The 67,345-nt window shown below is 47.5% G+C and overlaps 1 protein-coding gene across 4 annotated transcripts; it reads right to left on the bottom strand.

Annotated features, from left to right (window-relative positions):
- Positions 1–12,807: 12,807 nt before the first annotated feature.
- Positions 12,808–54,752, bottom strand: LOC149357142 (uncharacterized). Of its 4 annotated transcripts, none has more exons than XM_089584441.1 (6): positions 52,767–54,751; positions 51,784–51,865; positions 51,139–51,213; positions 46,835–46,965; positions 14,289–14,397; positions 12,810–12,893 (listed from the first exon to the last, which is right to left on the bottom strand). In XM_089584441.1, the coding sequence occupies exons 1-6, from the start codon at positions 52,780–52,782 to the stop codon at positions 12,848–12,850; spliced, it is 459 nt and encodes a 152-aa protein (XP_089440567.1). In that variant the 5' UTR covers positions 52,783–54,751; the 3' UTR covers positions 12,810–12,847. The 4 variants fall into 4 exon arrangements, 3 of the variants coding, with proteins under 3 accessions (XP_089440567.1, XP_089440568.1, XP_089440569.1); XM_089584442.1 differs by having other exon boundaries at positions 12,811–12,893; positions 51,784–51,862; positions 52,767–54,749; XR_016291785.1 differs by lacking the exon at positions 51,784–51,865 and having other exon boundaries at positions 12,808–12,893.
- Between the last annotated feature and the right edge of the window lie 12,593 nt (positions 54,753–67,345).

Raw genomic sequence — 67,345 nt, 5'->3', positions numbered from 1 at the left:
GAATCACATTAAAGGGGTTGTGAAAAGAAAATGAAGCTGCCCGGTTTTAATTTTTACTGCTTCCATAAACATTAGACATGCTGATTCCGAAATATTTCGACTCAATATTGAGACTGCATTTAATAAAGCCCGTTCGAAATCGCTGCCTTTTTGTGCTCATGAAACGACCATGCGCCGCCGTCGGCTGGCACACGCACTACTCGACTACGTCATTTTAAGATCTTCAGAAACGTACAGATATCTTCAACTTTCGTTTGCCCTAAAATAATAGCTTTATGAGAAATTCAGAAAGTGAAACAAGGTTTTCCAATTATTTGCACGCGTAATTGCACTCTGTTAAAGTGCAGCGCGTGGTCATACATCAATCACTGACCTGGGACAAGTTTCGGTTTCGGTACTTCTTCTCCATCCTCCTTGGCTTCAGTATCGGCGGCTCGACATAGCCTTGCTTACGTGAACTTATCTACAGACAGTTGCGCAAATCAGAGAAAATCGAAGAAAAATTCTCTCGGCTTAACCGCGCGTTTGTTTGGGCTCAAATTTTGCACAGAGTTTGCATTTGGTGGTCAGTTTTGTTTTATACTACATTTAGGTGGGGTACTTGCCTGATTCAGTCAGAATTTTTTGGAAATCCCCATCGTATGTGGCCACGACGATCCAAAACTGAAAGTCATCGCAGCAATGGTACCCGTAGCGCCATCTCGCACCCACCGGAGAAACCCAGCTGTGCTAAGTGGAGAGCTCGTTTCTCCGATGGCTGCGAGATGGCGCCACGCGTACCATTGCTGCGAAGTCTTTCGATTTTGGTTCTCCGTCGCCACAGACGATGGGGATTTCCAAATAATTCTGCTCGAATCAGGCAAGTACCCCACCTAAATGTAGTATAAAACAAAACTGACCACTAAATGCAACCTCTGTGCGAAATTTGAGCCCGAACAAACGCGCGGTTAAGCCGAGAGAATTTTTCTTCGATTTTCTCTGATTTGCGCAACTGTCTGTAGGTGGTGTTCCTTGATAGCGGTGGTTTGAGTCAGAGAATCGAGCTGAGCAAGGCCAGCCCATCGCGACGATTCTCTGTTTACATGAACTCGATACGAACGAGTAAGCTATCGCGGCGCGCATCGGCTCCGCGCTTCTGTTCTTTGCTGCAGAAAAATATATTCCAGAAGCGTGAAGAGGGTTAGGCATAATTTGCAGCTGGGGCTGCGAGTCAACCCACCCCTTGTGATAGAGATGAAGACTTGAGTCCACGACCGGGTTCGGAGGTTCACGGTCGGGGCTCCCGCAGGCAGAGGTGTCGCGGGCTCTCGGCATGACTGCTGCTTGCCGGGCGCGCGACGTGCCGTTGCGAGCGGCGTAACAACAACTGACAGCAGCTCGCCGCCTGCGCACAACCGATGTCAATGACAGGCCGCATGCGGCGCGTCGCACTGACAAGGAGCAGAATGCGAGCGCGCAGAGCGCCAGCGTCATAATGACGTGGGCGCGCGTTTCTCGGGGCCGGCCTGTCAGCCTGGATGTCGGCCGCCGGCGTCAGAAAAACACGCTAGTATTATTTGTTCACGCTCAAAGCAAGCACTGGAATAGATGAATGCCAAAAATGAATCATTTTTGAGGATCGTTGGCTGATGCCGAGTTGCGGGCAGTATTTAATTCGGCGATACAAGCAAATTTCATCCCTTGACCGCTTTATTTACTGCCTGGTCGCCGCTCGCATAGCTGGCATTTGCTAGCTCCGCTGGCGTCGCGGAAATCGAGCATATCTTTATTTTACTATGGTTCAGGTTCACAGTTGAAGGGGTGACGAGAGTAGTACCTTTTACCGCACTGACCAGTTCCGAAGCTCCCTCAGCTGCGGTATCGATAGTATCGATGCAAAACCAGGTAGGCTTACCCAGGGCCGCCGGAAAGGCTCGCATTTCATCGCCCGGCGCGTCCGCAGGCGGCGTCGTTGCCGAAAGCTCGGCATGCTGCCACTGCTCGAATATAACAGGCAGCCTTTCTGATAGCATGGCTGTTTTGTCTTTTCTGGTGCGAATGTGAAATACAGCGAGTCTGCAAGCCGGCCGGCAAACCTGGATCCCGTCCGCTGGCGTACATATAAAAATGAGCTAAAGATTTTTCTTCACGTAAATAATAAACAGTGGCAGCAAGAAGTGTGGAAAATAGATCCTTTTTGAGGATCGTTGTACAATGCCGAGTTGCTGGTAGAAGCAGCAACTGTAATACGAGCAAATTTCTTGCCACAATTAACCGCCGCTCAGCTGCCGCTGCCCGGCCGTTGCGGTCCGGCTTGCGCACCTGGCGTCCGCTATATAGCCCCGCTGCCGAGCGCACCGCAACAATGACCATATTTTTTTGTTGTGAGACGATGCTGTTGACAGTAAAACGATGCCAAAAGCAGGCATTTTATTATAACCCAGGCTACCTACCTCCGAAGCGCTGTCCACCGCGGCTTCGGTGCGAAACAGGCCTAGCGACGACCAGGGCAGCCAGAGAGCAGTGCAGTTCGTCGCCCGGCGCGCCCGCGCCCAGCGCCGTTGCCGAAAGCGCGCTACGTGGGCAGGCATGCTTTGTCGCCGCCCGAGTACAGCCGGCAGTCTTTCTGATAACATCGCTATTTTGTCTTTTCTGGTGCGAACTTCAGTAGCCAAGCAGCGCGCAGGCGCTGGTGTGCGGTGGCAAAGTGTTACACCGGTTGTGGGCCGGGCATGAGCCTAGCGGCGCAAAGATGCTTGCCGCTCCGTGTCCATGCTTGCAGTAGGCGGCAGTTCGCAAGCGGCGACTGGTGCGGCGCGCCGGCCAAGTTTTCGCACATGTGTCAGCTTGACAGCTAGCAGACTCCATTCTGAGCAGGGTTGCCAGGTCCTAAATTTTGAAAGGAGCCACAAAAAGAAGAAAAGTAGCCAAAAAAGTAGCCAACTAGCTGCCGAAGTGTCAAAATTAGCCAAAAATAGCGCCAAAGTTGCATAAAAGCGTCACCAGAAGCATAAAGGGCGTAAGAAATATATAATTCTGGTAGGACGCAGGGCAATCGTGAATGCGAATAACTTTGAAGTACAAAAGCATTGTAAATCAAATGAAAGGAAATACATGAACACAATGGGACAGAAGCACGGAAACGCGCGAGGAATTTCTGAAGGGAAAGAGTGTGGGAAAAGTAATCAGAAATGTTTTTCTTCTTTTCAGAGGGGAAATAATTGGTGTTCCTAAGCCACAGCCATGGCAATTTTAATTCCCAAATATATGTGTGTGTATATATATATGGCATGCCTGGCATTGATTTTTGCATGAAATTTCTTCACTGCTCCTTAAACAAGGGTTTGATTTTGATGTCCCTATTTCTTTTTCCGTTTCTCTCTTGTGATCTTTTTTCAGCTTTATATTGCAAAAACAGACTGATCGCCACATGCAGTTCATATGTTCTAAAGACATAAAAAGCATAGCCTTGGTCAAATTTTTTCAAGTCACATGGCTTCCTTTTCAGCCGTATACTGAGGAACTCATGGCTCTCCGGATATCGCTGGACGATACAAAGAGTCTTCGTCATCGCGTTTCAAAGCCCTTTGCTCTTCCCCGTTCCCCAGTAATCGGCTAAAAGGAAACAGTATTTGCCCTGAAAAATTTTAACCAACACTGTAATTCCCAGCATCATCCAATTGGATGTCGGGCTAGCATGTGTGGCCGATCAATACGCTTTGAACCAGTATCCAACTGAGGAAACAAGGTATATCAGCTAAGGACATTTCTTCTTGCTGGTTCTAAGGAAACCTACATAACAGCATTGCATAGCGGAGGCGGAATCTCGCCTGGGAGAACACAGGAGCGAGAAGTATTTTAAGTCTGGGACATAATTACAGGCAAAATTTCAACAAAAAGACTGGCACCGCAGAATAATGGTGTTCACGTATGGCATTCTGACAAGCAAGGATGCATGGACCACTGGCAGAAAAAGAGGTCCATTACAGTCCTAACTTCGATTTCAAAAGTAGCCAAAAAGTAGCCAAGTAGCCAAGTTCAAATTTTTGTCGCCAAGCGGTCCTAAAAGTTGCCAATTTGGCGCAAAGTAGCCAAACCTGGCAACCCTGAATTTCTGAGCAGACGACGGTGCCACATTCGAGTATATATGCGTGCTGTAACCTCGGTCAACTATGGCTAAACAGGCCTCGCTAAGCCGCCATGTTGTGTTGACGACAGAAGCCTCTGATTGGCTTCTTAAAATGACGTTTCTTGTGAGTTGAGGGGGACGCGCGCTGGGAAACCAAAATTTAGTTTTTTTCGCTATTCAGTGAACCCAGACGATGAAACGAACCAAGGTATACTACAGAATGAAGGGTCAGAATTCGAAATATACACGTCGTTCAAAATTTTCGGAAAACATTTCACGACCCCGTTAACTCACCGCATACGGTAGGAGTACTCAACTGATGCGTGGAGTGCATTTCAGGCAGTCGCGTGACGTCTTCGCTTTCGCTTTTGTTTTGTTTCTTTAGGTTTCCGTGTATAAACAGATCTAGTCAGAGGCTACACAGCCACAAATTAGGTCCACGCAAATAAAAAATACGCGTGGACTGCTCTCGCCGATTGCTACGTATCACTCTGCCGATGGCAGAGCGGAAGGCCGCCCCAGGACTGGCTGAAACGTTGTTGACTGCTCCCACCGTCGGCAGTGAGTTCAAAAAAAGGCGGAAGCCGGCCCGGTAAATCTCATTTAAATTGTGTAAATCGGCTGCGCAGGACAATAATACGAAGTGTCTAAGAATGCCCGGAACGTGTAGACCGATTTCGCGCGGTAACAAGACGAGTTCAGATTCCTCTTTAGTGCACCTTTAAGAAAGGCTAGAATCCACCACAGTAGTCGGCCGCGCTGCCGCACTGGAATAACCGTATGCCTTTTCCTTAAAAATTGAAACTGCCTCGCGCCTAGAGCAAAGACGCTTGCCAAGAATGTGAGACATACTGCATTTCCTGAGCCCTCGCAGTAAAGTTCAAATAAGCAGTAGAGTGGCCACCATTGCACAAACAGCATGTATCATCTTTTTCAGAGCACGCTACGCACACCTTCAACTACGATGGACATGTGCTTCCGGCAAAAGTGACAATAACCGCCGGTAACTTCACTCCGTCAGCTACCCGAGTGCAGCGATGGACGGGGATTGCCCCTGTAAGGGAAAGTTTTTCAAGCACGCCTCCGAAGGACTGAGTCTGGAATCGACAACCCTCACTAGACCCTTAGAGCGTGCCAAGTGCGGGGAAAAATAGGAGCGCTCACCGAGTGATTTCCAAAGGAGGAACACCTCTGCAAATCCATAATGCAGGCTTGGTCAGATGATCTGCACACAAGGGCTCCTCAGCCGAACTGCCGGACATCAGAAATCATTTTGAAGAGAGGTGAGATGGCCTGCAACGCAGTCTGGGCAGCGTCCGGGTTGTTCAAACTGGTGACGACCCTATCAGAAGGGACGAACCAATGCCGTGGCCTCGTGGCAGAGCACCCACCTCGGCTTCGGGAGGTGGTGGGTTCGACTCCCTCCGCCGGCCGTGTGCCCACCGGTTTTCTCAAAATGGGTACAAGCTATGCGCCGGCCTGGTGCTCGGCTTCCTAGGGCTGCATTGCTTTGGAAAGGAGCCTGCGCCTTAAATCCCGTCACTGTGGGCAAACAGTCACGTGGAAAAAGCGAAAGGGACGCAGGAAGCTTGTTCGGAAAAAATTAAAAGCACAAAGTGGCACCACACTTTCCCCCCAACCCCAATTCACACAAGCATGGGAAGGAAAAAAAATACACTTAAGGAAACACTGGGCACTATCCTGCACTTATTTATTTATTTGTTTACCCTTAAGGCCTCTGTAACCCACCCCCTCTGTAACGCCTAGGCGTTACAGAGGGGGTGGGTACAGCGGTTGAACAAAATTACAACAAAAGAATTTCAAAAAAAAAAGACATGAACACGCGTACAGGCACTCTCGCTTGGGCAGCACTGCTAACTGCCCCATCTTCGCACCTCTTGGCCAACCCACTCTGGTCCCCTGCTTTGCCGAGATGGAGAGAGCTTCACTGTTCCGACTCCTCGAGGAATTCTTCGTAGGCTGCCGCAATCTCATCGTCCATGTCATTGCAGCAGTTGTTGGCGTAAACGCTTCCATAAGACATTTCGAGGTTCCCCATCTGTTCTGTGAGGAGGCGCTCTTGGATAAACCTCTCCTCTTCACTGGAGACCGGCACGCCATCGGGACCACAAGTAATGGAAACGCTGTCATCCGCCTGGCCAGCCGATGGGGAGCTCGGTGACGACGAAGAGCGGCCCCAGTTCCTCTCACTAAGCTCGAGGACAATGTTGACCATCCACGCCGTGGTCGGGTCAATGTCCTCCATCTGAGAGATCTCGCAGAGCTTCTCAAACACACTGTCGAGGGCAAAACGGTCGGTGTCGGGTAAGCCCACCTTCTCATAGTCCTCCAGGTAGGCGCTAGTAAGTATCAGCACCAGGCAGGTGCATCTGATGTTCTCCTTGGTGAGCGACTGCAGAAGCGCGTGCATCATGTTGGGAATGCAGGCGGCCAGGTGCTTCACCTTGTAGGAGTAGTCCTCCCGCTGAAACACCATCTGAGAGAACAGTTCAGCAATGAAATGCAGAAACCCGCGCAGGTAGGCGTCGTCAAAATCACCGGAGCCCAAGTCGTTTTGCTTGACGCACTCTTTGTGACACCGGTCTAGAAGCATGTTTGTAAAGTCTTCCTCCACGCCTCGAATGTGAAGGTTGCTTCCAAGATGCTTGCACAGGCGTGCCCCGCTATACCTGAAGTTCTCCACTTTCAGTCCCTGTTGGAAGATAGTGTCGACTACGTGAGAGAGACCGCCAGCGTCGGTAATGCCACTCAATATGCTTGTGACGTCTTCTATTTTGGAGTTGAACTCAGCAGGACACACCGTGACGTCGTCAATGAAGCTCATGAGCTCCAGCATTGCATACTGGTTCGCGTCCTGTGACTGTTGTGAAGGTGAATAGGCTGGGCAGGGCTCTGCAACTTCCTGTGGCAGAGGGACTCTGAAGTGCCTTGGTACGAACACCGGGGCCTCTGGTGAAAGCGTGCTTTTCAGCACGAATGATGGCATGCTTTTATCATCAGAGCAGTCTGCCGACGCTGGCCGGGATTTGGGCAATTGTCGTAGCGGTGTGAGCGCTGGCCCGGGAATGACGCCGCTTGCTTTCTTCGGGGTACCGGAGTTCCCCCTTGAATCCATGTTCCACAATGGACCACAAGTAATGGGAACGCTGTCATCCGCCTGGCCAGCCGATGGGGAGCTCGGTGACGACGAAGAGCGGCCCCAGTTCCTCTCACTAAGCTCGAGGACATTGTTGACCATCCACGCCGTGGCCGGGTCAATGTCCTCCATCTGAGAGATCTCGCAGAGCTTCTCAAACATACTGTCGAGGGCAGAACAGTCGGTTTCGGGTAAGCCCACCTTCTCATAGTCCTCCAGGTAGGCGCTAGTAAGCTTCAGCACCAGGCAGGTGCATTTGATGTTCTCCTTGGTGAGCGACTGCAGAAGCGCGTGCATCATGTTGGGAATGCAGGCGGCCAGGTGCTTCACCTTGTAGGAGTAGTCCTCCCGAAGAAACACCATCTGAGAGAACAGTTCAGCAATGAACAGCAGCAACCCGCGCAGGTAGGCGTCGTCAAAATCACCGGAGCCCAAGTCGTTTTGCTTGACGCACTCTTTGTGGCACCGGTCTAGAAGCATGTTTGTAAAGTCTTCCTCCACGCCTCGAATGTGAAGGTTGCTTCCAAGATGGCTGCACAGGCGTGCCCCGCTATACCTGAAGTTCGCCTCTTTCAGTCCCTGTTGGAAGATAGTGTCGACTACTGCCAGCGTCGGTAATGCCACCCAATATGCTTGTGACGTCTTCTATTTTGGAGTCGAACTCAGCAGGACACAGCGTGACGTCGTCAATGAAGCTCATGAGCTCCAGCATTGCATACTGGTTCGCGTCCTGTGACTGTTGTGAAGGTGAATAGGCTGGGCAGGGCTCTGCAACTTCCTGTGCCAGAGGGACTCTGAAGTGCCTTGGTACGAACACCGGGGCCTCTGGTGAAAGCGTGCTTTTCAGCACGAATGATGGCATGCTTTTATCATCAAAGCGGTCTGCCGACGCTGGCCGGGCTTTGGGCGATTGTCGTAGCGGTGTGAGCGCTGGCCCGGGAACGACGCCGCTTGCTTTCATCGGGGTACCGGAGTTCCCCCTTGAATCCATGTTCACCTGCGCTTCGGAGCTTGGCGGGGGGGGCCCTGCGATGTCACCTCGGAAAAAGGCGCCCAGAAGAAGGCAGGCCTATCACAGGGAGTTCCCCTGACCAAGAGAACACATCGACAGCCGCCCCAAGACCACCGACATAAGCCTTGCAAAGGGAAGAACAAGCGAACAATCACATTCTTCTTCTTCTTCTCCACCGTAATCATGGTACATACCCAAGCGGGGGGATTGGCCAAGGTACGGTGGTGAATGCCAACGTAGTATATGTGCGAAAAAAAAAAATAAGTAGAATGGTGGAATGACTGAAATTAGAAAATATATTAATTGGTGAAATTTTAAGTAAATTAAACAAATTAGATATCCGAGGAATAGAATAAAATGCGCTTTTGGGACCTGCCGTGGAATTTTATATGGAGTTAACACAGGAAGCGACCACTTGCAATAATGTAATCATGAATGTAGCCGCAAATAGTGCTTAACGAGAATCCCGTGGCACTCGCACCAAACGAGAGCAGAACTGGTAGAGAAAAAGGGAGTTGTTGTTGTTGTTGTTCACCTCATGGGATGGCGCATACCCACAGAGGGGGATCGGCCAAGAAGAGGGGTGCATAGAGAGTTTTTGAGATTTTTTGCTTGTTTGTTTAGTTTTGTTTTCTGGGGAAAAATGTCCTAACCTCGAAAGGCAGTTTTCTTCTTCTTCTTCCTCCTCTTAAACCGTGGCAATTCTTCTTCTTCTTCCTTTCAAGACATGGCACATAGCCACATGCGGAGATTGGCCACGGTGTAGTGTAATAAACAAGGAAATTTGCGTAGGCGATTACGACAAAAATATCAGAGCCAAGCGTGAATTTTGAAAATGTATCGATGAAAAACTACAGAAGATTATTTAAAGTTAAATAACAAAGAATACATTCATGGCCACAAGTGAACAGCATCGCACAAAAACGAGATATATCACCTAATCCCATGGCCAGAGTGTAGGAAATGAATTCCTCGTTTTCCTTCACTCTCTGATTTCTATTATTATAATTTTACTTGGTCGATGAGGCAGACAGCGTGGTCACTTATTCCTTAGTCGCTGTCACCATAAAGAAGGCTAACAATATTTCTCTTACATTCTTGTTTCTTGATTTTCCGATTATAGTTTTTTCTCAAAATTCAGCGCATATTACCAGTGCGATACTTGCTCAATCGGCCACATGACACGGCGCAGATATGCAGACGCACGCTACGTGTGCTTTCGGTGCTCCAGCTTGCGTTCGTGTGGGCCTCCGTGCGTATGTGTAGCATTGCGCGTGTGTTGCGAAAAATACGGCGCCGGAGAGACACGACACACTGTGTATCACTGCGTTATGTTTCTACCGGGAGTTAGCTTTTTCTTTTTTCTACATCCTGGAGATACCTTTTGGAAACCGTCAGAAAGAATCGCGGAAAGCATCCTCGCCCCCTCAAGCGATTCAACAAGCCCGTCGACCATCTCGTCAGAAATGCGACAGAAACACAAATGTAAGAGAGAAATGCAGCAGCAAAAAAAGCTTTGCTGTTGCTGTCCTCAACGTATAATGGCGCATACCCACAACAGGGATTGGCTATGACTAGGCGTTGAGTACCAGTTTTTTTTTATTGGATGTAGCAGAAATGAGATGAGGCCAGAAAAAAAGGATTAACACAGGTTTATTGACAGAGGTCGTTGGCGGTGGTAAAGCAGCTTAATCTTAAATTTGTTGCAGGTAATGAACAAAAAGAAACCAACCGAATTTGAAATATCAAAAAAGAAAAGCTCGAAGTAAATAAAAGGGGAAGAAGCGATAAATTATGATGGAAGACTTTTTGATTGAGAAGAACATTTTGAATGGCGCAGCAAACATTTCCGTTTCTGCTTCCACGCACAGGATTGAATAACCACAGAAGACAGGCACAAACTGAGTTTCTGTAAAGGAACTTCTAGCAGTCGCCTCCTTATCGAAATGAAGCCGCGGCAAGAGCAACGAAAGTGATCTGCTATTTCTGGCTCAGAACAATATCGGCGCAAAGCGGAGATCGCGAGACCAGGCCTATAAAGGTAAACATTTAAGTGCGGGACACGGCATCGTAGTCGCGTTAAATAAACTTCATGTTTGCGAGAGATCGCCACACTTTACATTCTAAGGAAGCAGAAGGTGCTGAGAATCATCTAAGGAAGTGAGCGCTGGTGCGAGATTTTCGCATTAAATTTTACGTACAATACCTGGCTGCTGTCATGTACGCAGAGATCGGTAAGAAAGCAAAAACTAGACCACTCAGAGATGCCTTCGCTAAGCATTAAGAACTTCATTGAAATAGAGGCCATTTGGCAAAGTGTCTTGAAGTGCTATAACGTCGAGTAAAATCCCATTACAACGGTAGATTCAGTCACAGAAAGAGGACTGACTTGCACGGGAATTCCACAGTAGCACTCTCAGAGACCTTATTCTGCGCAGAGCGCTGCAGCAGCAACTGCTTTTTCCAGATTGGTGCTCTTAACGTTTGTACCTTATTCTTTTTTTTGTTTTAGGCCGAGGGCTAGAAGATCCAGCAACATCAAGAGGAGAGCGGCTACGTTTTTGCGCCGTGCATCGATCTCCACCATGTGGACACACTTAAAAAGTGTAACCATTGTGACTTCTGAGGCACAAGTTGGTGACGGATGCTCTTTTCGCGTTTCCACTAAAGAAATAGCCGACCTGATCACATTCTGAGCCGGAGCTGCGACAGGATCCACAGATGACGCAGGAGAGGAGTTGGGTTTTCCATTAAAGAAGATGTCCGTGACACCCTTACCTGACAGATGCACGCAGTGACAGATTTCACCAAACGACCCATCACATTCGCCGCAGCCTTTCTACCGCTGCTGCTGTAGCTTAAAAGTGCACTAAAGAGAAATCAGAACTCGTCTTTTTACCATGGTAACTCGATCTACACGTACCGAACATTCTAAGAAACATCTAATTATTGTCCTGTGTGGCCGATTTCCATAATCTAAATAAGATTAAACGTCCCGACTCCCGCCTTTTAACTCGCCGCATACGGTAGGAGTACTCAACTGATGCGTGGAGTGCATTTCAGGCAGTCGCGCGACGTCTTCGCTTTCGCTTTTATTTTGTTTTTTTAGGTTTCCGTGTATAAACAGATCTAGTCAGAGGCTACACAGCCACAAATTAGGTCCACGAAAATAAAAAATACGCGTGGACTGCTCTCGCCGATCGCTACGTATCACTTTGCCGATGGCAGAGCGGAAGGCCGCCCCGGGACTGGCTGAAACGTTGTTGACTGCTCCCACCGTCGGCAGCGAGTTCAAAAAAAAGGCGGGAACCGGCCCGGTAAATCTCATTTAAATTGTGTAAATCGGCTGCGCAGGACAATAATACGAAGTGTCTAAGAATGCCCGGAACGTGTAGACCGATTTCGCGCGGTAACAAGACGAGTTCAGATTCCTCTTTAGTGCACCTTTAAGAAAGGCTAGAATCCACCACAGTAGTCGGCCGCGCTGCCGCACTGGAATAACCATATGCCTTTTCCTTAAAAATTGAAACTGCCTCGCGCCTAGAGCAAAGATGCTTGCCAAGAATGTCAGACATATTGCATTTCCTGAGCCCTCGCAGTACAGTTGAAATAAGCAGTAGAGTGGCCACCATTGCACAAACAACATGTACCATCTTTTTCAGAGCGCTCTACGCACACCTTCAACTACGATGGACATGTGCTTCCGGCAAAAGTGACAATAACCGCCGGTAACATCACTCCGTCAGCTACCCGAGTGCAGCGATGGACGGGGATTGCCCCTGTAAGGGAAAGTTTTTCAAGCACGCCTCCGAAGGACTAAGTCGGGAATCGACAACCTTCACTAGACCCGTAGAGCGTGCCAAGTGCAGGGAAATAGGAGCGCTCACCGAGTGATTTCCAAAGGAGGAACTCCTCTGCAAATCCATAATGCAGGCTTGGTCAGACGATCTGCACACAAGGCCTCCTCAGCCGAACTGCCGGACATCAGAAATCATTTTGAAGAGAGGTGAGATGGCCTGCAACGCAGTCTGGGCAGCGTCCGGATTGTTCAAACTGGTGACCACCCTATCAGAAGGGACGAACCACAGCCGTGGCCTCGTGGCAGAGCACCAACCTCGGCTTCGGGAGGTGGTGGGTTCGACTCCCTCCGCCGGCCGTGTGCCCACCGGTTTTCTCAAAATGGGTACAAGCTATGCGCCGGCCTGGTGCTCGGCTTCCTAGCGCTGCATTGCTTTGGAAAGGAGCCTGCGACTTCAATGTAGTATTTGTGTAGTCTGTAGTGTCATATTTCTGTAGTCTGTAGTGTCGTATTTCTGTAGTTTGTCTTCTGTAGTGTAGTATTTGTGTAGTCTTTCTGTAGTGCAGTATTTCTGTAGTGACGTAATTCTGTAGTCTGCCTTCTGTAGTGCATTTGTGTAGTGTGTTGTATTCCTGTAGTCATTACCAAGTACGCTTTATTTGTGAATTAATATGCAGCTACAGAGCAGCAGTCTAACTCTGAACATTCCATGCATTCCTGCAGTACAGCCAGGCACAAAAACACCTCAATTGGAGCAAATCGACTATTTATTTACATATATACAGAATTTTTCTTCAGCAGGTCTCTCTTGTTCAGACTGTCCAAGGTGAAGAAAAAGAACAGTGATATATATAGTATGCATACACAACAAATTCATGCAAATGTTACAAGTCATACAGTGGAATCTTGATTATGCATTCCCCTTTCATGCAACGATCCACATTTAACATCAAATTGGCACGGGCCCGACGTAAACCCATAGGAATAATGCATTACAAGCCTCAATTATACAACTGAAGTATATGCACACACCCACTTCATACGATGGCTGGCGGGAACCGTCCGGAATGGGAGAGACATAGGCATGCAGGGCACTTTATAGACAGAAGTGACGTCAACCAAGCTGCTTCCAGATACAAATCAAGATGCAGACGTGCATGCAACGCGTGACCAAGTGCATCATGGCCTCTAATGACGGTTCTGCCGATGGCTCAGACTGAGTCCGTGCATGAAACCTGCATCTATCAGTGCGAGGCGGTCCGCCTGGCCCGTTTTTCCACGCGCTTCACTTACGAACACGTTGCGGAAATAAACTGCACGTTCATACCACCATTAAGTTATTTTAGAGGCGGTAAAAAGAGTAGACATTTCTGTGATCGCTGGTGGCTAGTTCAAAAGCGCTACCCGCTACACCTTGAGTAAAGCACAGGTTAGGCCGACAACACCCAGCAAGCGGTGTACTGTCAGCCGCCAGAACGCACATCACTGCAGAAATCGTGCCAAAGGTGGACATTGCGCTTTCTTTTTTCCTTTAAGATACGAATTCTTAGTACAGATACTGCTACCTGCTTCTGCGTAGTGACAGCGGTTCTAGAGAAAGTTTGAACAGAAAGACATGTCGCTGGCATGGCTGTATACTGTGCGCTGCACATCTCCAAAGGGTTGGAGTAGTCATATTCCTGGCGCGTTGTTCATATTTTTTCGAGATTCATCCGACATCTACTTAACGTGCAGAAACAGAGCGCTCGCCTGCCTTGTCTAAAGCCGCCTCTTCCACGCTGAAAAGCCTGGCTGCGCGCGGTCTCAGAAGTCTCAAAACATGAGCGCAAAGGAAAGATCGTTTACTTTAGATGACAAGAAAATTATCACAAGGATGCTATCTTCAATAATGCCCCGTGAACACTACAAAACGCTCCCGATCCTTGCTTTTATCTGTCTGCTAATGTGGTCCATAAGTGCTGTTAACAGTCTGGTTCATAAATATAATCTGTGCGTCATCTGAGTAGTCGACTGCCCTTAAGCAGAACTTGGGTAAAGCAGTATCTCACTATAGTAGGCAAATTCCAGTGAGATTTGCAGGTTATTCTAGTGCCTAAGTGTACCATACAGACAGTTAGGAGATACAGTCAAGTTACCAGTTTTGTAAGCACATGAGCTTACCCAATCTATTCATGCATATAACAAGAGACTATTGGCTTGAACAGCTATTTACCGCCGCAGGTCACAGCACTTCTGTGCCAGGTAGCGCGTGACCTTCTTGTGGCGCTTTTGGAGATCCTCAGCCGAGCAACCCTTCAGCTTCAAATAGTGCCAGAAGGAATCTGCACAGATGGGGTAATAAGTAATGTTAGTGTGGTTGAATATAAAAAATGAGCAGATGCTGAGGCAGTGATCGAATAACGAGCATTAATACAGCTAACATAGGTTGTCAGTTCGAATCCGTGCTGCGAGATAGGCTCCAACTTAACTAGTAAGTTTATGCTGCACTACAGGCTGAATCGTATGACACCATCTGGTACATTCATGCCAAACGGTTCACCCATAAATTTTACATGAATGTCGAGACTAAGCAGCCAGACTAATGCCTGCCAGACAGATATACATATACTGATCGATATAGTTTAGTTTCGAGCTGTGGTCCTCGAGCATCCCACTGCCACCTGCTATTATTTTATTCCATTATGTAACCCCCTCGGCTCCCATGGCAACTACTGGGATACACTGCTGCACTGGAGGCTGCCATCTTGGGTTCTATCCGTGGAATCAGCACAACTCTGAGGCTCAGAACGCAACGTAATGCTCTAAAATTACTACCTCGGGCTAATAGCTCTGGGAACAAAGCTTCACACACTGGTGCATAATATTATACTTCAGATACACCCAGCAAAGCAATAGAGAGAAAAGCCCTTTGATGAATAACAAAATTTAGCTGGAGTTTAAAAACCCACATGCACTCTGCGTAGGTTTGGGACTTGGGGGAAAAACAGAAGAGAGGTGCAGGAAATTGCAAAGGTTTTCAAGCAATTTCAACAAAATTTCAAAAATTATACAGTCCCTGAATTAGGGACGGCATACATCAAAGTGGTGACAAATGGAGTGACAAAGTTCCTTACACAGAGTGTGCATTGATGAGGAATGAGGAGGTTTTAGTGTTTATCTGGAAGATTAACAGCAAATTATTGCGCAGCAGTTTATTGCGCATCTCTGCTGCCTATGAAAGGCTAACCGCCGAATTCAGAAGTGCGCCTCAACTCAATACTCCGTCTCCACTCTGTGGAGTGGAGAAAACAACTGCCCTTCCATTTGATGGGCAGTTAGGATTGAAGAATGCCACTCGGCATTTCTTCAGACGAGGAGCTGCTCTAGAGACCTTCTTCCAACCGCCGTCCCTCGAGGAAGCATGAACAGCAAATGAAGGTGAGAATAAGGCGAAAAATTGCCTTTGGCTACAAAAAAGCATGGCATGGCTATTAGGTGTCTGTTTTATCACGCAGCACCACCTTAAGAACACAAAGAACCTCACCGTTTATTAGCCCAGTAAAACATCTTTTGCAAGCTGCCTGACGAAAGCAACAGAGAAAAACTACCGGAAACGCTTGCACATCTGGCAACCTTTGCCTCCAATGATGTAGCGTCTATGTAGGCATTTACGAATGGCATGAAAAACTGCCACGAATGGTGTAAAAAACTGCCATTCGTCAACTTGTGGGAGCTTTCGCTGGCCTGCAGAGGCCAGCGGCGAAGCTGAGAAGTACCAAAATGGGTTTGGGTTTATGGGGTTTAATGTCCCAAGTGACTCAGGCTATGAGGGATGCCATAGTGAAGGGCTCTGATAATTTCATCCACATGGGGTTCTTTCACGTGCACTGACATCGCACAGTACACAGGCTTCCAGCATTTTGTCTCCATCAGAATGCGACTGCCGCGCCCAGGATCGATCCTGTGTCTGAAGTCAACAGCTGAGCACCGCAACCCGAGACTGCTTCATCATCAAAATATGCATTACATAAATGACACTGCATCACAGAAAAGGACTAACAGTCATGGCCAAACTGTAGTTACAGCCAAAAGTTGGCACCGTGAACCTGCTCCCCACATCCAAAAGCTTGCACTTCAGGCCAACGCACACAAATCAGATTGTCTCCCAAACCCCATGACACTGCCTCCCAAAGAAGGTGGCAGCCAATAAGTGGGCAACAAAAAAGTAAACTGTGGGTAACAACTTGAATGTCTTGCATCACGCTACAAGGTGATGTGAAATTTGAGGAAAGGCCCCAGGAAGCACATAATTTTTTTTAGGTTTTCAGAGCACTCTTAGCCCTTTAAATGCCAAATGTTTTCCTAAAAAACATACCAGAAATTTTAAGCAATAAATTTTTTTGTTTACTTCATTATTCTTGAAGCCACTTCATTGCATACGCATGGGCAGCTGCAGAGCAGTCAGCTCAATGCACCGATTGTAGTTCACAGCACTCAGACATACAGACAAGGGACAGAAACAAAAAAGACGATGGCACAGGCACTGAACTTAACTTTTTTCAGAACTGTCGACATACTGCATAAATACCCACACCACAGGCACCAACACGCAGCGATTTATGCACTCGTGGTAACATGAAGTTGTATGAGAAGTAGTGGAAAAACAACAAAAGCTAGAAGCAAAAACCAGAGGACACAGCACAGGATAAAACCAGAACAAGGTGAGAGAAAAATTTATCAGCAAGTCATTTTTAAAAGACTGCCAACAGTGCATAGGTTTGACCAAAAGAATATTTAAGAACTGGTCAGATAAAATGGAACTAAAAAACCTTACGCACAAACACAGACCAAGCGCAGTTTAAAAAAAATGAAGGAGAAATAGTAAGAAAAAACACGCAATACAAGCAAAATGGTGATTGGGTAAGCAAACGAGAATTGAGCAACAAGCGAAGGTGAAGTGTGCTAAAATTTAAAAGTATAAAAGGGGAATAAAAACGCGCATGAGCCACAAAGGTGAAGCCAACAGTTATGATGGTTAAAAGTGGAAGATGACGTACAGTGAAGCCGAGAGATAAAATATAAAAAAAGTGAAATTCAATAACCAGTATGAAGGCAAAAATCAAGGAAAAACACGAAAAGAGGGAAGTTGGCGGAAGAGGCAAGGCATGTAACACACATGTAGAACCAGGGCTAGATCAAGTACGTCCACAAAGAAAGGCAATCCTCTGAGTGAAACCAAGCGTGTTCTTTACATTCACCCCGGAGCCTGAAAATCTCTGCGGCTTCCACCATTGCATTGCGTCAGCTTATTACGGGGCTCTATTAATGTCGTGTCCGGTCGCTGTGTTGAATGCAGCGAAAGACGCACACGGTACTTTAAGACTTCGTTTATTTAAAGCCGATGAGGGTGCGACCAGCGTCGACCGAGGCAGGAGCCGAACTGGCCGCCCGAAGAAAGGAGGGAGCGGAGAAGCGTCCACGGGAGGGAGTGGCTTCCCAAAACAGGAGGAGGATGCGGGGGCGCACCATGGGGGGGCATCTGGCGACAGCGTGCGACGAGGGGCAAGTGGTCGTTAGGAGGAGGATGCGAGTGGTCGTTAGGAGGAGGATGCGAGTGGTCGTTAGGAGGAGGATGCGAGTGGTCGTTAGGAGGAGGATGCGGGGGCGCACACACACAAAAGCAATAAGGGGACACAACACTTCCTTCCCCCTTAGAAAGTTGCCTGGTATCATGCAGGGGGTCGGCGCTCACGCGTGGAGGCGCGCTGGCTTTGTGCGCTCGGGGGAGAAACACTTGTAGGCTGGCTGTTGTTCGCTGTGTCTCCTAGGTCTGTCCTGGGCGAAGTCTCTTCTTCCGGGAAGAGGTGCCAGGCTATGTGGGAAGATGGTGCACGTGTTCTCTCCGCTGGCGGACAGCTCTCAGACGGCGTCGTAAATCTACGTAGCTGGTTGAGATGTCGGCGTGCTAATGTGCCATGTATGTTGACGAGCCAAGAGCGCAGGCCTATGCGTCTGACAATTGTAGCTTCCTCCCAGCGTGGCTTTTTCAGAAACTGTCGGGCGAGGACGCGCTGCCCCTCATTAAGCGTGCCGCAGCGCGGAATTGCTTTTTCTTCCCGGAACGTCTCTGCCTTTGGCTCGGGGAGGATGGCTGTGAGCTGGGTTCGCATTTCACGCTCGAACATCATTTTCGAGGGGGTCTCGCCTGTTGTGCTCTGAACCGTCGTGTGCTGCTTGAAGAGAAAGCGCGCAAGGCGGCGCTGCAGCGAGCCTGTCTGATCTCTTTCAAGGGCGCGTTTTAGCTCGGCTACGTAGCGCTCGGCTTGTCCGTTTGTCGCTGGGTGGTAGGGGGCCGATGTAACTGATGAGATCCCGTTGTCGCGATAAAACTTGAGGATCTCCGCAGACACAAACGGTGTTCCGTTGTCCGACACTACCTTGCGCGGCAGGCCGAACGTTGCAAATAGTGATCGGAGGTTGTCAATGACTGCTGCCGAAGTCGTCTGTCCCATTTGCCTTATCTCAAGCCACTTTGTGTAGGCATCTACGACCACAAGGAAAGTGCAGCCCTCAATTGGTCCTGCAAAATCAATGTGCAGTGTGTGCCATGGTGTGTCTGGCTTTTCCCATTCTGGGACAGGAGCTTTCGGCGGGGCGCTCCGGCTGCTCTGGCAAGGCTTGCATTCTCGCACCACTGTTTCGATGTCGTTGTCAATGCCAGGCCACCACATGTAGCTTCTGGCACACTTTTTCATTGCAACGATGCCCCGATGTCCGGCGTGGATGAGAGACATAGCTTGTGCGCGTAGTTCTCTCGGCATCACAACTCGGGACCCAAATATGATGCAGCCGCGATGGGTGCTCAACTCTGTAGCTCGCCTGCGGTAAGCGTCGAAGTTGTCCCCTTTGAGTTTATGCACGTTGCCTTGTTGAACAGCTGTGTAAACTAGCCGGAGAGCTGCGCACTTCTGCGTAGATGCTGCAACTGTGCCTGCTGTAAGCGGAGGTTCTGGCAGTGCTTCGAACATCAGAACGTCTCCTGGTGGAAATGGTTCGTCAACAGTTGCGTCTAGTGGCAGACGGCTTAGCGCATCGGCGTTTTGATGTTTACTCCCATTGCGGTAGACCAGAGCGTAGTCGTACGCTGAGAGTTTGATGCACCAACGTGTCATTCGCGGAGACAAAGTTGGTGGCATAGGCCTTTGTGGTCCCAGAATGCCCAATAGCGGTCGGTGATCGGTTATAAAGGTCACCTTCCGGCCGGCAATGTACTGGTGAAAATGTGTCGCCGCGTAGACGATGGCTAGCCCTTCTTTGTCAAGTTGCGCGTAGTTGCGTTCTGCTTGCGACAACGTACGTGAGGCGAAGGCGATGGGAGCTTCCCTTCCTTGCTCGTCAGTTTGCGATAGAACCGCGCCGACTCCGTACGGTGATGCGTCGCAAGCCAAAAGCAGAGGCTTCCTTTCGTCGTAGTGGCGGAGGACTGTACATCTTCGAATCAGGTCTTTCAGGGCATCGAATGACTGCTGATGGCGTGGCGACCATGTCCATGTCACATCTTTCCGAAGGAGTTGGTATAAGTCGTTGGCCACGGTAGCTCTTTGTTCCAAGAACCGGTCGTAGAACGTCAAGAGTCCGAGAAAAGCCTGTAGCTCCTGCTTGTTTGTTGGAGCTCGTGCTTCTGTGATCGCTCGCACTTTGTCCTCGGTAGGGTGAATGCCTTCCGCATCAATTTGGTGTCCCAGAAATTGCACCTCTGGCACCGCAAAACAGCACTTCGATTTGCTTATGCACAAATGAGCGTTTGCTAGCCTTTCGAGAACGAGCTCTAGGCGCACTGCATGCTCTTCAGTGGAAGTGCCACTGATGATGACATCGTCAAGGTAGACACAAACTCCTGGGATGCCCTGAAGCACTGTCTCCATGAATTTTTGAAATATGGCCGGGGCTGCAGCTACGCCAAAAGGCAGTCGCTTGACTTTGTACAAGCCTTTCAGTGTGTTAATTGCCAATAATTCAGCAGTTGACTCGCTCACCTTCAGCTGCTGATACGCCTGGGTGAGGTCCAATGTGCTGAAGACTCTTGCGCCACGTAGTACACTGAATACTTCTTCAGGTGTCGGTAGCGGGTAAGAGGACGCTTTAGTCGCAAGATTGACGGTGCTCCGGTAGTCTCCGCAGAGGCGTATGGTTCCGTTCTTCTTGCGAACTACGACAAGTGGTGTGGCCCATTCTGAATGCTGCGTCGGCTCGATGACACCTTGCTGCTCCAGTTTGTCCAACTCTTTTTCAACTGAAGCTCGGAGAGCAAAGGGCACCGGCCTGGCCTTCAGAAATTTGGGTTGCGCGTTGTCCAACAACTCCAGTGTGACCGGGGGCCCTTCGTTTCCTGGAATCTTTTCCGAGAATACTCTTTCGTATTTCTCTTGCAGTTGCTCAACCATGTTCTGGCTCGGCGTCTTGTGTATGCCGCATATCATCACGCCTAGTGGAGAAAACCAGTTTCTCCCTAGAAGGCTTGATCCTGTGCCCTTCACAACAAGCAGAGGTAGCGTATGGGTCTGGCCGTTGTAGTTAACCTGCACGTTGGCAGAGCCCAATAGTGGCAGATTCTGTCCTGACCACGTTCGCAGGTGCGTGTCGTCTTGTTGCAGGGCGGGTGCGTCAGATGGCCACGAAGTTCGGAACGTGTCCTCACTGATCAGAGTACAGGCTGCGCCGGAGTCCACCTCGAACTTAATCAGCTGGTGATGTACGCTTACTTCTGTAAAAATCTTCGGTCGCGTGCCGAGATTCATGGTGTTCAGGTCGTACAACACAGATGGTGTTGCTGATGTTGTTCCATGGAGATCAGATAGCGGCGTATTCTCTGAGGCGTTGACGCTATGATTAGGCTGGGAAGGTGACTTTATCTTGGCAAGTCTCCGTTTCGTAATGCATGCTCTTTCGATATGCCCTCGCTTGTGGCAAAAATTACACGTGGCTGACTGGAATCGACATCCCTGGGGGTTGTGTTGGTCGTCACACCGCCAGCAGCGTTGTGCCTTTTTGACCGATTTTACAACAACAGAAGGCTTGCGCACCTGGTTGCTTGTCTGGTGTACCGGCTCGGTGTTCCGGCGAATCCCTCTCTGCTGGTGACCGGCGCTCTCCGCTCGAACGGCGATGTCGTAAGCTTTGCTGAATGTGAGGTCCTTCTCAGCGAACAGGCGCTGCTGCAGTGACTCGTCACTCAGTCCGCACACAAATCTGTCGCGTAACATCACGTCCAAGGGAAGCATGGTGGTGTTAGCAGAAGAAGCTGCGTCTCCCTCCTGCCCGGTAGCTGTTGTCGACAGCGTTCCAAAATTGCAGTCGGCAGCGAGCTTCTTGAGCGCGGCTACGTAGGCGCTCACAGTTTCTCCTCCCAGTTGATCTCGTCGTTGGAAGCGAGCCCGGCTGTAGACCTCGGATGGCCTTGGGTCGTAGTGCTTTTGCAGCGCTTTTACGATGTCGTCGTAAGACACTGCCGCTGGTGTGCTTGGCTGAATAAGGGCGCAGACAGTATCGTAGGTCTGCTCCCCGCACAGCGTCAGCAGGTTGGCCCTCTTCAAGGCTGGGTCTGTGATGTTGTTAGCTTCAAAGTAGAACTGAAGGCGTCCAACCCACGATGACCACGATGAGCCGTTGAATTCTGGTATCTGATTGGGAAACCCTCGCGTAGCCATGGCTTGTCAATAGCGTTGCGTAGCGCGGGTCGAATCCACTTTCTCGTCGCCACTGTCGTGTCCGGTCGCTGTGTTGAATGCAGCGAAAGACGCACACGGTACTTTAAGACTTCGTTTATTTAAAGCCGATGAGGGTGCGACCAGCGTCGACCGAGGCAGGAGCCGAACTGGCCGCCCGAAGAAAGGAGGGAGCGGAGAAGCGTCCACGGGAGGGAGTGGCTTCCCAAAACAGGAGGAGGATGCGGGGGCGCACCATGGGGGGGCATCTGGCGACAGCGTGCGACGAGGGGCAAGTGGTCGTTAGGAGGAGGATGCGAGTGGTCGTTAGGAGGAGGATGCGAGTGGTCGTTAGGAGGAGGATGCGGGGGCGCACACACACAAAAGCAATAAGGGGACACAACAATTAACACAGTGGCTTTTTCGAACTTTGGGCAGCATGGCTTTTTTGCGTCCCATTATCAGCAGTGGACTTGCAGGTACCTAAGAGATGTACCCGATAAATCAGTGTAATGCTCTCTTAGCCTTCCATTGATGCCAATGTATACCTTGCGGCCAGACAAAGGGATTGAGCAAGCACTTCTTGCGCATGCCGCTAAGGGTTTCTGTAAGATGCGGTGTAGCCTGTTTCTTTTTCATTGACGATCCTAGAGAGGTGCGATAGGTGAGGGGGGGGGGGCGGCAGCAAAAAAAAAAGCATCTACTCTATCTCTTGAATTTTCTAAAGGTAAATTTCACAGCACTTTAAGGAAATCAAAGAGAAAGTAGGAGTAGACATTGCCTTTTCTGACCCCCTAGCACCTATCACAGTTGTGGAATCCTGAATGAAAAAAAAAAAGACTCTGCACCAAGCGGTACAGAAAACCCTTAGCGCCATGCACGGAGGGCGTTTAATCAATCCCTTTGTCTTGCCGCAATTAGGTATACATTGGCATCAATGAAAGGATAAGGGAGCATACGATTGATTTATTGGGTACATCTCTCAGGAATCTGCCAGTCGGGAAGACCAAACCGCAAAACTGTATCGCACAGAAGCAGGTGACAACACAAGGCCGTACTGACAACTGAAAATTTATTGAAGAACAGCAGTGCTTACATAGACATGTAAGCACAGACCGCAGTCACCTGCCCGAAGCTCCCGCAGTCGTGGCCTAGTGGTTTGAGCGCCCGTCTCGGCTGCGGGAGGTGGGTGGTTCGAAACCAACCCACCGCCGGGCACCCACCGGTCAAAAGGGTACAAGCGTCCCCCGGCCTGGCGCTCGGCTTCCTTTAGGGGTGTACGTTTGGGAGAAGTGAAAAAAAAAGGGCCACAAATTGGGCTTATGCCGCACGAGGCGGACTTATGGTTGCTTGGCGGGGGAACTTATCACTCATCCGCCAAGGCAACTGTTTGGTCTAAGGCCCTTTTCCCAAGCATCTCACCCTAGAAGAGCCGAGCACCAGGCCAGGGGAAATCTTGTACCCATTAAAGAAACCGGTGGGTACCCGGCGGCACTGGGGATCGAACCCAGCACCTCCCGAATGCGAGGCGGATGCTCTACCACAAGGCCACGCTTCGGTCCAAAGAAGTTTTCGGCCTGCCAAAATAGCTTCCCCCGGCCATACACAGACTAGGCCAGGGCCAGGCCACTTCCCAAGTGCAAGTCTCTTGCACAAAGTGCTTGGTGCGCCCCCTCACCAGAGACTGCTCTTGTACCAATTTAGGTTTGGTCATCCTCGGGCTCGAAAGCCCTCCCATCGAGCGTGGCGGACTGACGAACTACTGCCACCCCGATGGTCGTGTGTGGGTCCAACCCACGAGCTTCGGACAGGCGGGGTCGCTACTCCCCGTGGTGCACCTCTGTGATGTGCACCCCTGCCAGACACCGAAGCGCCCTCGACTTCGGGTAATCGCTTCGCGCCGCACTGCAAGCGGGAGCCCGATTCTACCAACTTTTATTAAGCGTCTTGGATTTGACGCCGGCCCTGCAAGCAGGACCTACCGCCTACGTACCCGCAGTGCGAGTACGCTTTCCGAAAACCGCAAAGTTTTCGCTTTGTACACACGACTCTCTGCCCACAGTGACGGGATTTGAAGGCGCAGGCTCCTTTCCCAAGCAATGCAGCCCTAGGAAGCCGAGCACCAGGCCGGGCCATAGCTTGTACCCATTTTGAGAAAACCGGTGGGTACCCGGCCGGCGGCGGGAGTCGAACCCACCACCTCCCGAAGCCGAGGCGGGCGCTCTGCCACGAGGCCACCGCAGCCGTGGCCTCGTGGCAGAGCGCCCGCCTCGGCTTCGGGAGGTGATGGGTTCGACTCCCGCCACCGGCCGGGTACCCACCGGTTTTCTCAAAATGGGTACAAGCTATGGCCCGGCCTGGTGCTCGGCTTCCCAGGGTTGCATTGCTTGGGAAAGGAGCCTGCGCCTTCAAATCCCGTCACTGGGAGGATTGTTGAAAAAAAAAGGGCCACAAATTGGGCTTATGCCGCACGAGGCGGACTTATGGTTGCTTGGCAGGGGAACTTATCACTCATCCGCCAAGGCAACTGTTTGGTCTAAGACCGAAGCGTGGCCTTGTGGTAGAGCATCCGCCTCGCATTCGGGAGGTGCTGGGTTCGACCCCCAGTGCCGCCGGGTACCCACCGGTTTCTTTAATGGGTACAAGGTTTCCCCTGGCCTGGTGCTCGGCTCTTCTAGGGTGAAATGCTTGGGAAAAGGGTCTTAGACCAAAACAGTTGCCTTGACGGATGAGTGATAAGTTCCCCCGCCAAGCAACCATAAGTCCGCCTCGTGCGGCATAAGCCCAATTTGTGGCCCTTTTCTTTTTTCTCGCAAGTCAGACAGCCGGAAAAACCGCCATGTCTAGTCAGCTGTGATACTCTGAAGTTTTCTCTTCGAAACAAAGGATCGCTTACAGTGTTTGTCTTGAGACACGCTGGTTAGAGCGTACGAGTTTTGAGTCGGAACTCCTCACTTTGCAGTGAAACACGAACCACCTTTGCAGGCTGAGTGCTCGAAACTAGGTTGCCCCCGAAGGGGCGCAGCGGGGTTTACGGAGCCTCTTCCAAGCGCACACCCCTGAAGAAGCCGGGCGCCGGGCCGGGGGTGGCTTGTACCCATTTTTACCGGTGGGTGTCCGGCGGTGGGTTTCGAACCAACCACCTCCCGCAGCCGAAGCGGACGCCCAGACCACTAGGCCACGACTGTGTAATCGCGTGTGTAATCTGCAAACAATCGTAAAGAGGCAAAAAAATTCAATGGCAACCATGGAGCTGAGCAAATATGACAATCACCTGCTCAACAACGAAACAAAAACGGGGGGAAACACAGACAGAAACGCTAATTTTCCTGAAAAATGAACACAGTAGGTGTGCTGACACACTTATCTGGCTCCGACTTCAAGATGGCAACAGCCTCGACAATTTCTCTTTCCAACTGCTCCTTTCTTGGGTTGTGTTGGGTTTTATGGCACATAGGCAGCTAAGGCCATCATCCGCCAAGCACAAGGTATGGAAAATGTTTTCTGCGGGATATAATAAAAATGTGGAACGTGATAGTGGTGTAAAGGGCCTAAAAAGTTTAACTACCTAGTAATAACAGACAAAACGAGATTTAAGAATGGCTAATGGTAAAAGCTTTAAAAAAAAGGTCAGGCAGCCTCAGCGTCCATTCTTGGCTGGCCAAGGATGTCGAGGATCCCAACCAACGAAATAAAAAGCCTCAGCCTTCTTCCAAGGAATGAGAAAGTGGCTGAGGTGTATCATGTAATAGAGTGAGCCAGTGGTTCAAAAATTATAGTTTTTCCAGTACGCCTGCTTCTTTTAAAAAGCTAAATATAGAAGGAATGTTAACAATGGCATTATCGTGTAAGAGCAGTGCTGGATGAAAAGGAATGCATTCTCTATAAAAGTGACTAAAATACTTTTTTCTCAGTTTTTCAAGTTTAACACAAGAGATTAAAATATGGTTAACCGAAAGTTCGTCTCCGCATTCTTCGCAAACAGGTTCGTCTTTTTTTGTAAGGAGAAAGTTGTGTGTAAGGTGCGTGTGGCCTATTCGGAGACGGCATAAGATGACTTCTTTAAGACGTTCCTGGTGCACACACGACTTAAATTCACCTAAAACTGGTTTTACCAAGTGCAGTTTATTTTTTACTTCACTGTTCCAAGCCGACTGCCACTTTTTCCTTAGTTTCCTTTCTATTGATTTCATGCAGTCATTATAGGGTATACTTACTTTTTTAATTTCCCTTCCACGAGCCTTAGCAGCACACAGATCTGCTCTCTCGTTGCCTGTTATTCCAACATGACTAGGTACCCAGCATAGTTTTATGTTTTGTCCTCGAGCTGTGGCTGTTACTATGTCGTGTATGATGTCACCAAGTATAGGAGTGATAGCGTTTCCAGAGTGGAGAGCTGTAATTACACTTAAGGAGTCTGTATAAATAATACTGTTTGGGAGGTTCTCGTTAACTATTTTTTCTATGGCCATACAGACTGCGTAACTTTCTGCAGTGAAGATGGATGTGCACTGTGGAAGTCTTATTGTTTTCTCCGAATTCCCTCGTACCACTGCACTTCCTACGTAAACATCTGTTTTTGATCCATCCGTGTAGAAATCCGTAAAACTATTGTATTTTTCTTCCAGTGCAAGGAATTCTTGTATTATATGTTGTTGTGGAGTTTGTTTTTTATGGAAGTGTGTAAGAGTGATGTCACAGATTGCAGGAAAATTGTACCATGGAGGCAGTGGATTTTGTCTTGGTGCAATGGCAGGTAGTGTGTTTAGAACGCCGAGGTTTTGGCACATCTCTTCAAAACGCAGGAGGAGTGGCCTTATAGCTAGCGGCTTGTTGTTATACAGTGTTCTTGATGGGCATTTTGTGACTGTGGGGTAACATAGGTGTTTGGGCAGCGAACGGATTTTTAAAATGTACGAGCATGTGAGCATGGTTCTTCGATCTGTAAGTGATGGTTCGTTGGTTTCTGCATAAAGACTGTTTATGGGTGACGTCCTGTATGCACCGGTGGAAAGACGCAAACCTAGGTTGTGTACTGGATCTAGTCGTTTAAGGTATGATGGTCTCGCTGAGCCATACACTATACATCCATAATCAAGGGTAGAGCGCACTACAGAACGGTAAATTTTTAAAAGACATGTTCTGTCGGAACCCCAATGTTTTCGTGACAGTACTTTTATTATATTCAGGGATTGAGAAGCTTTCTTTTTGAGGGTGTTTATGTGTGGCAGGAATGTGAGTTTTTTGTCAAAAGTTACTCCCAAAAACTTGTGTTCATCGTTCACTGGTAATGTGACCTCATTCAGGAAAAGAGTGGGATCGGTGTGCAGCCCTCTTCTAAGCGAGAAGAGTACAGCTACTGACTTTAGCGAGGAAAACTTGAATCCATTTTTATCTGCCCATGTTGTTAGTCTGTTTACTGTCAGCTGTATTTGCCTTTCACACGATGTAACACTAGAGGATGTGCAAGCAATCTGGAGATCGTCGACACAGATTGAATACATGATGGACTTTGGAATTATTTTTGCTAGGGAGTTCATTTTTACTATGAAGAGCGTAGTGCTTAATATGCATCCCTGAGGTACGCCATTCTCTTGAGTGAACTTCTTAGAAAGAGTGGCACCGAGACGTACTTCAAATGAACGGTTGGACAAAAAGTCACTCAAGCATTTCAGCATCCTACCACGTATGCCGAGGTCTCCAAGGTCCCGCAGAATGCCGAACCTCCATGTGGTGTCATAAGCTTTCTCTAAATCAAAAAAGACCGCAAGGCAGTGTTGTCTGTGTATAAATGCTTCTCGAACTGTGTTCTCAAGGCGAACAAGATGGTCTGTTGTAGAGCATGCTTTTTTGTACCCACACTGATGAATGTCAAGATGTTCACGTGATTCTAATACAAACATCAACCTTATGTTCAGAACACTTTCAAAGGATTTTGCAAGTACGCTTGTCAGGGCTATGGGTCTGTAATTGCCAGGGGATGTAGGCAGCTTTCCGGGCTTTAAGAATGGTACCACAATGGCTTTTTTCAAAGCCTCTGGTATCTCTCCTGATACCCATATTTTGTTAAAAAATGTGAGAAGTGATACCACAGCAGGCTCAGACAGATGGGCGAGCATTTCGTAATGAATGCCATCTGGTCCTGGTGCGGTCTTTTTACCGGCAGAAAGTACGCTCTTAATTTCTTGTAGTGTAATTGGGATATTATATGCTTCGTGAGCATTGCCTGTTGTCGGCAGTCTCTGTCTTTCGGCCGTGTTTTTATATTTTAAAAATGATTCTGTGTAGTGAGAGGAACTCGATATAGTGGAAAAATGTTCACCTAATATATCTGCTTGTTCTTTTATATTTGTCTGCACACCAGGAGCTGTCAGAAGAGGAACCGTGAATGGGGAGTAACGACCATCTAGTTTATGTACCTGCTCCCACATTTTTTTTGATGTGATGTGGCTGTTTATTGATGAAACGAAGCTCTGCCATGATGCTTCTTCGGCATTTCGACGTACGTTCCGAGCCCTAGCTCTTGCTTTCTTAAAGGGGCCCAGAAACACAATCTTAGTTAACTGTTTTGCCTGTTGATTGCATACAGTGAGTTATAATGGTGCTATTAGCGTCGGTAACACCGCGTATATTCCGTTTTTTAATATTTTAATGTCCCCCCAAAAACAACTTCATGGCTCTGATGGTGTCGCCACACAGTGGCGGGTTTTTAGCAGCGGATATGACATCACCTGGCGCGAGCTTGATGACCGGACAAACAGTAAATATACTGCAAATTGTGTGAATAAATGGAGAAACATTTTGTCACCTGTCTGCGTTTTATATTATATCAACAAAGACAATTTGTTTGTCTTAGATAAAAGCCCTGCAAGGCAAGTAAAATAAAAATACACCACCAGGGGCGCTCTGGCATGGAAACAACACTGCCAGTCTCACACAGAGCAGGCAACCATGGAGTACAAACTTCCGCGACGTGCTCTGGCTGGCTGTTTTGATTGGTTGCGCCACGTGCCGTCATTGGGAGAGCGAAATAGGAGTGGGAAGCCCCGCCAAAATCGAGTTGAGGGCAGCGTTTTGTTTGCTTGTATTTTGAAATTTCTTCACTGAATAACTCCCGTTCCTGTGCATCGATTCCTGTAATTCTTTTTAAGTCAGCATCTGTGTGACATAAAGAACCCATCTGAAGTATAGCCGGTATTCCCCCAGGCAGTGTTTCGCAGCCCCTTTAAAGTTAATAAGGTTCTCCTGCGTAGGGTATCTGCGAAATATACCCCAAACTTTGTTTTGCAGTTTTTTTGCTTCTTTGCAATCTTCAGTCCACCACACTTTATAGTTTTGCCGTACTATTCCTGAAGACTGAGGTATAGCCGAGTGTGCGGCAGCGAGAATACAAGTTGTGAATTTTTCATTTATTTCATTGATATTAAGATTCTCTAAAACAATTTTTTCTAAAGTGGCTTGTGTTCTAAAAAGTTGCCAGTCTGCTAAATGAAGCTTCCAGCGCCGTGGCTTTGTCGGGATGACTGATGGTGGGGATGACAGGCTGATTTCAACAGGCAGATGATCGCTTCCGTAGGCGTTGTCTAAAACACCCCATTTAAAATCGCTAAAAACAGATGGAGAACTAAAAGACAAATCTAAAACACTCATTTTTCCTGAGCTAGGACAGCAATAAGTGGGCTTGCCGGTGTTTAGGAGACAAATGTTATTTGATAGTATAAAATCCTCAACGACATGACCCCTACTATCAGTTTTATCACTGCCCCAAAAACAAGAGTGTGCGTTAAAATCTCCCACTACCACGTATGGCTCTGGCAACTGTTCTAAAAGGTTCTCTAATTCATGCTGCGTTACTTCGAGGTGCGGTTGAAGATATATGGAACAAAGTGTGATGGTTTTGTGAGCAACCACAGTGGCTGCTACGGCTTCGAATTTAGTTTTCAGTTTGAGCTCGCGAACTGCTACTCCAGGCTGCACAACGATGGCTATGCCTCCCGAGAGTCTGCTCGCCCCTTCTCGGTCCTGGCGGAAGACAGTGTATTTTTTTAGCACCTTTGTGTGCCGAGGACCTAAATTGGTTTCCTGCAGGCATAAAGCAACAGGAGAATTCGTGTTTAAAATGTCTTTGATATCTGTATAGTTATTTACGAGTCCTCGGCAGTTCCAGTGTATTATGAAAGCCATCTTTAGGTTGTGTGTGCGTGAAGAAAAACTAAAATTAACTTGGATTTGGCCCCGTGACTCGGGACCTGAAATTTTTCAGTCGATCCAAGGAGCTTCGCCGTCCGTCCGACGTGGACGGCACGGGGCTGCCTTGGGTTGTTGTGTCCATCGCCTCTGCAGAGGCGCTGGACGACCGTGCAGGAGGCACGTTGATTTTCAAGTTAGACCTCGACCTGTGGGAAGAGGTCTTGGGGCCCGCCGACCCGGGGGTCTGCGTTGCCTCCTTCGGGGTTTGCGGAGTAGCGCTAGCTACTCCACACGGGGGCGCGGGTGGCCCCGCCACAGGCTCACTGCGTGTGGCCTGGACAGGTGCCGAAGCCTGGTGTGGTGTGCCGCGCCCACGCACCATATCGGCAAAGTTTGGTTTTGCACTGAAGGAGAATGTGTTTGTTTGCGCATATCGCCTTCTTGCTTCCTTGAAAGAAATGTTTTCAGTAGTCTTGAGAGTAATGATTTCTTTTTCTTTTTTCCAAGAAGGACAAGCTCTGGAATAGGCAGCATGGTCTCCTTCACAGTTTGCACACCGCGGTGTAGCAACACATTCTTCAGATTGGTGTTCTTTTGACGAGCATTTTGCGCAAGTTTTGTGGCCGCGACAACTCTGTGAACCGTGGCCAAATCTCTGGCAGTTGAAACATCTGCGTGGGTTGGGAATATACGGTCTTACATTTATCTTCAGGTAACCAGCTTCAATGCTTTCAGGCAGTGTGCTGTTATTGAAAGTGAGGATCAGGTGCTTTGTGTCTATTTCCTTGTTATCCTTCCGGATCTTTATGCGCTGAACATTTATGACATCTTGGTCAGTAAGGCCCTCAAGCATTTCTTTCTCAGAGAGGTGGATAAAGTCGATTTCAGATATGACGCCTCGGACAGTGTTCAAAGATCGATGTGAACTGACAGAGACTGGGATTTCCCCAATGGAGGCAAGGTTTGAGAGTTTAGAGTGTTGGACAGTGTCACGAAGTTCGAGCAGTAAGTCACCGCTGGCCATTTTTGATACCTTGTACCCAAGGCCCAAGGTATCTGTAAGGCACTTTGCTACTAGGAACGGGGATATCATTCTTGCTTGTTTTCCTCCTGCTTCGCTATGGACAACATCAAATTTTGGGAAAGATAGTTTTCTTTTCTGAAAAAAAATCATCTGCATCGTTCCGCCCTCTTTTGAGAGAGCGATCATCTTTGGAAAGGGGGGGGAGCCATAAAAAATGATGTTTTTCGGTCATGGTGCCAGCCACCCACCATGGAGTCCAACAAGGGGACGCGACAGGAACTTGAAAGAAAGTCCTGCCTACGCCAGCTGTACACCTTAACTATAACCTAATATGACTCAACTCAGGGTAGTTGGTCACACACGGTTAACCCTCGCCGCCAGGAAAAAGAGGAAAAACCAAGAAGGGAAGAGGATACAGGAAAGTTGTAAGAAAGGAGATAGGACAGTGAAAGATGGAGAGAAGAACAGGAAAAGGCGACTGCCGATTTCCCCCGGTCGGGTCAGGCCGGAGATGCCGTCTACAGGAAGCTGGGGCCAAAGTGGTGTGTTGCCTCCGCCGAGGGGCCTTAAAGGTCCAAACGCTCGGCATCGGCTCAACCACCAGGATCCCACTGCCACCTGCTATTATTTTATTCCCTTATGTAACCCCCTCGGCTCCCATGGCAACTGCTGGGATACACTGCTGAACTAGAGGCTGCCATCTTGGGTTCTATCCGTGGAATCAGCACAACTCTGAGGCTCAAAACACAACCAGGCTCAGAACGCAACGTAATGCTCTAAAATTACTACCTCGGGCTAATAGCTCTGGGAACAAAGCTTCACACACTGGTGCATAATATTATACTTCAGATACACCCAGCAAAGCAGTAGAGAGAAAAGCCCTTTGATGAATAACAAAATTTAGCTGGAGTTTAAAAACCCACATGCACTCTGCGTAGGTTTGGGACTTGGGGGAAAAACAGAAGAGAGGTGCAGGAAATTGCAAAGGTTTTCAAGCAATTTCAACAAAATTTCAAAAATTATACAGTCCCTGAATTAGGGACGGCATACATCAAAGTGGTGACAAATGGAGTGACAAAGTTCCTTACACAGAGTGTGCATTGATGAGGAATGAGGAGGTTTTAGTGTTTATCTGGAAGATTAACAGCAAATTATTGCGCAGCAGTTTATTGCGCATCTCTGCTGCCTATGAAAGGCTAACCGCCGAATTCAGAAGGGCGCCTCAACTCGATACTCCGTCTCCACTCTGTGGAGTGGAGAAAACAACTGCCCTTCCATTTGATGGGCAGTTAGGATTGAAGAATGCCACTCGGCATTTCTTCAGACGAGGAGCTGCTCTAGAGACCTTCTTCCAACCGCCGTCCCTCGAGGAAGCATGAACAGCAAATGAAGGTGAGAATAAGGCGAAAAATTGCCTTTGGCTACAAAAAAGCATGGCATGGCTATTAGGTGTCTGTTTTATCACGCAGCACCACCTTAAGAACACAAAGAACCTCACCGTTTATTAGCCTAGTAAAACATCTTTTGCAAGCTGCCTGACGAAAGCAACAGAGAAAAACTACCGGAAACGCTTGCACATCTGGCAACCTTTGCCTCCAATGATGTAGCGTCTATGTAGGCATTTACGAATGGCATGAAAAACTGCCACGAATGGTGCAAAAAACTGCCGTTCGTCAACTTGTGGGAGCTTTCGCTGGCCTGCAGAGGCCAGCGGCGAAGCTGAGAAGTACCAAAATGGGTTTGGGTTTATGGGGTTTAATGTCCCAAGTGACTCAGGCTATGAGGGATGCCATAGTGAAGGGCTCTGATAATTTCATCTACATGGGGTTCTTTCACGTGCACTGACATCGCACAGTACACAGGCTTCCAGCATTTTGTCTCCATCAGAATGCGACTGCCGCGCCCAGGATCGATCCTGTGTCTGAAGTCAACAGCTGAGCACCGCAACCCCTGAGACTGCTTCATCATCAAAATATGCATTACATAAATGACACTGCATCACAGAAAAGGACTAACAGTCATGGCCAAACTGTAGTTACAGCCAAAAGTTGGCACCGTGAACCTGCTCCCCACATCCAAAAGCTTGCACTTCAGGCCAACGCACACAAATCAGATTGTCTCCCAAACCCCATGACACTGCCTCCCAAAGAAGGTGGCAGCCAATAAGTGGGCAACAAAAAAGTAAACTGTGGGTAACAACTTGAATGTCTTACATCACGCTACAAGGTGATGTGAAATTTGAGGAAAGGCCCCAAGAAGCACATAATTTTTTTAGGTTTTCAGAGCACTCTTAGCCCTTTAAATGCCAAATGTTTTCCTAAAAAACATACCAGAAATTTTAAGCAATAAATTTTTTTGTTTACTTCATTATTCTTGAAGCCACTTCATTGCATACGCATGGGCAGCTGCAGAGCAGTCAACTCAATGCACCGATTGTGGTTCACAGCACTCAGACATACAGACAAGGGACAGAAACAAAAAAGACGATGGCACAGGCACTGAACTTAACTTCTTCCAGAACGGCCGACATACTGCATAAATACCCACACCACAGGCACCAACACGCAGCGATTTATGCACTCGTGGTAATATGAAGTTGTATGAGAAGTAGTGGAAAAACAACAAAAGCTAGAAGCAAAAACCAGAGGACACAGCACAGGATAAAACCAGAACAAGGTGAGAGAAAAATTTATCAGCAAGTCATTTTTAAAAGACTGCCAACAGTGCATAGGTTTGACCAAAAGAATATTTAAGAACTGGTCAGATAAAATGGAACTAAAAAACCTTACGCACAAACACAGACCAAGCGCAGTGAAAAAAAAATGAAGGAGAAATAGTAAGAAAAAACACGCAATACAAGCAAAATGGTGATTGGGTAAGCAAACGAGAATTGAGCAACAAGCGAAGGTGAAGTGTGCTAAAATTTAAAAGTATAAAAGGGGAATAAAAACGCGCATGAGCCACAAAGGTGAAGCCAACAGTTATGATGGTTAAAAGTGGAAGATGACGTACAGTGAAGCCGAGAGATAAAATATAAAAAAAAGTGAAATTCAATAACCAGTATGAAGGCAAAAATCAAGGAAAAACACGAAAAGAGGGAAGTTGGCGGAAGAGGCAAGGCATGTAACACACATGTAGAACCAGGGCTAGATCAAGTACGTCCACAAAGAAAGGCAATCCTCTGAGTGAAACCAAGCGTGTTCTTTACATTCACCCCGGAGCCTGAAAATCTCTGCGGCTTCCACCATTGCATTGCGTCAGCTTATTACGGGGCTCTATTAACACAGTGGCTTTTTCGAACTTTGGGCAGCATGGCTTTTTTGCGTCCCATTATCAGCAGTGGACTTGCAGGTACCTAAGAGATGTACCCGATAAATCAGTGTAATGCTCTCTTAGCCTTCCATTGATGCCAATGTATACCTTGCGGCCAGACAAAGGGATTGAGCAAGCACTTCTTGCGCATGCCGCTAAGGGTTTCTGTAAAATGCGGTGCAGCCTGTTTCTTTTTCATTGACGATCCTAGAGAGGTGCGATAGGTGATGGGGGGGGGGGGGGGGCGGCAGCAAAAAAAAAAGCATCTACTCTATCTCTTGAATTTTCTAAAGGTAAATTTCACAGCACTTTAAGGAAATCAAAGAGAAAGTAGGAGTAGACATTGCCTTTTCTGACCCCCTAGCACCTATCACAGTTGTGGAATCCTGAATGAAAAAAAAAAAGACGCTGCACCAAGCGGTACAGAAAACCCTTAGCGCCATGCGCGGAGGGCGTTTAATCAATCCCTTTGTCTTGCCGCAAGGTATACATTGGCATCAATGAAAGGATAAGGGAGCATACGATTGATTTATTGGGTACATCTCTCAGGAATCTGCCAGTCGGGAAGACCAAACCGCAAAACTGTATCGCACAGAAGCAGGTGACAACACAAGGCCGTACTGACAACTGAAAATTTATTGAAGAACAGCAGTGCTTACATAGACAAGTCGCGTGTGTAATCTGCAAACAATCGTAAAGAGGCAAAAAAATTCAATGGCAACCATGGAGCTGAGCAAATATGACAATCACCTGCTCAACAACGAAACAAAAACAACCGGGGGAAACACAGACAGAAACGCTAATTTTCCTGAAAAATGAACACAGTAGGCGTGCTGACACACTTATCTGGCTCCGACTTCAAGAGGGCAACAGCCTCGACAATTTCTCTTTCCAACTGCTCCTTTCTTCATCCAATAATCTGTGTGCAGTTCAGTTTGGGATAGCAGTCTACAAATGAGACAGTGAGTGGGACGGCAAACGCCTCCGGGTCTACTCAAGGAACACGCATACTCTTGCAAACAAATGTGTAAACATCTACCACTTTGGACAATATAAAACTGGCCACAGCTGAGGGGAATCTCGTACAACATGCCCGTTGGCAGTACTTTTTTGAATGCCTCGTGCCATGTGCAACGGGGGTGGTGTACACGATTCCTCTCAGCTGTGGTCAATTTTATACCGGCCAAATTGGTAGATGGTGAAACATTCCCTTGCATGAGTATTAGCATTCCTCGGGTAGGCCCGGACGACCTTGCCTGCCTGTTCACTGTCCCAGTTGTAAAGACTGTTATCCTAAACTGAACTGCACATTATTATTGGATGAATAAAGGGCCAGTTGGAAAAAAATTCTCAAGGCTGTTGCCATCCTGAGGTCGAAGCCAGATAAGTGTGTTAGCATGCCTTCTGTGTCCATTTTTCAGAAAGAATCAGAATTTGTTTCCCTCCCTAGGTTGTTTTTGCAACAATTGTTTGCAGATTACATGCGCAACTGATCCATATGAGCACTCATTACTTCAATAAATGTTCAGTTGTCGTACAGCCTTGTGTTTCGCCTGCCTTTGTCCCATCCTGTTTTGTGGTTTTGCTCCTCACGATTTCCTACCAACTGGCCTACAACCACGTCCTTCTAAATCTGCAAGTCCATTGCCAAAACTGTGACTGAAGCCATGCCACCCATGTTCGAAAAAGTGCCATCAAAAAGTGACACCCACCGGTAAAAATGGGTACAAGCCACCCCCGGCCCGGCGCCCGGCTTCTTCAGGGGTGTGCGCTTGGAAGAGGCTCCGTAAACCCCGCTGCGCCCCTTCGGGGGCAACCTAGTTTCGAGCACTCAGCCTGCAAAGGTGGTTCGTGTTTCACTGCAAAGTGAGGAGTTCCGACTCAAAACTCGTACGCTCTAACCAGCGTGTCTCAAGACAAACACTGTAAGCGATCCTTTGTTTCGAAGAGAAAACTTCAGAGTATCACAGCTGACTAGACATGGCGGTTTTTCCGGCTGTCTGACTTGCGAGAAAAAAGAACACAGGTGCAAGGAATTCTTGTATTATATGTTGTTGTGGAGTTTGTTTTTTATGGAAGTGTGTAAGAGTGATGTCACAGATTGCAGGAAAATTGTACCATGGAGGCAGTGGATTTCGTCTTGGTGCAATGGCAGGTAGTGTGTTTAGAACGCCGAGGTTTTGGCACATCTCTTCAAAACGCAGGAGGAGTGGCCTTATAGCTAGCGGCTTGTTGTTATACAGTGTTCTTGATGGGCATTTTGTGACTGTGGGGTAACATAGGTGTTTGGGCAGCGAACGGATTTTTAAAATGTACGAGCATGTGAGCATGGTTCTTCGATCTGTAAGTGATGGTTCGTTGGTTTCTGCATAAAGACTGTTTATGGGTGACGTCCTGTATGCACCGGTGGAAAGACGCAAACCTAGGTTGTGTACTGGATCTAGTCGTTTAAGGTATGATGGTCTCGCTGAGCCATACACTATACATCCATAATCAAGGGTAGAGCGCACTACAGAACGGTAAATTTTTAAAAGACATGTTCTGTCGGAACCCCAATGTTTTCGTGACAGTACTTTTATTATATTCAGGGATTGAGAAGCTTTCTTTTTGAGGGTGTTTATGTGTGGCAGGAATGTGAGTTTTTTGTCAAAAGTTACTCCCAAAAACTTGTGTTCATCGTTCACTGGTAATGTGACCTCATTCAGGAAAAGAGTGGGATCGGTGTGCAGCCCTCTTCTAAGCGAGAAGAGTACAGCTACTGACTTTAGCGAGGAAAACTTGAATCCATTTTTATCTGCCCATGTTGTTAGTCTGTTTACTGTCAGCTGTATTTGCCTTTCACACGATGTAACACTAGAGGATGTGCAAGCAATCTGGAGATCGTCGACACAGATTGAATACATGATGGACTTTGGAATTATTTTTGCTAGGGAGTTCATTTTTACTATGAAGAGCGTAGTGCTTAATATGCATCCCTGAGGTACGCCATTCTCTTGAGTGAACTTCTTAGAAAGAGTGGCACCGAGACGTACTTCAAATGAACGGTTGGACAAAAAGTCACTCAAGCATTTCAGCATCCTACCACGTATGCCGAGGTCTCCAAGGTCCCGCAGAATGCCGAACCTCCATGTGGTGTCATAAGCTTTCTCTAAATCAAAAAAGACCGCAAGGCAGTGTTGTCTGTGTATAAATGCTTCTCGAACTGTGTTCTCAAGGCGAACAAGATGGTCTGTTGTAGAGCATGCTTTTTTGTACCCACACTGATGAATGTCAAGATGTTCACGTGATTCTAATACAAACATCAACCTTATGTTCAGAACACTTTCAAAGGATTTTGCAAGTACGCTTGTCAGGGCTATGGGTCTGTAATTGCCAGGGGATGTAGGCAGCTTTCCGGGCTTTAAGAATGGTACCACAATGGCTTTTTTCAAAGCCTCTGGTATCTCTCCTGATGCCCATATTTTGTTAAAAAATGTGAGAAGTGATACCACAGCAGGCTCAGACAGATGGGCGAGCATTTCGTAATGAATGCCATCTGGTCCTGGTGCGGTCTTTTTACCGGCAGAAAGTACGCTCTTAATTTCTTGTAGTGTAATTGGGATATTATATGCTTCGTGAGCATTGCCGGTTGTCGGCAGTCTCTGTCTTTCGGCCGTGTTTTTATATTTTAAAAATGATTCTGTGTAGTAAGAGGAACTCGATATAGTGGAAAAATGTTCACCTAATATATCTGCTTGTTCTTTTATATTTGTCTGCACACCAGGAGCTGTCAGAAGAGGAACCGTGAATGGGGAGTAACGACCATCTAGTTTATGTACCTGCTCCCACATTTTTTTTGATGTGATGTGGCTGTTTATTGATGAAACGAAGCTCTGCCATGATGCTTTTTCGGCATTTCGACGTACGTTCCGAGCCCTAGCTCTTGCTTTCTTAAAGGGGCCCAGAAACACAATCTTAGTTAACTGTTTTGCCTGTTGATTGCATACAGTGAGTTATAATGGTGCTATTAGCGTCGGTAACACCGCGTATATTCCGTTTTTTAATATTTTAATGTCCCCCCAAAAACAACTTCATGGCTCTGATGGTGTCGCCACACAGTGGCGGGTTTTTAGCAGCGGATATGACATCCCCTGGCGCGAGCTTGATGACCGGACAAACAGTAAATATACTGCAAATTGTGTGAATAAATGGAGAAACATTTTGTCACCTGTCTGCGTTTTATATTATATCAACAAAGACAATTTGTTTGTCTTAGATAAAAGCCCTGCAAGGCAAGTAAAATAAAAATACACCACCAGGGGCGCTCTGGCATGGAAACAACACTGCCAGTCTCACACAGAGCAGGCAACCATGGAGTACAAACTTCCGCGACGTGCTCTGGCTGGCTGTTTTGATTGGTTGCGCCACGTGCCGTCATTGGGAGAGCGAAATAGGAGTGGGAAGCCCCGCCAAAATCGAGTTGAGGGCAGCGTTTTGTTTGCTTGTATTTTGAAATTTCTTCACTGAATAACTCCCGTTCCTGTGCATCGATTCCTGTAATTCTTTTTAAGTCAGCATCTGTGTGACATAAAGAACCCATCTGAAGTATAGCCGGTATTCCCCCAGGCAGTGTTTCGCAGCCCCTTTAAAGTTAATAAGGTTCTCCTGCGTAGGGTATCTGCGAAATATACCCCAAACTTTGTTTTGCAGTTTTTTTGCTTCTTTGCAATCTTCAGTCCACCACACTTTATGGTTTTTGCCGTACTATTCCTGAAGACTGAGGTATAGCCGAGTGTGCGGCAGCGAGAATACAAGTTGTGAATTTTTCATTTATTTCATTGATATTAAGATTCTCTAAAACAATTTTTTCTAAAGTGGCTTGTGTTCTAAAAAGTTGCCAGTCTGCTAAATGAAGCTTCCAGCGCCGTGGCTTTGTCGGGATGACTGATGGTGGGGATGACAGGCTGATTTCAACAGGCAGATGATCGCTTCCGTAGGCGTTGTCTAAAACACCCCATTTAAAATCGCTAAAAACAGATGGAGAACTAAAAGACAAATCTAAAACACTCATTTTTCCTGAGCTAGGACAGCAATAAGTGGGCTTGCCGGTGTTTAGGAGACAAATGTTATTTGATAGTATAAAATCCTCAACGACATGACCCCTACTATCAGTTTTATCACTGCCCCAAAAACAAGAGTGTGCGTTAAAATCTCCCACTACCACGTATGGCTCTGGCAACTGTTCTAAAAGGTTCTCTAATTCATGCTGCGTTACTTCGAGGTGCGGTTGAAGATATATGGAACAAAGTGTGATGGTTTTGTGAGCAACCACAGTGGCTGCTACGGCTTCGAATTTAGTTTTCAGTTTGAGCTCGCGAGCTGCTACTCCAGGCTGCACAACGATGGCTACGCCTCCCGAGAGTCTGCTCGCCCCTTCTCGGTCCTGGCGGAAGACAGTGTATTTTTTTAGCACCTTTGTGTGCCGAGGACCTAAATTGGTTTCCTGCAGGCATAAAGCAACAGGAGAATTCGTGTTTAAAATGTCTTTGATATCTGTATAGTTATTTACGAGTCCTCGGCAGTTCCAGAGTATTATGAAAGCCATCTTTAGGTTGTGTGTGCGTGAAGAAAAACTAAAATTAACTTGGATTTGGCCCCGTGACTCGGGACCTGAAATTTTTCAGTCGATCCAAGGAGCTTCGCCGTCCGTCCGACGTGGACGGCACGGGGCTGCCTTGGGTTGTTGTGTCCATCGCCTCTGCAGAGGCGCTGGACGACCGTGCAGGAGGCACGTTGATTTTCAAGTTAGACCTCGACCTGTGGGAAGAGGTCTTGAGGCCCGCCGACCCGGGGGTCTGCGTTGCCTCCTTCGGGGTTTGCGGAGTAGCGCTAGCTACTCCACACGGGGGCGCGGGTGGCCCCGCCACAGGCTCACTGCGTGTGGCCTGGACAGGTGCCGAAGCCTGGTGTGGTGTGCCGCGCCCACGCACCACATCGGCGAAGTTTGGTTTTGCACTGAAGGAGAATGTGTTTGTTTGAGCATATCGCCTTCTTGCTTCCTTGAAAGAAATGTTTTCAGTAGTCTTGAGAGTAATGATTTCTTTTTCTTTTTTCCAAGAAGGACAAGCTCTGGAATAGGCAGCATGGTCTCCTTCACAGTTTGCACACCGCGGTGTAGCAACACATTCTTCAGATTGGTGTTCTTTTGACGAGCATTTTGCGCAAGTTTTGTGGCCGCGACAACTCTGCGAACCGTGGCCAAATCTCTGGCAGTTGAAACATCTGCGTGGGTTGGGAATATACGGTCTTACATTTATCTTCAGGTAACCAGCTTCAATGCTTTCAGGCAGTGTGCTGTTATTGAAAGTGAGGATCAGGTGCTTTGTGTCTATTTCCTTGTTATCCTTCCGGATCTTTATGCGCTGAACATTTATGACATCTTGGTCAGTAAGGCCCTCAAGCATTTCTTTCTCAGAGAGGTGGATAAAGTCGATTTCAGATATGACGCCTCGGACAGTGTTCAAAGACCGATGTGAACTGACAGAGACTGGGATTTCCCCAATGGAGGCAAGGTTTGAGAGTTTAGAGTGTTGGACAGTGTCACGAAGTTCGAGCAGTAAGTCACCGCTGGCCATTTTTGATACCTTGTACCCAAGGCCCAAGGTATCTGTAAGGCACTTTGCTACTAGGAACGGGGATATCATTCTTGCTTGTTTTCCTCCTGCTTCGCTATGGACAACATCAAATTTTGGGAAAGATAGTTTTCTTTTCTGAAAAAAATCATCTGCATCGTTCCGCCCTCTTTTGAGAGAGCGATCATGTTTGGAAAGGGGGGGAGCCATAAAAAATGATGTTTTTCGGTCATGGTGCCAGCCACCCACCATGGAGTCCAACAAGGGGACGCGACAGGAACTTGAAAGAAAGTCCTGCCTACGCCAGCTGTACACCTTAACTATAACCTAATATGACTCAACTCAGGGTAGTTGGTCACACACGGTTAACCCTCGCCGCCAGGAAAAAGAGGAAAAACCAAGAAGGGAAGAGGATACAGGAAAGTTGTAAGAAAGGAGATAGGACAGTGAAAGATGGAGAGAAGAACAGGAAAAGGCGACTGCCGATTTCCCCCGGTCGGGTCAGGCCGGAGATGCCGTCTACAGGAAGCTGGGGCCAAAGTGGTGTGTTGCCTCCGCCGAGGGGCCTTAAAGGTCCAAACGCTCGGCATCGGCTCAACCACCAGGATCCCACTGCCACCTGCTATTATTTTATTCCCTTATGTAACCCCCTCGGCTCCCATGGCAACTGCTGGGATACACTGCTGCACTAGAGGCTGCCATCTTGGGTTCTATCCGTGGAATCAGCACAACTCTGAGGCTCAAAACACAACCAGGCTCAGAACGCAACGTAATGCTCTAAAATTACTACCTCGGGCTAATAGCTCTGGGAACAAAGCTTCACACACTGGTGCATAATATTATACTTCAGATACACCCAGCAAAGCAGTAGAGAGAAAAGCCCTTTGATGAATAACAAAATTTAGCTGGAGTTTAAAAACCCACATGCACTCTGCGTAGGTTTGGGACTTGGGGGAAAAACAGAAGAGAGGTGCAGGAAATTGCAAAGGTTTTCAAGCAATTTCAACAAAATTTCAAAAATTATACAGTCCCTGAATTAGGGACGGCATACATCAAAGTGGTGACAAATGGAGTGACAAAGTTCCTTACACAGAGTGTGCATTGATGAGGAATGAGGAGGTTTTAGTGTTTATCTGGAAGATTAACAGCAAATTATTGCGCAGCAGTTTATTGCGCATCTCTGCTGCCTATGAAAGGCTAACCGCCGAATTCAGAAGTGCGCCTCAACTCGATACTCCGTCTCCACTCTGTGGAGTGGAGAAAACAACTGCCCTTCCATTTGATGGGCAGTTAGGATTGAAGAATGCCACTCGGCATTTCTTCAGACGAGGAGCTGCTCTAGAGACCTTCTTCCAACCGCCGTCCCTCGAGGAAGCATGAACAGCAAATGAAGGTGAGAATAAGGCGAAAAATTGCCTTTGGCTACAAAAAAGCATGGCATGGCTATTAGGTGTCTGTTTTATCACGCAGCACCACCTTAAGAACACAAAGAACCTCACCGTTTATTAGCCTAGTAAAACATCTTTTGCAAGCTGCCTGACGAAAGCAACAGAGAAAAACTACCGGAAACGCTTGCACATCTGGCAACCTTTGCCTCCAATGATGTAGCGTCTATGTAGGCATTTACGAATGGCATGAAAAACTGCCACGAATGGTGCAAAAAACTGCCGTTCGTCAACTTGTGGGAGCTTTCGCTGGCCTGCAGAGGCCAGCGGCGAAGCTGAGAAGTACCAAAATGGGTTTGGGTTTATGGGGTTTAATGTCCCAAGTGACTGAGGCTATGAGGGATGCCATAGTGAAGGGCTCTGATAATTTCATCCACATGGGGTTCTTTCACGTGCACTGACATCGCACAGTACACAGGCTTCCAGCATTTTGTCTCCATCAGAATGCGACTGCCGCGCCCAGGATCGATCCTGTGTCTGAAGTCAACAGCTGAGCACCGCAACCCCTGAGACTGCTTCATCATCAAAATATGCATTACATAAATGACACTGCATCACAGAAAAGGACTAACAGTCATGGCCAAACTGTAGTTACAGCCAAAAGTTGGCACCGTGAACCTGCTCCCCACATCCAAAAGCTTGCACTTCAGGCCAACGCACACAAATCAGATTGTCTCCCAAACCCCATGACACTGCCTCCCAAAGAAGGTGGCAGCCAATAAGCGGGCAACAAAAAAGTAAACTGTGGGTAACAACTTGAATGTCTTGCATCACGCTACAAGGTGATGTGAAATTTGAGGAAAGGCCCCAAGAAGCACATAATTTTTTTAGGTTTTCAGAGCACTCTTAGCCCTTTAAATGCCAAATGTTTTCCTAAAAAACATACCAGAAATTTTAAGCAATAAATTTTTTTGTTTACTTCATTATTCTTGAAGCCACTTCATTGCATACGCATGGGCAGCTGCAGAGCAGTCAACTCAATGCACCGATTGTGGTTCACAGCACTCAGACATACAGACAAGGGACAGAAACAAAAAAGACGATGGCACAGGCACTGAACTTAACTTCTTCCAGAACGGCCGACATACTGCATAAATACCCACACCACAGGCACCAACACGCAGCGATTTATGCACTCGTGGTAATATGAAGTTGTATGAGAAGTAGTGGAAAAACAACAAAAGCTAGAAGCAAAAACCAGAGGACACAGCACAGGATAAAACCAGAACAAGGTGAGAGAAAAATTTATCAGCAAGTCATTTTTAAAAGACTGCCAACAGTGCATAGGTTTGACCAAAAGAATATTTAAGAACTGGTCAGATAAAATGGAACTAAAAAACCTTACGCACAAACACAGACCAAGCGCAGTGAAAAAAAAATGAAGGAGAAATAGTAAGAAAAAACACGCAATACAAGCAAAATGGTGATTGGGTAAGCAAACGAGAATTGAGCAACAAGCGAAGGTGAAGTGTGCTAAAATTTAAAAGTATAAAAGGGGAATAAAAACGCGCATGAGCCACAAAGGTGAAGCCAACAGTTATGATGGTTAAAAGTGGAAGATGACGTACAGTGAAGCCGAGAGATAAAATATAAAAAAAAGTGAAATTCAATAACCAGTATGAAGGCAAAAATCAAGGAAAAACACGAAAAGAGGGAAGTTGGCGGAAGAGGCAAGGCATGTAACACACATGTAGAACCAGGGCTAGATCAAGTACGTCCACAAAGAAAGGCAATCCTCTGAGTGAAACCAAGCGTGTTCTTTACATTCACCCCGGAGCCTGAAAATCTCTGCGGCTTCCACCATTGCATTGCGTCAGCTTATTACGGGGCTCTATTAACACAGTGGCTTTTTCGAACTTTGGGCAGCATGGCTTTTTTGCGTCCCATTATCAGCAGTGGACTTGCAGGTACCTAAGAGATGTACCCGATAAATCAGTGTAATGCTCTCTTAGCCTTCCATTGATGCCAATGTATACCTTGCGGCCAGACAAAGGGATTGAGCAAGCACTTCTTGCGCATGCCGCTAAGGGTTTCTGTAAAATGCGGTGCAGCCTGTTTCTTTTTCATTGACGATCCTAGAGAGGTGCGATAGGTGATGGGGGGGGGGGGGCGGCAGCGAAAAAAAAAGCATCTACTCTATCTCTTGAATTTTCTAAAGGTAAATTTCACAGCACTTTAAGGAAATCAAAGAGAAAGTAGGAGTAGACATTGCCTTTTCTGACCCCCTAGCACCTATCACAGTTGTGGAATCCTGAATGAAAAAAAAAAAGACGCTGCACCAAGCGGTACAGAAAACCCTTAGCGCCATGCGCGGAGGGCGTTTAATCAATCCCTTTGTCTTGCCGCAAGGTATACATTGGCATCAATGAAAGGATAAGGGAGCATACGATTGATTTATTGGGTACATCTCTCAGGAATCTGCCAGTCGGGAAGACCAAACCGCAAAACTGTATCGCACAGAAGCAGGTGACAACACAAGGCCGTAGTGACAACTGAAAATTTATTGAAGAACAGCAGTGCTTACATAGACAAGTCGCGTGTGTAATCTGCAAACAATCGTAAAGAGGCAAAAAAATTCAGTGGCAACCATGGAGCTGAGCAAATATGACAATCACCTGCTCAACAACGAAACAAAAACAACCGGGGGAAACACAGACAGAAACGCTAATTTTCCTGAAAAATGAACACAGTAGGCGTGCTGACACACTTATCTGGCTCCGACTTCAAGAGGGCAACAGCCTCGACAATTTCTCTTTCCAACTGCTCCTTTCTTCATCCAATAATCTGTGTGCAGTTCAGTTTGGGATAGCAGTCTACAAATGAGACAGTGAGTGGGACGGCAAACGCCTCCGGGTCTACTCAAGGAACACGCATACTCTTGCAAACAAATGTGTAAACATCTACCACTTTGGACAATATAAAACTGGCCACAGCTGAGGGGAATCTCGTACAACATGCCCGTTGGCAGTACTTTTTTGAATGCCTCGTGCCATGTGCAACGGGGGTGGTGTACACGATTCCTCTCAGCTGTGGTCAATTTTATACCGGCCAAATTGGTAGATGGTCAAACATTCCCTTGCATGAGTATTAGCATTCCTCGGGTAGGCCCGGACGACCTTGCCTGCCTGTTCACTGTCCCAGTTGTAAAGACTGTTATCCTAAACTGAACTGCACATTATTATTGGATGAATAAAGGGCCAGTTGGAAAAAAATTCTCAAGGCTGTTGCCATCCTGAGGTCGAAGCCAGATAAGTGTGTTAGCATGCCTTCTGTGTCCATTTTTCAGAAAGAATCAGAATTTGTTTCCCTCCCTAGGTTGTTTTTGCAACGATTGTTTGCAGATTACATGCGCAACTGATCCATATGAGCACTCATTACTTCAATAAATGTTCAGTTGTCGTACAGCCTTGTGTTTCGCCTGCCTTTGTCCCATCCTGTTTTGTGGTTTTGCTCCTCACGATTTCCTACCAACTGGCCTACAACCACGTCCTTCTAAATCTGCAAGTCCATTGCCAAAACTGTGACTGAAGCCATGCCACCCATGTTCGAAAAAGTGCCATTGTGTTAAAAAGGCACCAGAATAAGCTGACATGACGAACTGGTGGGAGCCGCCGGGATTTTGAGGCTCCAGGATTAATGGGCAAGAACACCCTCGGAAAAAAAGATTGCCTTTCTTCAGGATCTGTTTGACCTAGCCCTGGTTTTATAAACATCTTGCATGCCTTCACTTTTCTGACAACTCCTCTATTTTCGCGTTTTTGTTTGCTTTTATCCTTCATACTCATTGAATTTCATCTTTTGATATTTTATCTCTCTCGTTTTTACAGTAGCTCACCTTCCTCCTTTAGCCATGTTAATTCTTGGCTTCACCTTTGTTGCTCATGTGCATTTATTGCCCTTTTATTCTTTCAGTTTTTTAGCTCACTTCACCTTTTTAGACCAATTCTTGTTTGCTTGCCCAATCACCATTTTCTTTTCACCGCATGTTTTTTCTTGCCATTTTGCTTTTATTTCACTGCCCTTGATCTGTGTTTGCGTGTAGTGTTTTAGTTCCGTGTTATTGGACCAGTACTTAAAAATTTTGGTCAAACCATTCCACTGTTTGACGTGCTGGTGGTCTTAAAGATGACTTGCTTAAAACTATTCCTTTAACCTTGTTATGGTTTCATCCTTCCCTGCTCTATAGTATGGTTTTCTGTTTCTAGTCTGTGTTGTTTTCCCACTATTGGCCATATCACTTATTGTTGCCACGAGTGCATAAAATTGCCACCTGTTGGCGCCTGCGTTTTGGTTATATATGCAGCGTTTCGGTGATTCTGGAATAAATCTGTAGTCACCACCTGTGCCCTCATATTTTTTCTTTCTGACCCCAGTCTGTGTTTCTAAGCACTGTCAACCACAAAGGATCAGCACCAACTAGACCGACAGCTTGTCCTATTCAAGCTCAATGCATACTTCCCAAAGAAATGCTATGCCGAAAACACTGTACTTACAGTAAAGCCTGCTTGACTGAGCGAATACCACTGGCAATTCGCAAATTCCCAGCCTGCTCCTGGTTGCTGGCTCAAGCCGCACGCAACTTTGTGCCTTGCACGACTTCCACGCAACTCTTGGTCCCTTGAAACTGAAACAGAGGGATGAGTGAGAGATATCAGATTTGATATGCTTGCATTGCTGCAATGACTAAGAAAAAACGATATTTTCCATAAGAACAATTATTATTTCACACTAGCTTCGCAGAGTAAACCTCGTTTATCCCGACCTCGTTAACACTGACATACTGCACAGTCCCAGCCTGACTGCATCTAGTTCTATGGTGTCAAATGCTTGTTAGCTATGAGCCCTTGGCCTTGCACCGGTTAATACAGACAACCTCGGAATGGGCAATCAGCTCCAAGCTTTTGAGTCATAGATACTCACAAGCTCAGTGGTCCCAGGGGTTCTAGAAATATTGGCAGGGTGACACAGTAACAAGCATTCCGCACCACTTGCTCTCACTTCATTGCAAAAAAACTCTTCGAACAGAGCTTCATAAATACAGGTATAATTATTGTAATTAAACCTACCTGCAGTTTTCAATTTATCCTAAAATTTTATGCAACTTGACGAGCAATAAGCATTAAAAAGGAATTAAAATAGCCAGCACTGTTTAAACAATATAGCTACGAAGAAATACGAGACGTATCCACTACTCTCCAGTGGTTCTTTAGCTTCATGCATTATCAATCTACACTTTCTTACAGGCACATTTGCACGCGAAGATTGGGTTTAACCCAATCTTGATGAATCTTTCTGGAATGCAACAATCAGGAGAAACCAGTTTTACTCAAAAACAAAGGGCCCTATACACTGCATCACAAGCCCAGCTAGGTGCACTTAAGACTACAGCCCCTTCCATAAGTCTCCAATTTGCCTGTCCTCGACAAGTTGCAGGATCCCGGTCCGCTGCTTGTCAAATTTCGCTATCCCGCCTTGCTAGTTCTCGCACTGCCCTTCTCAAAGTCTTGGAATTCTGTTGCTGTAGCAGATCATCAGCTATTACTTGTATTATTTTTTGTTTTAGCACTACACACTCCATGGCAAAACTGCTGGATATTGTACTTTAAATAGGTTTGTAGAGCGTGCAAGTGGCTTGCAGCTTGACGAATAGGTGAGAAAAAAACGCGGAGCCTGACAAATAGGTGTGAAAAAAACGTGGGTTATTTGGAAGAAATGGGCTTGGGCAGGAGATGTAATGCAAAGGCAAGATAACCAGTGGTCCTTAAGAGTGATGGAGTGGATTCCAAGAGAAGGCAAACGTAGCAGGGGGCAGCAGAAAGTTAGGCGGGCGGATGAGATTAAGAAGTTTGTGGGGATACGGTGGCTGCAACTGGCAAAGGACCGTGTTAATTGGCGAGACACGGGAGAGGCCTCTGCCCTGCAGTGGGTGTGAGGCTGATGATGATGACAACCTAGTGAATTTGCCTCGCAACAACCGCTGCAGCCTGATATTTTGTAGAGCAGCACAATGGCCTTCATTTTTTGAGTGGTGAAGTATTCAGCATTTTGTTTCAACCATGAGTGTAAAGGGAAGACGTTTTATGTTGCACAAAAAGAAAGGAATTACATGCATACTGGGCTTTGGATGAATGCCCTGTGGACATTACAAAACACTGCCATCCTTGCTTTATCTCTGCCAGGTAACAAAATTCATTATTCTCCAAATACTTTGGACAGAGACAAGCTGCCGTGCACTCATTCGAGCTCAGTGGACTTTCCCTCAAACCAATCTTCAGTAAATAATATCAGGATTAGGCAAAAGTAACTGCAGTGTATATCAGTGGGTCAGTGCCTTTTATAGAAAGTTTTGGAAACAGAAAAGTTTATGAGCTTTGTGATCTACTTACATAGGCAAATGGGAAATTTGCTTTCCTATTCAATTTATGCACATTCAAACGATATTTACCGCTGTAGGCCACATCAGTTCTGTACCAGGTAGCACATGCCAAAAAAAAGCCTCGATAGCGTAATAAGTAATGTCAGTGTGGTTGACTATAGAACTTAAAATCTACGCCATATCTCTTGGATCTAAGCTTGACATATTTCTGCATAATACTATACTGCAGATACAAATAGCAAAGCAATAGAGAGACAGAGAAAGTTTGCTAATGAAATGAACAAAATATTTAGCTGGTACTTAATATCACTGACCTGTTACTCAGCATGAAGAAGGAAATAAGAGGGAAAGACGAAGGAAAACAGGTGCAGAAAATTGTTAACGTTTAGAAAATATTAAATTTAAAAAATTTTTGGGAATGATGTATCCATTACTTTACTTGGTTTTAAAGGGTTTAATGCCACAAAGCGGCGCAGGCTATACAGGGCGCTATTGTAGAGGACTGGAAAATTCTTTAGGTGTGCTGACATCACACGGTACCTGGGCCTCTAGCATTTCGTCTCCATTGAAATGAGACTAGTACAGCTGGAATCGAAACTGGCTGGAATCGAACCTGCCTCTTCCAGGTCAGCAGCCAAGCACAATAACCACTCAGCCCCATGACGGCACCCATTTGGGGTGACATGCGTCAATGTGGTGACTGACGGGGTTGACAAAGTTCACTTCAGAGAGGGTGTGCATTGATGAGGTTATATAGTTCAAATCTCCCTATGCCACATAATTAGACAGGTAAAAATTTATTATGAGCATATGCTGCCTATGGCAGGCCAAGAGACGTAAGACACAAAGCATATGTCCTTAAAATGAAGGCAAGAAGAGCACAATTTCCTGCTGCGAGTAACCACTCCACTATCCAAAAGGATGGTCAGCTTCTTTAAAATATGTATGTCCTGCCTATGTCCATTTATGATTCCCGCTCAGATTTTGATTTGCATTTATTTCCAACCAACTCAGTTCTCTCCCAATCTCTTATCATTAACCCTATGATTTTCCTGAGTGGTTCACCGCACTGTTCTCAATTTAAGCCTTTTATAGTGTACCCCACTTTTCCCGACAGCTTAGCAAAGGCAAAGCAGTTTAAAATTTCTTTTTGAGAATACTGCAAGGTGCTGCTAGTAACTTCTGAGTGCATGCCTAAGGCAATAAACCCCTTTCTTATTCTCCCAACCATTTCTTTCAAATGCTCTATACCTGTGCATGACCTGGCCGAGGTGCATTCTGTTCAGACTTCCAGTGCCTGACTGCATTTCATAAAATGGCCTCTTTCCTGATTATTAAGTATTGATTTAGCTCTCATTTTCACACTGAGTATTGATGTCCTCAATCATTTACAAGAATTCATCACTTATACTACAACTCACCACTAATACTACAATAACATGAAATCAAATATAACTGAGCGGTTCTCCACGAGTCTTCGCATTTCCTGAACCAACCCGCTGCTATGCAGAGAGGGTCACCTCGTCTAGCATCATCGCATCTTGTTCAGGGTATGTGGGTTGTGCAAAGTAAACAACCGTTCATTTCAGGTCACTGCAGTCAAAACTACAAAGTAGCTGGTGCAATGAAATGTTAGTTCTAAGAAGGTCTGCTCGTTTTTTTTTTTATGCGGGCCCAAGTGAACACAGGCTAAACTGCATGCTGTTTGATGTCAGTGCAGGTTAAAGATCCCCAGGTGGCCAAAATTATTCTGCAGCCCTCTGCTACGGCACCTCTTTTCTTCTTTAACTCCCTCCTTTATCCCTTCCCTTGCATCATGGTTCAGGCGCTTATCAAGATGCGAGACAGTTACTCTGTCACTTCCTCGCCTCAAAAACCAATTTTAAATTTTTCAAGGATACTTTCAAGAACGTAGAGGTACAAACTGTGCAGTATAACCACATGCTACAGCAATAAACCAGCAATACATCTGCGCTGACAGGAGCTTGCCAAGTACGCTGCAAGGATGCTATGCCACGCAAGATTTGGTGTCATCATACAATGTTACTTTACTGACTGACATTTCAGTGTACAAGCAAGAAATACCATTAAAGTATTATTGTACAGCACAACGTTTTTAAAAAGATAAACGAACATTTTGGCCCTTTTAGAGGACACACATGCATAACAGGCAACAGGTGTGGAATAGTCACTGCACCTGAAGCAGGCTCAACTCCTTTATAATAACAGCGCAGTGTCAAGAGCTACATGAGCGGCTATATTTCGTACAAATTTGCAGTTCATGTAATTATAAGCTGAGGTACTGCTGTAAAGTGCATGTAGAGTTCTGCATGCATTTTTAAACACAGCAGTGAGCCTACGTTGAAAAAATATTTTTCAAAACAGGCAGGTAAGGTATGCGTAACTGAAAAAGATAATTACCATGAATGGCTTGGAGGGATGGCACAGCTGAAGGCAGGAAGCACGCATGGCCCAGCAGATGCTGGCAGCTGGCAACTGCAGATAAATACGTCCCGACCAACAGCTGTCAGTGCCAGTGACAATGTCATGAATGACAACAAAACAAACTGTCGACTGCTTCAGAAACTAAAATAAGGTATTAATATAGGAACACAAAAAGCAATGAGGTGGCCCATGACAAAATAAATAAGGAGATTGTATGTGAAACACCCATACACATTCTTTGAGTACATTTACATGACTGTCATAACCACATTGAAAGATGAGCTGGCTGGAATACCGCTTCATTTTTATGCATGATGAAAAAAGCCCAACTATTCGAATATAGCATGCGCAGGCTTTAGTTAATTACTATTAGGGTGCCTTGCACCAGCATCTAATGTATTCTTAAACTGAACGTAGCAACCAGTCGACCAGTTTACCTTGCATAAATGAGAAGAGAGAATGGAAAAGGCATGCATTCAATAGCAAGGAGCCCGATATCTCACGTCACAACTGAGCATGATACGAAAATTAGTAGTGCATTTAACAAATCTGCACACAAATAAAAACAGCAAAACATTTGTCGAGTGGTAATGCAAGTAGGGGCAAGAGAAAAAAAAATACCGAAGAAGACTGGTGAGTGTGGTGCAGGGACGTCTGTGGGTAGGGTTCCGTGCCTGGGAACAGTTCCGAGCGCGGAGAACTGCTGCCGGCAGTCAACCAAGAATAAATAAGAGAAGGTGAAAATGAATAACAAACCATTACCAATTGCGAACGACGTGAAAGCAGGCCGCATAAGCGAGGTATACAGCATAAAGCTTGAAATCTCAAATAAGTGTGCAGTTCCATCCCCAACACTTCAGTGCCCTGAAGGTGAGGAAGCATGGACGCCTACAGTTCAGGGAAGACACAAGAACGACCTCATTGACATAATATTGCCAAATTCTGTTCCAATGGGGAAGCACAGATAAAAAGTTTACAAATTACTAGTAAACATGCGCCAGCCTTCCACATGCGATCACTGTCTTCGAAAAAATTTGCATGACGAATATAAAGAAGTAAGCACTGATCCGATGAGCACCAACACCTAGCAAAATCATCCGTCGTCTGTTCGCAGTTCGCCTAGCGCGAGTGCTTCATCGCGCAGCACTGCTGCTCATGATAATCTTCTAAATAGCACAAATCCATCCGATGAGTACCAGCCGCGAGCAAATCGCCCGTTGTCAGTTCCCTTGCCTGTTCTCAGCTGTCCAAGCAAAAGCGCTCTCACACGCGGCACTCATCGTCGTCTTCTACGCAGTACAAATCCATGCCAGCTGAATGTAGTAAACATTGTCTGTAGTTTTTTGCAGCGCTAGCAAGCGACCGCATAACTCTGTTGCGATCTCTGGTGGCATTTTTATTTACCACGGCACCTGAGTACTAAACGCAGACATAGACTATGAAGCAACACTTGTCACGCAGGCTACACGCCCGTTCTTTTCTGGCAACGCATTATAACTGAGGCAACCGCACGCAGACTGCCTCCACTGCCATCCCTATATAGCCGCACACTAATAACGCGTGTGAATACAGATCAGTAATAGAGAAGCGTTGACGGGACTCACCGATCATGCAGCTCATCCAGGCTTAGTAAAACAGCGCCGTCGTCTCATTGCCTTTCCAGATGACAAGACGTCGTAGCGCTAGCTGCCTTTCTTCATGGCTTTGCCCGTCCAAACTCACCGATGTTGACTGGGCGTAATACTCGTCGTTGGCTTCCAAAACACACTTCTGTTCTTCACACATGTCCGCCGCACAAGCACTCAAACAATGCCATGAAAAGCCAAATAACACAAAACGTGAAGCAACGCACGCACTGACATTGCGCCGGCGGCAGCGGCTTTGCCCTCGTTTTTGCGTCGTTGAAAAACTGCAACTCAAATGCGCTTTTTTATTCCTAATATTTAAATTATGTTCAAAACAAACATATTTTATATTTTTATTTTTTTATTAAGTGCGACCACTGAAGCGCTTTTAAATACTTTCGTGACACGACGTTTGTAGAAGCTGCGATCCTGTGTTCCCAGTGCCCCGGATGTCCTAGCAGACGACGGAGCAGACGACGGCGCAGACGACGCTGTTGACGGAATGAAATTTCGTTTGCTGCCAGCTAAAATCTCTTAATTGCGACAAAAAGGGCAAAGAAATGCACCGTATCTCGAGCTGGTGCATATCAAGGGTATGTTGGACGTGAGCGGTAGGACTGAGAGCAGCTGCGATGCATTACTTTGACTGACGCGGGCATGCTCCACGGAGATTTACATGAAACTGAGAGCTTAACTGTGACCCGTACAAGCGGATTACTTTGATATCAACTGCTTTACGAAACTAAGCCGATAGTTGCGTCACACTTTAGCTGATATGCAACAGCGGCTCGCACTGGCCGCATCTTGTTCGCGTGTACTTGCACAATTGAGCAAGAGCCCACATGGAAGCCGATAGAAGCAACTGTGTTTTCGAGTTCAGATTGTTCCCAGAAATACGAGCAGCTTGTTTTAGCACGCACTCGAATTGTAGTTCTCAGCCAGTGCGTCACGAGCGGTGACGATGGCGTCGACGACGAGAGTAAGAATCACATTAAAGGGGTTGTGAAAAGAAAATGAAGCTGCCCGGTTTTAATTTTTACTGCTTCCATAAACATTAGACATGCTGATTCCGAAATATTTCGACTCAATATTGAGACTGCATTTAATAAAGCCCGTTCGAAATCGCTGCCTTTTTGTGCTCATGAAACGACCATGCGCCGCCGTCGGCTGGCACACGCACTACTCGACTACGTCATTTTTAAGATCTTCAGAAACGTACAGATATCTTCAACTTTCGTTTGCCCTAAAATAATAGCTTTATGAGAAATTCAGAAAGTGAAACAAGGTTTTCCAATTATTTGCACGCGTAATTGCACTCTGTTAAAGTGCAGCGCGTGGTCATACATCAATCACTGACCTGGGACAAGTTTCGGTTTCGGTACTTCTTCTCCATCCTCCTTGGCTTCAGTATCGGCGGCTCGACATAGCCTTGCTTACGTGAACTTATCTACAGACAGTTGCGCAAATCAGAGAAAATCGAAGAAAAATTCTCTCGGCTTAACCGCGCGTTTGTTTGGGCTCAAATTTTGCACAGAGGTTGCATTTGGTGGTCAGTTTTGTTTTATACTACATTTAGGTGGGGTACTTGCCTGATTCAGTCAGAATTTTTTGGAAATCCCCATCGTATGTGGCGACGACGATCCAAAACTGAAAGACATCGCAGCAATGGTACCCGTAGCGCCATCTCGCACCCACCGGAGAAACCCAGCTGTGCTAAGTGGAGAGCTCGTTTCTCCGATGGCTGCGAGATGGCGCCACGCGTACCATTGCTGCGAAGTCTTTCGATTTTGGTTCTCCGTCGCCACAGACGATGGGGATTTCCAAATAATTCTGCTCGAATCAGGCAAGTACCCCACCTAAATGTAGTATAAAACAAAACTGACCACTAAATGCAACCTCTGTGCGAAATTTGAGCCCGAACAAACGCGCGGTTAAGCCGAGAGAATTTTTCTTCGATTTTCTCTGATTTGCGCAACTGTCTGTAGGTGGTGTTCCTTGATAGCGGTGGTTTGAGTCAGAGAATCGAGCTGAGCAAGGCCAGCCCATCTCGACGATTCTCTGTTTACATGAACTCGATACGAACGAGTAAGCTATCGCGGCGCGCATCGGCGCGCGCTTCTGTTCTTTGCTGCAGAAAAATATATTCCAGAAGCGTGAAGAGGGTTAGGCATAATTTGCAGCTGGGGCTGCGAGTCAACCCGCCCCTTGTGATAGAGATGAAGACTTGAGTCCACGACCGGGTTCGGAGGTTCACGGTCGGGGCTCCCGCAGGCAGAGGTGTCGCGGGCTCTCGGCATGACTGCTGCTTGCCGGGCGCGCGACGTGCCGTTGCGAGCGGCGTAACAACAACTGACAGCAGCTCGCCGCCTGCGCACAACCGATGTCAATGACAGGCCGCATGCGGCGCGTCGCACTGACAAGGAGCAGAATGCGAGCGCGCAGAGCGCCAGCGTCATAATGACGTGGGCGCGCGTTTCTCGGGGCCGGCCTGTCAGCCTGGATGTCGGCCGCCGGCGTCAGAAAAACACGCTAGTATTATTTGTTCACGCTCAAAGCAAGCACTGGAATAGATGAATGCCAAAAATGAATCATTTTTGAGGATCGTTGGCTGATGCCGAGTTGCGGGCAGTATTTAATTCGGCGATACAAGCAAATTTCATCCCATGACCGCTTTATTTACTGCCTGGTCGCCGCTCGCATAGCTGGCATTTGCTAGCTCCGCTGGCGTCGCGGAAATCGAGCATATCTTTATTTTACTATGGTACAGGTTCACAGTTGAAGGGGTGACGAGAGTAGTACCTTTTACAGCACTGACCAGTTCCGAAGCTCCCTCAGCTGCGGTATCGATAGTATCGATGCAAAACCAGGTAGGCTTACCCAGGGCCGCCGGAAAGGCTCGCATTTCATCGCCCGCGGCGCGTCCGCAGGCGGCGTCGTTGCCGAAAGCTCGGCATGCTGCCACTGCTCGAATATAACAGGCAGCCTTTCTGATAGCATGGCTGTTTTGTCTTTTCTGGTGCGAATGTGAAATACAGCGAGTCTGCAAGCCGGCCGGCAAACCTGGATCCCGTCCGCTGGCGTACATATAAAAATGAGCTAAAGATTTTTCTTCACGTAAATAAACTGTGGGAGCAAGAAGTGTGGAAAATAGATCCTTTTTGAGGATCGTTGTACAATGCCGAGTTGCTGGTAGAAGCAGCAACTGTAATACGAGCAAATTTCTTGCCACAATTAACCGCCGCTCAGCTGCCGCTGCCCGGCCGTTGCGGTCCGGCTTGCGCACCTGGCGTCCGCTATATAGCTCCGCTGCCGAGCGCACCGCAACAATGACCATATTTTTTTGTTGTGAGACGATGCTGTTGACAGTAAAACGATGCCAAAAGCAGGCATTTTATTATAACCCAGGCTACCTCCGAAGCGCTGTCCACCGCGGCTTCGGTGCGAAACAGGCCTAGCGACGACCAGGGCAGCCAGAGAGCAGTGCAGTTCGTCGCCCGGCGCGCCCGCGCCCAGCGCCGCTGCCGAAAGCGCGCTACGTGGGCAGGCATGCTTTGTCGCCGCCCGAGTACAGCCGGCAGTCTTTCTGATAACATCGCTATTTTGTCTTTTCTGGTGCGAACTTCAGTAGCCAAGCAGCGCGCAGGCGCTGGTGTGCGGTGGCAAAGTGTTACACCGGTTGTGGGCCGGGCATGAGCCTAGCGGCGCAAAGATGCTTGCCGCTCCGTGTCCATGCTTGCAGTAGGCGGCAGTTCGCAAGCGGCGACTGGTGCGGCGCGCCGGCCAAGTTTTCGCACATGTGTCAGCTTGACAGCTAGCAGACTCCATTCTGAGCAGGGTTGCCAGGTCCTAAATTTTGAAAGGAGCCACAAAAAGAAGAAAAGTAGCCAAAAAAGTAGCCAACTAGCTGCCGAAGTGTCAAAATTAGCCAAAAATAGCGCCAAAGTTGCATAAAAGCGTCACCAGAAGCATAAAGGGCGTAAGAAATATATAATTCTGGTAGGACGCAGGGCAATCGTGAATGCGAATAACTTTGAAGTACAAAAGCATTGTAAATCAAATGAAAGGAAATACATGAACACAATGGGACAGAAGCACGGAAACGCGCGAGGAATTTCTGAAGGGAAAGAGTGTGGGAAAAGTAATCAGAAATGTTTTTCTTCTTTTCAGAGGAGAAATAATTGGTGTTCCTAAGCCACAGCCATGGCAATTTTAATGCCCAAATATATGTGTGTGTATATATATATGGCATGCCTGGCATTGATTTTTGCATGAAATTTCTTCACTGCTCCTTAAACAAGGGTTTGATTTTGATGTCCCTATTTCTTTTTCCGTTTCTCTCTTGTGATCTTTTTTCAGCTTTATATTGCAAAAACAGACTGATCGCCACATGCAGTTCATATGTTCTAAAGACATAAAAAGCATAGCCTTGGTCAAATTTTTTCAAGTCACATGGCTTCCTTTTCAGCCGTATACTGAGGAACTCATGGCTCTCCGGATATCGCTGGACGATACAAAGAGTCTTCGTCATCGCGTTTCAAAGCCCTTTGCTCTTCCCCGTTCCCCAGTAATCGGCTAAAAGGAAACAGTATTTGCCCTGAAAAATTTTAACCAACACTGTAATTCCCAGCATCATCCAATTGGATGTCGGGCTAGCATGTGTGGCCGATCAATACGCTTTGAACCAGTATCCAACTGAGGAAACAAGGTATATCAGCTAAGTAGCAATTCACATCCTTATTTAGCTGAAGCGCATTGAGTGAATGGTGCTAGGACATTTCTTCTTGCTGGTTCTAAGGAAACCTACATAACAGCATTGCATAGCGGAGGCGGAATCTCGCCTGGGAGAACACAGGAGCGAGAAGTATTTTAAGTCTGGGACATAATTACAGGCAAAATTTCAACAAAAAGACTGGCACCGCAGAATAATGGTGTTCACGTATGGCATTCTGACAAGCAAAGATGCATGGACCATTGGCAGAAAAAGAGGTCCATTACAGTCCTAACTTCGATTTCAAAAGTAGCCAAAAAGTAGCCAAGTAGCCAAGTTCAAATTTTTGTCGCCAAGCGGTCCTAAAAGTAGCCAATTTGGCGCAAAGTAGCCAAACCTGGCAACCCTGAATTTCTGAGCAGACGACGGTGCCACATTCGAGTATATATGCGTGCTGTAACCTCGGTCAACTATGGCTAAACAGGCCTCGCTAAGCCGCCATGTTGTGTTGACGACAGAAGCCTCTGATTGGCTTCTTAAAATGACGTTTCTTGTGAGTTGAGGGGGACGCGCGCTGGGAAACCAAAATTTAGTTTTTTTCGCTATTCAATGAACCCAGACGATGAAACGAACCAAGGTATACTACAGAATGAAGGGTCAGAATTCGAAATATACACGTCGTTCAAAATTTTCGGAAAACATTTCACGACCCCGTTAACTCACCGCATACGGTAGGAGTACTCAACTGATGCGTGGAGTGCATTTCAGGCAGTCGCGTGACGTCTTCGCTTTCGCTTTTATTTTGTTTCTTTAGGTTTCCGTGTATAAACAGATCTAGTCAGAGGCTACACAGCCACAAATTAGGTCCACGCAAATAAAAAATACGCGTGGACTGCTCTCGCCGATTGCTACGTATCACTCTGCCGATGGCAGAGCGGAAGGCCGCCCCAGGACTGGCTGAAACGTTGTTGACTGCTCCCACCGTCGGCAGTGAGTTCAAAAAAAGGCGGAAGCCGGCCCGGTAAATCTCATTTAAATTGTGTAAATCGGCTTCGCAGGACAATAATACGAAGTGTCTAAGAATGCCCGGAACGTGTAGACCGATTTCGCGTGGTAACAAGACGAGTTCAGATTCCTCTTTAGTGCACCTTTAAGAAAGGCTAGAATCCACCACAGTAGTCGGCCGCGCTGCCGCACTTAAATAACCGTATGCCTTTTCCTTAAAAATTGAAACTGCCTCGCGCCTAGAGCAAAGACGCTTGCCAAGAATGTGAGACATACTGCATTTCCTGAGCCCTCGCAGTAAAGTTCAAATAAGCAGTAGAGTGGCCACCATTGCACAAACAGCATGTATCATCTTTTTCAGAGCACGCTACGCACACCTTCAACTACGATGGACATGTGCTTCCGGCAAAAGTGACAATAACCGCCGGTAACTTCACTCCGTCAGCTACCCGAGTGCAGCGATGGACGGGGATTGCCCCTGTAAGGGAAAGTTTTTCAAGCACGCCTCCGAAGGACTGAGTCGGGAATCGACAACCCTCACTAGACCCTTAGAGCGTGCCAAGTGCGGGGAAAAATAGGAGCGCTCACCGAGTGATTTCCAAAGGAGGAACACCTCTGCAAATCCATAATGCAGGCTTGGTCAGATGATCTGCACACAAGGCCTCCTCAGCCGAACTGCCGGACGTCAGAAATCATTTTGAAGAGAGGTGAGATGGCCTGCAACGCAGTCTGGGCAGCGTCCGGGTTGTTCAAACTGGTGACGACCCTATCAGAAGGGACGAACCAATGCCGTGGCCACGTGGCAGAGCACCCACCTCGGCTTCGGGAGGTGGTGGGTTCGACTCCCTCCGCCGGCCGTGTGCCCACCGGTTTTCTCAAAATGGGTACAAGCTATGCGCCGGCCTGGTGCTCGGCTTCCTAGGGCTGCATTGCTTTGGAAAGGAGCCTGCGCCTTCAAATCCCGTCACTGTGGGCAAACAGTCACGTGGAAAAAGCGAAAGGGACGCAGGAAGCTTGTTCGGAAAAAATTAAAAGCACAAAGTGGCACCACACTTTCCCCCCAACCCCAATTCACACAAGCATGGGAAGGAAAAAAAATACACTTAAGGAAACACTGGGCACTATCCTGCACTTATTTATTTATTTGTTTACCCTTAAGGCCTCTGTAACCCACCCCCTCTGTAACGCCTAGGCGTTACAGAGGGGGTGGGTACAGCGGTTGAACAAAATTACAACAAAAGAATTTCAAAAAAAAAGACATGAACACGCGTACAGGCACTCTCGCTTGGGCAGCACTGCTAACTGCCCCATCTTCGCACCTCTTGGCCAACCCACTCTGGTCCCCTGCTTTGCCGAGATGGAGAGAGCTTCACTGTTCCGACTCCTCGAGGAATTCTTCGTAGGCTGCCGCAATCTCATCGTCCATGTCATTGCAGCAGTTGTTGGCGTAAACGCTTCCATAAGACATTTCGAGGTTCCCCATCTGTTCTGTGAGGAGGCGCTCTTGGATAAACCTCTCCTCTTCACTGGAGACCGGCACGCCATCGGGACCACAAGTAATGGAAACGCTGTCATCCGCCTGGCCAGCCGATGGGGAGCTCGGTGACGACGAAGAGCGGCCCCAGTTCCTCTCACTAAGCTCGAGGACAATGTTGACCATCCACGCCGTGGTCGGGTCAATGTCCTCCATCTGAGAGATCTCGCAGAGCTTCTCAAACACACTGTCGAGGGCAAAACGGTCGGTGTCGGGTAAGCCCACCTTCTCATAGTCCTCCAGGTAGGCGCTAGTAAGTATCAGCACCAGGCAGGTGCATCTGATGTTCTCCTTGGTGAGCGACTGCAGAAGCGCGTGCATCATGTTGGGAATGCAGGCGGCCAGGTGCTTCACCTTGTAGGAGTAGTCCTCCCGCTGAAACACCATCTGAGAGAACAGTTCAGCAATGAAATGCAGAAACCCGCGCAGGTAGGCGTCGTCAAAATCACCGGAGCCCAAGTCGTTTTGCTTGACGCACTCTTTGTGACACCGGTCTAGAAGCATGTTTGTAAAGTCTTCCTCCACGCCTCGAATGTGAAGGTTGCTTCCAAGATGCTTGCACAGGCGTGCCCCGCTATACCTGAAGTTCTCCACTTTCAGTCCCTGTTGGAAGATAGTGTCGACTACGTGAGAGAGACCGCCAGCGTCGGTAATGCCACTCAATATGCTTGTGACGTCTTCTATTTTGGAGTTGAACTCAGCAGGACACACCGTGACGTCGTCAATGAAGCTCATGAGCTCCAGCATTGCATACTGGTTCGCGTCCTGTGACTGTTGTGAAGGTGAATAGGCTGGGCAGGGCTCTGCAACTTCCTGTGGCAGAGGAATTCTGAAGTGCCTTGGTACGAACACCGGGGCCTCTGGTGAAAGCGTGCTTTTCAGCACGAATGATGGCATGCTTTTATCATCAGAGCAGTCTGCCGACGCTGGCCGGGATTTGGGCAATTGTCGTAACGGTGTGAGCGCTGGCCCGGGAATGACGCCGCTTGCTTTCTTCGGGGTACCGGAGTTCCCCCTTGAATCCATGTTCCACAATGGACCACAAGTAATGGGAACGCTGTCATCCGCCTGGCCAGCCGATGGGGAGCTCGGTGACGACGAAGAGCGGCCCCAGTTCCTCTCACTAAGCTCGAGGACATTGTTGACCATCCACGCCGTGGCCGGGTCAATGTCCTCCATCTGAGATATCTCGCAGAGCTTCTCAAACATACTGTCGAGGGCAGAACAGTCGGTTTCGGGTAAGCCCACCTTCTCATAGTCCTCCAGGTAGGCGCTAGTAAGCTTCAGCACCAGGCAGGTGCATTTGATGTTCTCCTTGGTGAGCGACTGCAGAAGCGCGTGCATCATGTTGGGAATGCAGGCGGCCAGGTGCTTCACCTTGTAGGAGTAGTCCTCCCGCAGAAACACCATCTGAGAGAACAGTTCAGCAATGAACAGCAGCAACCCGCGCAGGTAGGCGTCGTCAAAATCACCGGAGCCCAAGTCGTTTTGCTTGACGCACTCTTTGTGACACCGGTCTAGAAGCATGTTTGTAAAGTCTTCCTCCACGCCTCGAATGTGAAGGTTGCTTCCAAGATGCTTGCACAGGCGTGCCCCGCTATACCTGAAGTTCTCCACTTTCAGTCCCTGTTGGAAGATAGTGTCGACTACGTGAGAGAGACCGCCAGCGTCGGTAATGCCACTCAATATGCTTGTGACGTCTTCTATTTTGGAGTTGAACTCAGCAGGACACACCGTGACGTCGTCAATGAAGCTCATGAGCTCCAGCATTGCATACTGGTTCGCGTCCTGTGACTGTTGTGAAGGTGAATAGGCTGGGCAGGGCTCTGCAACTTCCTGTGGCAGAGGAACTCTGAAGTGCCTTGGTACGAACACCGGGGCCTCTGGTGAAAGCGTGCTTTTCAGCACGAATGATGGCATGCTTTTATCATAAGAGCAGTCTGCCGACGCTGGCCGGGATTTGGGCAATTGTCGTAGCGGTGTGAGCGCTGGCCCGGGAATGACGCCGCTTGCTTTCTTCGGGGTACCGGAGTTCCCCCTTGAATCCATGTTCCACAATGGACCACAAGTAATGGGAACGCTGTCATCCGCCTGGCCAGCCGATGGGGAGCTCGGTGACGACGAAGAGCGGCCCCAGTTCCTCTCACTAAGCTCGAGGACATTGTTGACCATCCACGCCGTGGCCGGGTCAATGTCCTCCATCTGAGAGATCTCGCAGAGCTTCTCAAACATACTGTCGAGGGCAGAACAGTCGGTTTCGGGTAAGCCCACCTTCTCATAGTCCTCCAGGTAGGCGCTAGTAAGCTTCAGCACCAGGCAGGTGCATTTGATGTTCTCCTTGGTGAGCGACTGCAGAAGCGCGTGCATCATGTTGGGAATGCAGGCGGCCAGGTGCTTCACCTTGTAGGAGTAGTCCTCCCGCAGAAACACCATCTGAGAGAACAGTTCAGCAATGAACAGCAGCAACCCGCGCAGGTAGGCGTCGTCAAAATCACCGGAGCCCAAGTCGTTTTGCTTGACGCACTCTTTGTGGCACCGGTCTAGAAGCATGTTTGTAAAGTCTTCCTCCACGCCTCGAATGTGAAGGTTGCTTCCAAGATGGCTGCACAGGCGTGCCCCGCTATACCTGAAGTTCGCCTCTTTCAGTCCCTGTTGGAAGATAGTGTCGACTACGTGAGAGAGACTGCCAGCGTCGGTAATGCCACCCAATATGCTTGTGACGTCTTCTATTTTGGAGTCGAACTCAGCAGGACACAGCGTGACGTCGTCAATGAAGCTCATGAGCTCCAGCATTGCATACTGGTTCGCGTCCTGTGACTGTTGTGAAGGTGAATAGGCTGGGCAGGGCTCTGCAACTTCCTGTGGCAGAGGGACTCTGAAGTGCCTTGGTACGAACACCGGGGCCTCTGGTGAAAGCGTGCTTTTCAGCACGAATGATGGCATGCTTTTATCATCAGAGCGGTCTGCCGACGCTGGCCGGGCTTTGGGCGATTGTCGTAGCGGTGTGAGCGCTGGCCCGGGAACGACGCCGCTTGCTTTCATCGGGGTACCGGAGTTCCCCCTTGAATCCATGTTCACCTGCGCTTCGGAGCTTGGCGGAGGGGGCCCTGCGATGTCACCTCGGAAAAAGGCGCCCAGAAGAAGGCAGGCCTATCACAGGGAGTTCCCCTGACCAAGAGAACACATCGACAGCCGCCCCAAGACCACCGACATAAGCCTTGCAAAGGGAAGAACAAGCGAACAATCACATTCTTCTTCTTCTTCTCCACCGTAATCATGGTACATACCCAAGCGGGGGGATTGGCCAAGGTACGGTGGTGAATGCCAACGTAGTATATGTGCGAAAAAAAAAATAAGTAGAATGGTGGAATGACTGAAATTAGAAAATATATTAATTGGTGAAATTTTAAGTAAATTAAACAAATTAGATATCCGAGGAATAAAATAAAATGCGCTTTTGGGACCTGCCGTGGAATTTTATATGGAGTTAACACAGGAAGCGACCACTTGCAATAATGTAATCATGAATGTAGCCGCAAATAGTGCTTAACGAGAATCCCGTGGCACTCGCACCAAACGAGAGCAGAACTGGTAGAGAAAAAGGGAGTTGTTGTTGTTGTTGTTCACCTCATAGGATGGCGCATACCCACAGAGGGGGATCGGCCAAGAAGAGGGGTGCATAGAGAGTTTTTGAGATTTTTTGCTTGTTTGTTTAGTTTTGTTTTCTGGGGAAAAATGTCCTAACCTCGAAAGGCAGTTTTCTTCTTCTTCTTCCTCCTCTTAAACCGTGGCAATTCTTCTTCTTCTTCCTTTCAAGACATGGCACATAGCCACATGCGGAGATTGGCCACGGTGTAGTGTAATAAACAAGGAAATTTGCGTAGGCGATTACGACAAAAATATCAGAGCCAAGCGTGAATTTTGAAAATGTATCGATGAAAAACTACAGAAGATTATTTAAAGTTAAATAACAAAGAATACATTCATGGCCACAAGTGAGCAGCATCGCACAAAAACGAAATATATCACCTAATCCCATGGCCAGAGTGTAGGAAACGAATTCCTCGTTTTCCTTCACTCTCTGATTTCTATTATTATAATTTTACTTGGTCGATGAGGCAGACAGCGTGGTCACTTATTCCTTAGTCGCTGTCACCATAAAGAAGGCTAACAATATTTCTCTTACATTCTTGTTTCTTGATTTTCCGATTATAGTTTTTTCTCAAAATTCAGCGCATATTACCAGTGCGATACTTGCTCAATCGGCCACATGACACGGCGCAGATATGCAGACGCACGCTACGTGTGCTTTCGGTGCTCCAGCTTGCGTTCGTGTGGGCCTCCGTGCGTATGTGTAGCATTGCGCGTGTGTTGCGAAAAATACGGCGCCGGAGAGACACGACGCACTGTGTATCACTGCGTTATGTTTCTACCGGGAGTTAGCTTTTTCTTTTTTCTACATCCTGGAGATACCTTTTGGAAACCGTCAGAAAGAATCGCGGAAAGCATCCTCGCCCCCTCAAGCGATTCAACAAGCCCGTCGACCATCTCGTCAGAAATGCGACAGAAACACAAATGTAAGAGAGAAATGCAGCAGCAAAAAAAGCTTTGCTGTTGCTGTCCTCGACGTATAATGGCGCATACCCACAACAGGGATTGGCTATGACTAGGCGTTGAGTACCAGTTTTTTTTTATTGGATGTAGCAGAAATGAGATGACGCCAGAAAAAAAGGATTAACACAGGTTTATTGACAGAGGTCGTTGGCGGTGGTAAAGCAGCTTAATCTTAAATTTGTTGCAGGTAATGAACAAAAAGAAACCAACCGAATTTGAAATATCAAAAAAGAAAAGCTCGAAGTAAATAAAAGGGGAAGAAGCGATAAATTATGATGGAAGACTTTTTGATTGAGAAGAACATTTTGAATGGCGCAGCAAACATTTCCGTTTCTGCTTCCACGCACAGAAGCACAGATGGATTGAATAACCACAGAAGACAGGCACAAACTGAGTTTCTGTAAAGGAACTTCTAGCAGTCGCCTCCTTATCGAAATGAAGCCGCGGCAAGAGCAACGAAAGTGATCTGCTATTTCTGGCTCAGAACAATATCGGCGCAAAGCGGAGATCGCGAGACCAGGCCTATAAAGGTAAACATTTAAGTGCGGGACACGGCATCGTAGTCGCGTTAAATAAACTTCATGTTTGCGAGAGATCGCCACACTTTACATCTCTAAGGAAGCAGAAGGTGCTGAGAATCATCTAAGGAAGTGAGCGCTGGTGCGAGATTTTCGCATTAAATTTTACGTACAATACCTGGCTGCTGTCATGTACGCAGAGATCGGTAAGAAAGCAAAAACTAGACCACTCAGAGATGCCTTCGCTAAGCATTAAGAACTTCATTGAAATAGAGGCCCTTTGGCAAAGTGTCTTGAAGTGCTATAACGTCGAGTAAAATCCCATTACAACGGTAGATTCAGTCACAGAAAGAGGACTGACTTGCACGGGAATTCCACAGTAGCACTCTCAGAGACCTTATTCTGCGCAGAGCGCTGCAGCAGCAACTGCTTTTTCCAGATTGGTGCTCTTAACGTTTGTACCTTATTCTTTTTTTTGTTTTAGGCCGAGGGCTAGAAGATCCAGCAACATCAAGAGGAGAGCGGCTACGTTTTTGCGCCGTGCATCGATCTCCACCATGTGGACACACTTAAAAAGTGTAACCATTGTGACTTCTGAGGCACAAGTTGGTGACGGATGCTCTTTTCGCGTTTCCACTAAAGAAATAGCCGACCTGATCACATTCTGAGCCGGAGCTGCGACAGGATCCACAGATGACGCAGGAGAGGAGTTGGGTTTTCCATTAAAGAAGATGTCCGTGACACCCTTACCTGACAGATGCACGCAGTGACAGATTTCACCAAACGACCCATCACATTCGCCGCAGCCTTTCTACCGCTGCTGCTGTAGCTTAAAAGTGCACTAAAGAGAAATCAGAACTCGTCTTTTTACCATGGTAACTCGATCTACACGTACCGAACATTCTAAGAAACATCTAATTATTGTCCTGTGTGGCCGATTTCCATAATCTAAATAAGATTAAACGTCCCGACTCCCGCCTTTTAACTCGCCGCATACGGTAGGAGTACTCAACTGATGCGTGGAGTGCATTTCAGGCAGTCGCGCGACGTCTTCGCTTTCGCTTTTATTTTGTTTTTTTAGGTTTCCGTGTATAAACAGATCTAGTCAGAGGCTACACAGCCACAAATTAGGTCCACGAAAATAAAAAAATACGCGTGGACTGCTCTCGCCGATTGCTACGTATCACTTTGCCGATGGCAGAGCGGAAGGCCGCCCCGGGACTGGCTGAAACGTTGTTGACTGCTCCCACCGTCGGCAGCGAGTTCAAAAAAAAGGCGGGAGCCGGCCCGGTAAATCTCATTTAAATTGTGTAAATCGGCTGCGCAGGACAATAATACGAAGTGTCTAAGAATGCCCGGAACGTGTAGACCGATTTCGCGCGGTAACAAGACGAGTTCAGATTCCTCTTTAGTGCACCTTTAAGAAAGGCTAGAATCCACCACAGTAGTCGGCCGCGCTGCCGCACTGGAATAACCATATGCCTTTTCCTTAAAAATTGAAACTGCCTCGCGCCTAGAGCAAAGATGCTTGCCAAGAATGTCAGACATATTGCATTTCCTGAGCCCTCGCAGTACAGTTGAAATAAGCAGTAGAGTGGCCACCATTGCACAAACAACATGTACCATCTTTTTCAGAGCGCTCTACGCACACCTTCAACTACGATGGACATGTGCTTCCGGCAAAAGTGACAATAACCGCCGGTAACATCACTCCGTCAGCTACCCGAGTGCAGCGATGGACGGGGATTGCCCCTGTAAGGGAAAGTTTTTCAAGCACGCCTCCGAAGGACTAAGTCGGGAATCGACAACCTTCACTAGACCCGTAGAGCGTGCCAAGTGCAGGGAAATAGGAGCGCTCACCGAGTGATTTCCAAAGGAGGAACTCCTCTGCAAATCCATAATGCAGGCTTGGTCAGACGATCTGCACACAAGGCCTCCTCAGCCGAACTGCCGGACATCAGAAATCATTTTGAAGAGAGGTGAGATGGCCTGCAACGCAGTCTGGGCAGCGTCCGGATTGTTCAAACTGGTGACGACCCTATCAGAAGGGACGAACCACAGCCGTGGCCTCGTGGCAGAGCACCAACCTCGGCTTCGGGAGGTGGTGGGTTCGACTCCCTCCGCCGGCCGCGTGCCCACCGGTTTTCTCAAAATGGGTACAAGCTATGCGCCGGCCTGG

Source organism: Amblyomma mixtum, chromosome 3 (assembly GCF_055824585.1).
Source record: "Amblyomma mixtum isolate Tamu chromosome 3, ASM5582458v1, whole genome shotgun sequence".
Classification (NCBI taxonomy): domain Eukaryota; kingdom Metazoa; phylum Arthropoda; class Arachnida; order Ixodida; family Ixodidae; genus Amblyomma; species Amblyomma mixtum.
The sequence above is the reverse complement of the archived record's forward strand: the minus strand, read 5'-3'. Positions and strand labels throughout refer to the sequence as shown.

Excerpts from the sequence above, each read along its gene's own strand:
- LOC149357142 (XM_089584441.1), bottom strand. Across the intron at positions 51,214-51,783 it reads ACACTCACCAGTCTTCTTCG|TTGCCAGCTGCCAGCATCTG; the intron begins GTATTTTTTTTT and ends ATTTATCTGCAG. Across the intron at positions 46,966-51,138 it reads ATCCCTCCAAGCCATTCATG|TTTCAAGGGACCAAGAGTTG; the intron begins GTAATTATCTTT and ends CCTCTGTTTCAG.